The 72,089-nt window shown below is 31.8% G+C and overlaps 4 protein-coding genes across 6 annotated transcripts in view; 1 reads left to right on the top strand and 3 right to left on the bottom strand.

Moving 5' to 3' along the window:
* LOC25498588 (delta-1-pyrroline-5-carboxylate synthase) overlaps positions 1 to 7,863 on the top strand; it is an 8,277-nt gene extending 414 nt beyond the window's left edge. Inside the window, exons 2-20 of one of the 2 annotated variants that reach the window (XM_024771187.2) lie at positions 337 to 408; positions 804 to 907; positions 1,496 to 1,598; positions 1,731 to 1,892; positions 2,294 to 2,580; positions 3,269 to 3,419; positions 3,652 to 3,816; positions 4,316 to 4,393; positions 4,650 to 4,739; positions 4,830 to 4,916; positions 5,186 to 5,272; positions 5,350 to 5,446; positions 5,742 to 5,845; positions 5,958 to 6,033; positions 6,214 to 6,364; positions 6,458 to 6,526; positions 6,788 to 6,854; positions 6,944 to 7,014; positions 7,383 to 7,863. In XM_024771187.2, the coding sequence (XP_024626955.1) occupies positions 337 to 408; positions 804 to 907; positions 1,496 to 1,598; positions 1,731 to 1,892; positions 2,294 to 2,580; positions 3,269 to 3,419; positions 3,652 to 3,816; positions 4,316 to 4,393; positions 4,650 to 4,739; positions 4,830 to 4,916; positions 5,186 to 5,272; positions 5,350 to 5,446; positions 5,742 to 5,845; positions 5,958 to 6,033; positions 6,214 to 6,364; positions 6,458 to 6,526; positions 6,788 to 6,854; positions 6,944 to 7,014; positions 7,383 to 7,464 (2,103 nt within the window). In that variant the 3' untranslated portion in view covers positions 7,465 to 7,863. The remainder of the gene's footprint in view (positions 1 to 336; positions 409 to 803; positions 908 to 1,495; positions 1,599 to 1,730; positions 1,893 to 2,293; positions 2,581 to 3,268; positions 3,420 to 3,651; positions 3,817 to 4,315; positions 4,394 to 4,649; positions 4,740 to 4,829; positions 4,917 to 5,185; positions 5,273 to 5,349; positions 5,447 to 5,741; positions 5,846 to 5,957; positions 6,034 to 6,213; positions 6,365 to 6,457; positions 6,527 to 6,787; positions 6,855 to 6,943; positions 7,015 to 7,382) is intronic. The other variant, XM_013593521.3, reaches the window with a different exon arrangement.
* A 1,182-nt stretch (positions 7,864 to 9,045) lies between these two features.
* LOC112416646 (zinc finger protein 7) lies at positions 9,046 to 9,687 on the bottom strand. Its single transcript, XM_024770935.1, has one exon. It carries the CDS (start codon positions 9,685 to 9,687, stop codon positions 9,046 to 9,048), a length of 642 nt encoding a protein of 213 aa, XP_024626703.1.
* Positions 9,688 to 18,966: 9,279 nt separating this feature from the next.
* Positions 18,967 to 22,510, bottom strand: LOC25498586 (NADPH-dependent aldo-keto reductase, chloroplastic). Of its 2 annotated transcripts, none has more exons than XM_024769860.2 (8): positions 22,369 to 22,510; positions 21,969 to 22,106; positions 21,496 to 21,546; positions 21,294 to 21,370; positions 20,736 to 20,823; positions 20,360 to 20,635; positions 19,546 to 19,791; positions 18,967 to 19,426 (listed from the first exon to the last, which is right to left on the bottom strand). In XM_024769860.2, exons 2-8 carry the CDS (start codon positions 22,098 to 22,100, stop codon positions 19,340 to 19,342), a joined length of 957 nt encoding a protein of 318 aa, XP_024625628.1. In that variant the 5' UTR covers positions 22,101 to 22,106; positions 22,369 to 22,510; the 3' UTR covers positions 18,967 to 19,339. The 2 variants fall into 2 exon arrangements, with proteins under 2 accessions (XP_024625628.1, XP_013448973.1); XM_013593519.3 differs by lacking the exon at positions 22,369 to 22,510 and adding an exon at positions 22,203 to 22,362.
* Positions 22,511 to 46,250: 23,740 nt separating this feature from the next.
* LOC25498582 (uncharacterized protein At2g39795, mitochondrial) lies at positions 46,251 to 49,211 on the bottom strand. The gene is made up of 3 exons (XM_013593515.3): positions 48,886 to 49,211; positions 46,701 to 47,041; positions 46,251 to 46,615 (listed from the first exon to the last, which is right to left on the bottom strand). The coding sequence occupies exons 1-3, from the start codon at positions 49,147 to 49,149 to the stop codon at positions 46,456 to 46,458; spliced, it is 765 nt and encodes a 254-aa protein (XP_013448969.1). The 5' UTR covers positions 49,150 to 49,211; the 3' UTR covers positions 46,251 to 46,455.
* Between the last annotated feature and the right edge of the window lie 22,878 nt (positions 49,212 to 72,089).

Here is a 72,089-nt window from a genome sequence, read left to right as displayed (position 1 = left end):
CTATTTTTTTATAATATATTTGTTACATGTATGATATAGGATGATGAGATCTCGACATGATTGTTAATTTTGATGTGTTTTGAGTTATCAAATTGGTTTTCTTATGTTATGTATTTTATCGATGATATTGTTTATTTGTAAAAATATTAAGTGTTAAGTATACTGAGCTATCAAAATGGTTTTTTTGTGTACTATTGGATTTTATTTATTTATTTATTTATTTATTTTGACTTTGTATGAATTTGTAACTCATCGATGGTATCATTGCATTTATTTTTTTAATAATCATGTGATGGTTGTATAATTAACTATTTGGTTCTTTTGTGATATATGAAGGTTGGAACAGCTGTGGTTACAAGAAGTGATGGAAGATTAGCATTGGGAAGACTTGGAGCTCTTTGTGAACAGGTGATGATTTATAGCATTTTACACTATTAACCACTGTGTCAAGGGTTCAAACCCTCGAAACTAACATAACTCGTGAAGTTATTAAAATAAAATCATTTACTTATGAGAAAATATGTAACTAGTAATAACGGAACCAGTGAAACACGGATACGGAATAAAGTGTTGGACGGGAAACTATATAACTTGAAGGTGACACTCGTCGTAAAAAATCATCCTTTTTGATAATAGTCAATAGATAGAATAGTAGAGCTTCATAAATTGAAGAATATTGTGATTGTAAATGCTTGTCCTGTTTTGCTTAAGTGCTTTTGAGAATGAATGATTTTTATAAGTGTGTGATATTAATTCTTCATTAATCATGTGATTATTTTAACTGGAAGCTATTTTTTCTGCAGCTTAAAGAGCTAAATACAAGAGGATATGAAGTCATACTGGTGACTTCAGGAGCAGTTGGTCTTGGCAGGCAAAGACTAAGATATCGCCGATTGGCCAATAGCAGGTTTTTTTGTAATCTATCTTTTGCTAGAGCAACTATACATTTTCAGTGACAAGAATCATACTTTCATTTAATGATAACTGGTACATTCTTTCATCACATGAATTTATAAAATTTTGTGTTACATTGATTTGTATTTGAGAGAAAATCTGTCATTGATTTGTTTTCCTTTATCAAACAGAACGAATATATTGTGTTACATTTAATTAAAAACATTGTGTTTCAAGAAGTAGTTCAATCTTTTAATTGCAAACTTGAAGAATGAACGCTTTCTGTAGTTCTGTTCTTTGAAATTGTTTAATTAGGATTGGCTCTGCAGTTTTTTTAAATATTGGATATAGTGGCGCTAAAATGACGCTGAATTTGGACAAATCGTCATTGTTCTATGATACGCTATTTAATACAAAATGTTGTCAAATAGCAAATATAATGGCGCTATAGCACTGCTGCATAACGGAATTTAAACAAACTGCTACATTTTGCAATCCGTAAATGACAACAATGAATTAGCATAATATTTGAAGATCTTAGTACGAACTTTTTCATGATTCTGTTTATCAACAGGCTGATATAAATTTACTTGTTATGTAGCTTTTCTGATCTTCAAAATCCACAATATGAACTTGATGGGAAAGCATGCGCAGCTGTTGGGCAGAGCAGTCTCATGGCTCTCTATGATATCATGTTTAGTCAGGTAAACATAATATTAAGCTTCTAATTCAATATGTCGCGAATCTTGTATATGTGTGTATTTCTTTGACATATGAACTATTTTTCTATTAATCGAACTGATTCCTTCTTATTGATGTGATTTTCCGTGATGCAGCTTGATGTGACTTCATCACAACTTCTTGTGAATGATGGATTTTTTCGGGATGCAGATTTCAGAAAACAACTAACTGACACTGTGCACTCGTTATTAGAGTTAAGGGTCATCCCCATTTTCAATGAAAATGATGCTGTGAGTACTAGGAAGGCACCATATGAGGTATGCTTCTTTTCCTTCAACTATATTATTTGAATTATCCTTGTAAAAGACAGTACTCCGGTTTCAAATATAAGCAAAAGTCGGTCAAAGAAGGTTTATGTATTTGGTCCATATTTTTGACAAATACATAAACTTTCTTTCACTCATATTAAAGACCAGATTAGTAACCTATGATTTGAAATATGAAGAAAATAGTGAAGTAGGCTTTTCAACAGGCCTTGTCAGGCTTTCAAAAAGGTCAGACCAGGCCTTAAAAATGGACGTATGATTGGTAATAAGCCAAGCTCAGAGCTTATATTTTTAAAGTAGATCAGGCTCGGTTGTTGCAAAGCCTAGCCTAGCTTGGCCTACTTTAACCCCTATTTGATTGATTTTCTGACGAAGTTACTTTTAATTGTAAGCTTCTGCAGGATTCATCCGGTATCTTCTGGGATAATGATAGTTTGGCTGGTCTATTGGCTTTGGAACTCAAAGCTGACCTTCTTGTTTTACTGAGTGATGTTGAGGGCCTTTATAATGGTCCACCATCTGACCCAAAATCGAAGTTAATTCACACATATGTCAGAGAAAAACATCAAACAGAAATTACTTTTGGAGACAAGTCAAGATTGGGCAGAGGGGGTATGACTGCTAAGGTTAATGCTGCTGTTTGTGCTGCTTATTCAGGCACACCTGTGATTATCACCAGGTATCATGTAGTGTTTAAAGTAGACTATTGACACTGAAAATAACTATTTTTTGTTTCGATTTTCGATACAACATATCCAAAGAGAAATTGTTTCAATGAATTGTTTCCGTGTTGCCAAATAGTGGATGTAGCAGTTTTATAGCACTATAGGAATTTTAATAAATCATTATTGTTCTGCGATATGCTATTTAGTATAAAGTGTTTTCAAGTAGCCGTTGTACCTGTGCTATAGCACGGTAGCATAGTGGAATTTAAACAAACTGTTATTTCCTGTAATCCGTGATTGACAGCACTAAATTGAATATTAAAAGTTGTAATCATGTCAACTAGTTTGTAAAAGATTATTATCCTTTATTGATCATGAAACTGCATAAATGATAAAATATTTTCAATCTGGTTATGGATAAGGTTTTAAATTGCGGTCGCATTACAATCCTTGATATTGTGGAGATTCGCAATCAAATACGGCTAACTTGTTCTTAATCATGACTAGGCTGTGATCGCAGAGAAATAAAAAACCTAGGTTCAAGTGATGAGAATATATGATCATTTCTGTCATGTTCATTTTTTTCGTTAATTTTCTGATATGCAATTTTGAGTTTGAAAAAGCCCTTACTACCCGAGTACAACCATATGTTTAAAATTTTCATTTTTCTGACATTGTTTTTCACTTCAACCTCCTTTCAAGTGGCTATCCTAATGACAACATCATGCGAGTGCTTCAAGGAGAAAGAATTGGTACTGTATTCCATAAGGATGCTCACTTGTGGACCAGCATAAAGGAAATAACTGCACATGAAATGGCAGTTGCAGCACGCGACAGCTCTAGGAAGCTTCAGGTATTTACCTATTTAGAATGTGAAAAACAAGGTTTATTTTCATGAATTTATTCATATGACGATTACTTTAGCTACTTTTGTTATGATTACAATTCAAGGGGTTACATCACTTATGTAGATAGTAAGTTTAATAACTAACTAATAACAAATTATTCGCCAACAACTAACTAACTATATATATAATATTGTTGCCAATAATACAATGAACACGTCTTGGTGCTTTCGGTTTCAGATTCTAAATTCTGAACAAAGGAAGAAAATATTGTTGGATGTGGCTGCTGCTATAGAGAAAAATGAAAGTGAGATCAGGCTTGAGAATGCTTCTGATGTTGCTGATGCAGAGGAGGCTGGATATGAGAGATCACTGATATCGCGTTTGACACTGAGACCTGAGAAGGTAAGTACTTAATTGGCTAAATAGTGAAAGATAATCTTCTTTGCAATAATTTTGTTTTTGTTGTGCAAACAAAAACAAATTTGAAGGCGAAGAAATTGAAACGATCTTATCATCATTAATTCTCTTTTATGATGTTATAGTATGAATGTTTTGAGTTCTACTAAAGATGTTTTTGTTGATATCTATAATATATATTGTTATAAGCGGCAACTTTATTATTTCTTATATGATCGCAGACATTTTTCTGTTAATAATGATCATCGTAAACATAATAATGAGAAATGATCAATGTCTCTTTCTTTATAAGTATTACATATCTATACAAGTTTTGCTATCTTATTTCGTTAACGTATCCAAGCTCCATCATATCGTGAATTTTAAAAATTTTATGTATCTTTGTACCTGTGTGTGCCTCATAGCTTGAAGCTAATCTTAAGTTGTATGATGTTTTCTCTTTCAACAAGAAAGTTTTTACCTAACCTTGATTTGTGTTTTTCAGATTGCTAGTCTTGTAAAGTCTGTTCGCAAGCTGGCAGAAATGGATGAACCCATTGGTCAGATTTTGAAGAGAACTGAGGTTAAAACCACTGTACAATTGTGTTATTTATCAGTTAAAAAGTAACAAACAAATTTTGTTTTGTGATATAATGTACTAATATTCATCGGTTTCTACTTTTTACATGTTTAAAGAATGTAACAATTTTTTTTCTTTAATATTTGACTTTGCAGTATTCAATAACAACAAATTTTGGACACTGAATGATGTTATTGAATCTTGCATGATACTTTTCGACATTCAATTTTGTTAATTTTGATTACTTCTCTGTGTCCAGATAGCAGATAAACTCGTTCTGGAGAAAATATCATGTCCCTTGGGTGTACTTCTAGTTATATTCGAGTCTCGACCTGATGCTCTTGTTCAGGTTCTAACATACCTATTCTTTTTCGATTCTTCGATTTGTTTAATATGTTGAACATTGATTCTTACAATGATTATTGAAATGGATCAATAGATAGCTGCATTGGCAATTCGAAGTGGAAATGGTTTATTGCTCAAAGGAGGAAAGGAAGCCAAAAGATCTAATGCAGTCTTACACAAGGTTTGTCGATTTTATTTAGAGCATGTTTGGATTGACTTATTTGACCTTATCTACTAGCATAAACACTTATGAGACTGTTTGAGAGAATTTATGAAAACAACTTATGACATTTCCATAAGCTCTATTCAGCTTATGTTCATAAGATCTCCATGAAAACTATTTGCCTTTAGTTTATCTTTTGTTATAGAAATAGCTTATAAGTAATTGTTTATATTGATTAATTGATTAATAATAACTCATTTCATATATTTTTTTCTTCATTGTTGTAGATTATTACTTCAGCTATACCAGATACAGTTGGTGGCAAACTTATTGGCCTTGTGACTTCAAGGGAAGCAATTCCTGATCTACTCAAGGTTGATACATCTAAAATTCAAAACTATTTATTATTATTTTTTTGAAATGGTTTTCAACTAACTAAATTCTGCAACAGCTTGATGACGTGATAGATCTTGTGGTCCCTCGAGGCAGTAATAAGCTTGTTTCTCAAATCAAGGATTCTACAAAGATTCCTGTTCTCGGTCATGCTGGTAATATATAGTACAATATAAGTTTCCTATTTCCCATTTGTGATCAAACCTAGGAAAAATTTGTAGTATAATAATTAATGCGTACATTTTGTATTGTGTACGAATATTATTACATTTCCATTTGTATATAGATGTGTCAAATTATGACTTTCCATCTTCGGAAACAAAGTTGTATATAAGAGATAAATTTTAAAAAAATAATAATAAATGTACGTAAATTGAAATAGAGATTATATTGAAGGACACTTATAATTAGAGACCGGCGTAGTATTAAATTGTGATCTTTATTATGCAGATGGAATATGTCATGTATACATTGACAAAGCAGCTAATATCAATGTGGCAAAGAAGATTGTTAAGGATGCAAAGACTGATTATCCTGCAGCCTGCAATGCAATGGTGAATATAGTTTAAATTGCATGAAGTGTATCATTGCACATTTTCATTTAATAATGTATATAAATTGAATTTTTAGATTGCTCGTTTTAATGTTGTATCATGATATTCCTAGGAAACCCTTCTTGTTCACAAAGATCTAGCAGGAAATGGTGGACTGAATGAACTTGTTGCTGAACTCCAAAAACAAGGTTTGACCTTAATTTCTTATCTTTCTATTCAGTTTGTATTTGCGAAGATTTTGAATAGAAGTCGGAATTTCTTTATGGGGACTAAAACTAATCTTATGAATGTTATAGGAAATATAAGCATATTTAACCCAATAAATCATAGGATAATAACATTGTTGGTGTATATTAATCTATTTTCAGGTGTTCAACTATATGGTGGACCAAAAGCTAGTGTCTTATTAAAAATTTCTGAAGCAAAATCTTTCCATCTGGAGTATAGTTCACTGGCTTGTACAATTGAGATTGTCGATGATGTATTTGCTGCGATTGACCACATACATGAATATGGAAGGTAATTTTGGGTTCCCTTGGAAAACCTTTGTTGTCATTATATTATTATTGACATCATTATCTTATAAGTATTTGTTGTTTCCTGTTTCTGCAGTTCTCATACTGATTGCATCGTTACAGAAGATAGTAAAGTTGCTGAAACTTTCTTACATCAAGTTGACAGGTATGCGCATAATGTCTTGTTTGATCCTTTAATAGTCTATGAAGCTCGACATAGACACATACACGATATTGACAAGTAGACACACACCCGTTAATAATCTGATCCTTTTGATCTACTACTTATCATGTTTCATTTGGACTTATTTCCTTTTACATAAGATGTGTTTATTATACACACAATTACTCCATGATAGGAAAAATGTTCTTAACAAGATGTTGCTGAGTGCTGACACTTGAATTTTTTTTCTTTCTTTCCTTTTAGTGCTGCCGTATTTCACAATGCAAGTACAAGGTTTTGCGATGGGGCACGCTTTGGGCTTGGTGCAGAGGTATTGTACTTTCAAGAATCATGGTGTAATAAATTAGAATAGCAGCACAGTACTCTCAACTGTTCTTAGTTTTGTTATTTGTTGATCAGGTTGGAATAAGCACAAGTAGAATTCATGCCAGAGGTCCGGTAGGAGTCGAGGGCTTGTTAACAAATAGATGGTATGGAATTTTCCAATGTCTCTGGTTTTTGTTTTTATTAAATGAATACAATGGATATATTAAAATATCAACCAAACAATTTTTTCGATATTTGTAACACCATGATTTCCGAGTCTTGTGGTCGTGTCCTGTGCGCAAATTGTTAGATCTTTAGATGCTTAGAAATCAATATAAGATATCTTGTAAATCTCTAGATTACTTTTTTAATAGTTAATCGATTAGGAAGCTTTTGTTAATCGATCAATTGAAGGGTTTAATCGATTAAATCATGTCTGTGTTATTTCGATACCATATCTTCATTCATTTATCTATATATCACGGTTAAATACTTGAATTAAAATTAGACTAAATCATATGCTATGTTGCAGGGTATTGAGAGGGAACGGCCAAGTGGTAGATGGCGATCGAAGTATGATTTATACACACAAGGATCTGCAAGTAAAAGCATAATGGCTATGCAATGAGTTGAATCAGAGATTTATTTTGCACACTATTGGATCATATCGCTGTTAATCTCATCAAACATGCAGCTATTTTCTATTCTGTTTCAATATACAGAAGTATGCTGGAACTATAGAATCTCAAATACTACCATTGCCTCATTCCAGATTTATTTTTTCTTACCTGGAACATGTTCAGGGGAAAGAAAATTACTGTTTGATGAATATTATTTTCTGTGTACTAAGTTTCTCTTTGATAAGTTACTGCTTATGATTTGTGGAACAATAATGCAGTGAAGCAGTGACAAATATGGAAAGCACATGCCATTATTGACATTACATCTTTGTGTAGTTGAATAATTTATACACTTATTATTCTTCTATATAATTTAGCTTGTGTTAATGTTTAGACACCATTTATCTACTTTTTACTATCATGTAAATGTGGTATGTTCTACATAGGTAAAAAATCTACACATAATAAAAACAGGTAAAAATTGGGTGTGAAAGTCTCAAAGAGGGAGAGATTCTAATAGTGGTGGTGGATGAAGAGGGAAACAAAGAAGATGAAGATAGAGGGATTCAAGATATGTTGGGATTGTTGGTTTTTGGATGACAAGGATAGTTTTGTCCTTAACATAGTGGTTTTAATGAGTTTGTGTGTCCAATTCCTAGTCAATTGTGCCACATCATCAAATTTGTCTCACTACGGAGACCAAAACTCAAGTTTACAATATTTACAGAGACCATTTACATATTTAAGTCTTATGTAGATTTAAAATGATAACTAATCTACCACTTACACAAAACACATAATCTTATCGGAGAAGATTTTGTTATTATGAGACTTGCAAATCCTTGGCACGACTAAAAGTTTGACCAACGCAAGTCTCTTTTGAGCTCTACTGCCATGCCCAAAGTAAATGAGAAATTTATCTATACTATATAATGAGAAAATCACTTTAAAGTTTAAACAATGTTAATTTATACAACAACAAAAAACTCATGAACAAATATTTCTTCCTAGTCCATATAAATAAAATCACAAACTTAAGTATACAAAGTTCATGTTAGTGAGAAACTCACACCATATGTTTTGCAAACCGATTAAAACAGTCATATTTTATTCTCGTCTCTCTGTATGTTTAAGATTATATGTGTGTGAGTGCGAGATTTTCTTTTATCCAATTGAAAATACATTAACTGTAACTTGTTCATTTTTTTTTTTTTTTGGTGAAGACTTGTTCATATAATTTATCATAATATATCTGAAGTCGTGACAACAATTAAAATTTTATTTAAAATTATCACAATTAACCTTAACACAAATAATAAAAAATAACCACAAAACCTTAAAGACCATGAGATGTAAGCTAGTATAAAACTCATCACTCCAATATTGTAATCTTTTCAACACTTCCTCTCTGCTGATTTAAGTTGAAAAATAATAGATCTCATATAAAGTTACATGATTTATTAAAATATCAGCAAATAAGAGATTGAATATTGAAAATAGAGTATTAAAGTGAATGTGACTAACATTATTTCTTATAGTAAAAAAGACTAGATAGGCATATAGCAAACTAAGATACTAAAGTTTAAGTGATAAATCAGGGAATGGGGTTGAAATTTGGTGGCTAGTTGGGTCATCATGATTGTTATTTCCCTCTTGGACATGATTGTTAAGAGGAACACCAAATGAAGGAACCTGCAGCTGCTGATTATTAAGGTCATGATTTTCAAATCCCACATTATTATTTAGTGGAGTTTGAGTAGCCCAATCATAGTTATTGATCATCTCAAATGGGTTGCCATAGCTTGCATGAGCAACAAGTTGAGGCCACCCAAGTCCATGATAAATAGGTGATGACCCTGCAATAGTGAAGGGATATGGGTGACCAATTGAATATGGACAGAAATGATGATCCCCAAGTCTAAAAGTTCCTAATTGAATTTCTTTTTCAATTCTCGCAAGCACTCTTTCACGCTTATGGGCACCTTGATGTCCTCCCAAGGCTTGAGAACTTGAAAACTTCTTATCGCAAAACTTACATGGGTATTCCCTCAACTTCTCATGGATCTTGAGGGATTTGGATGAAGATCCTCCACTTCTCCCTCCTCCTAAACTCAGAGACATCAATGTCTCTGAATCAGCAACAATAGCATCATCCATCTTACGCTTTAGCTTTTTGTCATCTCTTGTCACATCACCAAATCGTAGTATTTCTGACATTGATAATAAGTATATTATTATTCAACTTCAAAGATGACGAATTGTAATGTGAGATTGAAGGATATTTATCAACATGAAAAAATATATTTTATTATCCATTAAAGGTAATATATTCGTAAAAATGAATTTGATTTAAAAAAAATAATAATAAAGTGAAAAATAAGGTGATATATTTTTATAAATAAAAATTAAATGTAAAATATACCATGTAAAACTAATAAATTAATTTTTTTTTTCATATAAAATATACCATTAATTAAATATTACTACTAGAAGTTTCAGAGACTTTGAAATGTCAAACTTTAGGATGCATGAACTTAGTTTTTATAACATAAAGTATATTTTAACTTAATCATATTCCTACAGAGTGTAACTAATTACCAGGAGGTTTATGAATTTTAAAGTTTTTAAATCTATGCTCCCTTTGTTTTAAAAAATTTAGGTTCTTTTAATACACAAGAATTTCAATGCGGAAAGAAAACATGTATATACTATTAATTGTTATATACGCATAACCCAACTTTCATCACCATACTTGAAACTCATGTTTCCTTTGCTAAACTTTCAGTTTTTTGGTCCAATATGGGTTACACACCAGTTCACATCATAGAAGCTAACAGTCATTCTGGAGGAATTTGGCTCTTTCAACATTCTGCAAGCAACATCACCACAACCGTACTTGACTCTAACCAATTCTCCATAACAATTAAAATTAGCCGTGGCAATGTAAACACCTACTGCACTTGTATTTATGCTAGCCCGAACCATGCCCAACGTCCCAACCTTTGGAATTACCTCATGTCCATCGGCCAAACTATGGATGCCCCCTGGATGCTCATAGGTGACTTTAATGAAACGCTTCTCCCTAGCGGCCAAAGAGGTGGAATTTTTCATCATAATAGAGCTGCTCTTTTCTCTAACTTTATGAATAATTGCAACCTTCTTGACCTCACAACAACGGGTGGTCATTTCACTTGGCATCGTAACAACAACGGTATTCGCACCCTCTCCAAAAAACTTGATAGATGCATAGCTAGCGTGGACTGGCGTGTTTCCTTCCCTGAAGCCTTTGTTGAGGTTCTCTGCAGACTCCACTCCGACCATAATCCTCTCCTCCTCCGCTTTGGTGGACTCCCTTTAGCTCGAGGGCCTAGGCCTTTCCGCTTTGAGGCAGCTTGGATAGATCACAAAGATTATGCGGAACTGGTAAAAAATTCTTGGATCCCTCAGAATAACAACATCACTGTTTGCTTAAGTTCAATTCAGGAAAAATCCATCATTTTTAATCATGAAGTATTTGGCAACATTTTCAAAAGGAAGAAACATGTAGAAAATAGACTCAAGGGTGTTCAAAACTACCTAGAAAGAGTTGACTCATATCGACACACTCTCCTTGAAAAGGAATTGCAACAGGAATACAATCACATCCTTTTCCAAGAAGAAATGCTTTGGTACCAAAAATCCAGAGAACAATGGGTTAAATTTGGCGACAAAAATAGCTCATTTTTTCATGCTCAAACTATCATAAGGAGAAAGAGAAATAGAATTCATCGACTTCAGCTCCCTAATGGCACATGGTCTTCTGATAGCACCATCCTTCAAGAAGAAGCCCAAAAATACTTCAAAATTTTTTTTGGTGGCCATCAACCAACAACCGCACCCATCTTCCATGAAGCAGCTCCAACAACCATTACCGACATTGAAAAGAATTCTCTCATCAAGCCTATCACCAAAAATGAAGTTTTTGTTGCCCTCAATTCCATGAAACCATACAAAGCCCCTGGCCCGGACGGCTTCCATTGTATCTTCTTCAAACAATATTGGCATATAGTTGGAGACGACATCTTCCATATGGTCCAAACAGCCTTTCACACGGGTTACTTTGATCCGGAGATTTCAAGCACCCTCATTGCACTCATTCCTAAAATCGACCCCCCCACCACATACAAAGATTTTAGACCCATCAGTCTCTGCAACATAACCTACAAGATTATCACTAAAGTTCTTGTGCATCGTCTCAGACCTATTCTCAGTAATCTTATTGGCCCTTGCCAAAGCAGTTTTCTGCCAGGTAGGGGAACTTCTGACAACTCAATTGTTTTGCAGGAAATTATTCACTTTATGAGGAAGTCAAAGAGGAAGAAAGGTTATGTTGCTTTCAAGCTAGACTTGGAGAAAGCTTTCGATAATGTCAGATGGGATTTCCTTAATTCTTGCCTCCAGGATTTTGGTTTTCCAGATATTACCATCAAACTCATCATGCATTGCGTCACCTCCTCCACATTCTCAATTTTATGGAACGGTAACAAAATGCCCCCTTTCAAGCCCACACATGGTCTTAGACAAGGTGACCCACTCTCTCCTTATCTCTTCATACTATGCATGGAGAAGCTTTCTATTGCTATTAATAATGCTGTGAGTCAAGGAAGATGGGAACCTATTCACATCACTAATGGAGGACCCCAGATTTCTCACCTTCTCTTCGCAGATGATGTGCTGCTATTCACTAAGGCAAATAATTCACAATTTCATTTCATCAATGATTTGTTTAATAGTTTTAGCAGGGCATCAGGTTTGCGTATTAATATTTCCAAGTCTAGAGCTTTCTATTCTTCAGGGACACCACAAGCGAAGATCAACAACCTCACTTCCATATCTGGCATTCGCAGCACAACTTCCCTTGGCAAGTACCTAGGTTTCCCTATGCTTAAGGGCCGCCCTAAAAGAAGTGATTTCCAATTCATTATCGAAAAGATGCAAACTCGGTTGGCTTCTTGGAAAAACCGTCTTCTCAACAGAACAGGTCGACTTGCTCTAGCGACGTCTGTACTATCTTCCATACCTTACTACTACATGCAAATTAATTGGCTCCCACAAAACATTTGTGACTCCATTGATCAAACAACTCGCAATTTTATATGGCGTGGTTCAAATGATAAAGGTGTTCATTTGGTAAGTTGGAAGAAAATTACTACTCCAAAAAGGTATGGTGGTTTGGGTATTAGAACAGCTCGAAATGCTAATAATTGTCTTCTTGGAAAGTTAGTTTGGGATATGGTCCAATCTACAAACAAGTTATGGGTGAATCTTCTTTCTGCTAAATATACAACAGGGCCTAACGTCCTTCAAGCGAAGGTTTCCGGCAACAGTTCACCTTCCTGGGCAGCTATCATTCGTGCAAAAGACATTTTCAAAAATGGTTATTCTTGGAGGCCGGGCTCCGGTTCCTCCTCTTTTTGGTTCAGCAATTGGCATCCCCATGGTCTCCTTGGTTCTTTGGTCCCCATTATTGATATTCATGACATTCACCTTACGGTAAAAGATGTGATAAGCTCAAATGGCCAACACACCCAAGCTCTATACACCGCCCTTCCTCAATCAATAGCTGACACCGTCAACACCTATAGAGCTACCTTCAATCCAACCGTCGAAGATGTCTTTATTTGGAACAATAACAAGAACGGTGTCTACTCTACAAAAAGTGGCTACTCTTGGCTTCTCTCCTTCACGGACTCACCAGACATTATTAACAATGGTATTTCTTGGTCTTGGATTTGGACTCTGCAGGTACCGGAGAAGTACAAATTTCTGATTTGGCTAGCTATGCATGACGCGGTGCCTACTCTTCATGTGCTTCATCATAGAAACATAGTAGCGGCTGCAACATGTAGCAGATGCGGGGAAGAAGATGAATCCTTTATGCACTGTATTCGGGACTGCAAATTTTCGAAAATCATCTGGCAGAAGCTTAATTTCTCAAACTCGGATTTCTTCTCCATCACCTGCGCAAAATTGTGGATAAAGAGCAACGTTGACAGCAGCAGGTCCATCAACTTCCTGGCCTCTCTTTGGTGGATTTGGCTGCACCGAAACAACATGTGTTTCAATAACGACGCCTGGTCTCTCACGCGTTTGAGTATCAACATCCAGCACTCAACAGAAATAATCAAAAAGAGCTTTCAATCTGCTGCCATTACAGCTGGTCCTGAACGCTGGATTTCATGGAATAGCAGAAAATTTAACTGCCACATTCTCAATGTAGATGGCAGCTGTCTTGGCACTCCAATCCGCGCCGGTTATGGAGGATTAATTCGCAACAGCGCAGGGCACTACCTCAATGGGTTTTCTGGGTTTATTCAGACATCAATATGCATTCTCCAAGCTGAACTGACAGCAATCCTGGAAGGTTTTCGCATGGCAGTAAACATGGGAATAGAGGAGTTAGTCTGCTACTCGGATTCTCAGCTTTCAATAAATCTTGTTTCAGGAGACGTTTCTAAATTCCATGTCTATGCGGTGATAATCCAAGATATCAAGGATATCATAGCTTCCCACCACTTTGAAATCTTTCATACTCTTAGAGAAGGAAATCATTGCGCAGATTTTTTAGCCAAGCTCGGAGCCTCGTCAAATGCAACCCTCACGGAGCACCAAACTCCTCCTCTTGATCTCATAGACAAGCTTAGAATTGATGCTATGGTAACCTGCTTCCTAAGAGCTTAATTTTCTTTTAGCCTTTGTTTTCTTTTCTGTTATTATTAGCTTTGAAACCAAAAAAAATTGTTATAATTTAATGTAGTTTGAACTTATGGGTCAATTATGCTCTTTTTTTTGGGTCAATTATACATTGTTTTAAGGGAATGGAAAAATTACATAAAAACTAATATATGATAAATTTTTAAAAAAAAAAATATTAATAATATTTGTGACACTAATATTATTTTAACATTATCTTGTAAAGTATTTGAACTTCATCTCTTAGAATTATAAAATCAAGAAACTACCACTAAATCAACACTTCATAAACTACTATTATATATGTTGCAAGTGTCCTCTTGAACTTAGTTCAGTTGATATGAATAATACATAATAAATGCAAGGTTCGGGGTTCGGATCCCAACCACAAATATATATATATATATATATATATATATATATATATATATATATATATATATATATATGTTGCAAGTTTAAATGCGATAATTTTTTAAAAGAAAATATATATATATATATATTAAAACTGCTAAGTTTGACTAAAGATTAGTTTTTTTTTTAAGAATTGACTAAAGATTAGTGTATTTTTTAAGAATAATTTAATTAATATATATTTGTACTAAAATACTCCTTTTTTTTAAAGGACCAAACAAATATTTTAAAATACTCTTATTTTATCACTATTTAAAAAACTCAACTAATAATTTCATAAAATCAAATATTTTAATGATATCTAACGATGAGGTCTTAAAAAAATGGTCAGCCTATTTTAAGATTCTAAATATTCATATTAGTTTGAAAGAAAAAAATTAAATAAGATGTATAATAATTTTTTTTTTTAGGAAGATGTATAATATTTTTGTGATGTTATAAATAAAAGTTTTGGTCCTCGTGAGTTTAACTCAGTTGGTATGAACAATGCATAAAATATGCAAAGTCCGGGGTTCAAACCCCGACCAAAAATAAATAAAAAAATTGGGTCCAATCCTCGCTAGTGCTTTTGAGTTTGTGATGATTATTAATGTCATGCTTAGCATTTAATGAATTAAATATATTATTCATTTCATATGCTAAGTGTAGCTCAGTTGATAGCTATCAAGGATAATTTGTGCAGGGGTTGGGGTTCAAACCCCGATTCCCCACTTCTCCACACATAATGTGTGTAAATCTAGCCACTAGGCTATTTGACCCAAAAAAAAATGATTTAAATTTCTCTCCGAGAGCTTAGCTCAGTTGGCAATGATTCAACATTGGTCGCAAAGTTTGAGGAGCACAAATATGTTTATTTCACCATAACAAAATGTGAGGCTATTACTGTTTAGGAGATATTTCGGGCTCATCCTGAATCTATTAAGATGCTTAACAATTTTTCGACTATTTTGATCATGGACTCAACCTATATAATCTCATTGTTTGAGATAGTAGGGGTCTCCTGAACCGATATAATATATATTATGTTGCTTTTGCTTTTCTGACGTCTAAGAAAGAAGATAACTTCACTTGAGTTTTACAGGCGTTGCTTCATCTTCTTAAGCCAAAGGAAGATATGTAACGGTAATTGTGACTCACATGGATACCTCTTTGATGAATGTTGTTGCAACTATTTTCACTAAAACTACTCCATTAATTTGTAATTTTCATGTTGGTAAAAATGTTAGAGGTGAATCCGTCAGAGAGTGCATGGTCAAACACAAGGTTGCAAAAGTGGATGAGTAAGAAAAGGAAGTCAATGAGGTAAAGGCAAGTGGGATAGTTAACAATATCATGAGAGCTTCGGATAATGTGGTTGAGTCTCCTTCAAAAGAATCATATGTTGATGTTGTTGTGTAGTTTCGAGATGTCTGTAAAAATGTCATGCGTCTTGGTTATATAACCAACATCAGAGTTGAAGGTGCTAATGAAAAATTGAAGAAATATTTGAGTAATGGAGCAAGAGATTTTGCTACATGTTGGGAGGTAATACACGATATGTTGGAGGGGGAGTTAACTGAGATAAGAGAATCCTTTGGGAGGAGTTGTATTGTCTTAGAAAATAGATACAAAGACAACATATTGTACTATAAGTTGGAGGGTTATGTTTCTAGAGCTAACTTGATTAGGACATCGTATGGGCTACCTTGTGCATGTATTATTGTTATGAAGATCAGACACAACAAGCCTCTTCGATTGGATGATATAAACCATCACTAGCAAAGGTTATGTATGGGTGAAGAAGAATGTGAAGATGATATTTTTGTGATGGATGAGTGGAATGGTATTGAGGAACATCTCAAAAGATGATTTTTTTTTTTTTTTTTTGTGATGGATGAGTGGAATGGTATTGAGGAACATCTCAAAAAGTCCCTTACAAAATGAAAATACAAATCAAGAAGGTTATGCGGCAATTAGCATTTCTAGAAAGGACAATGTTTACTCCACCTGTAAGAAAGGTACCAACCAAGGGGGCCAAGAAAATAGTGAGATCTACACCAAAAAAGGCTTTGACTAGTTGAATCTCATCTTTGTGGGAGTGTGTTGATTCTCAATTTCCCAATAGTCAATCGTCCAACAAAGTCATCATTTCCTAAAAGAAAAGGTGTCTGTATTAACAATCCATCATGTTCTCCAGTTTCATTGTCTACTCGTGTTCTTAATCCTATTCTGGTTACAACGCCTATCGATCATATGTCAAAATTCATGAAACCGTTTACTGATTTTTTATTTTTTATTTTAGATGCTACAGGCGATACGAATTCTTGATTTCAAGCTATAGCTAAGCTTATGGGTTTGACTGACTTATACAAGAGGTGAAAGATCATAGGAGTGACTACATGTGTGTATTTAGGAGTAAGGAGAATTTTAACTATATCTTGAATGGTGTGTACCCTCTCAAAAATAGTAATGGAATTGCATATGAAGATAAGGTTGTGAAATAGGGTGCACGATCAATCCATCATAGAGTGCATAGTCAAACTTGAAGTTGCGAATGTGGATGAGAAAGAAAAGGAAGTCAATAAAGTGAAGGCAGGTGGGATAGTTAACAATATCATGAGAGCTTCGGATAATGCGGTTGAGTCTCCTTCAAAAGAATCAAATGTTGATGTTGTTGTGTAGTCTGTAGATGTTTGTAAAAAAATTTCAAGGTTCCTTACCTATGTTGAAACTACCATATAGAATATTGTTAAAGAAAAAAAAAACTAGTGATTGCATGGACATACCGTGCCTTGCATCTTGACTATAGAACCACCAACAGAGTTGAAGGTGCTCGTGAAAAATTGAAGAAATATTTTAGCTACATGTTGGGAGGTAATACGCGATATGTTGGATGGGGAATTAACTGAGATACAAGCATCCTTCGGGAGGAGTTGTATTGTCATAGAACATATATACAAAGACAACATATTGTACTATGAGTTGGAGGGTTATGTTTCTAGAGCTGGCTTGAGCTTTATTTTTGAGGAAGCAAAATGCTCCAAGAAAACTGGAATGGATAAAGAAAAGTGTGGTTGTGTGATCGAGACATCGTATGAGCTACCTTGTGCATGTATTATTGTTATGAAGATCAGACACAACAAGCCTATTTGATTGGATGATATGAACTCTCACTAGCAAAGGTTATGTATGGGTAAAGAGGAAGGTGAAGATGATCTTTCTGTGATGGATGAGTGGAATGGTATTGAGGAACATCTCAAAAAGTCCATTACAAAATGAAACTACAAATCAAGGAGGTTATGCAGCAATTAGCATTTCCAGAAATGACAATGTTTACTCCTTCTACAAGAAAGGTACCAACCAAGGGGGCCAAGGAAAGAGTGAGATCTACACGAAAAGAGGCTTTGACTAGTCGAATCTCATCTTTGTGGGAGCGTGTTGATTCTCGATTTCCCGATAGTCAATCGTCATCAACAAAGTCATCATTTCCTAAAAGAAAAGGTGCTCGTATTGACAATCCATCATGTTCTCCAGTTTCATTTTCTACTCGAGTTCTAAAGCTTATTCTGGTTCCAACGCCTATTGATCATATGCGAAAATTCATGAAACCATTTACTGAAGAAAAAAATTGGATGTTACAAACGATACGATTCTGGATTTCAGGCTATGCTTATGGATTTGACTGTGATTCGCATAGCACTTATACAAGAGGTGAAAGATCATAGGAGTGACTACATGTGGGTATTTGGGAGTAAGGAGCATTTTAACTATATCTTGAATGTTGTGTACCCTCCCGAAAATAGTAATGGAATTGCATATGAGATAAGTGGTTGACAGTACCGGACATGAATCACACTGTTGCAACTTGTTACAATAGGGTTGTAATTGAGTTGACAAATCATGAAGTCGGTATTTCAAAGGCTTTTTTCCCAATTAGAGGTAGGCCACCACTTAACCCAAATACCATATCATATGTCTCTGCTTAATCCCCAAACATTTTGTTCTTGCATTTTTAAAAAATGGTTGTCCAATACGTCCATCGTCAAATTTATTTTCTCTTTGATAAAGAAAAACACTAACTTCTACCCAAAAAAAAAAATGTAAAACCAACATAAATTTTAGGGGGAAAAAATATGAAATATTTTCACAAAAGTATACTAACCATATATTACTGCTGAAACAATAGTTGCCAACTCCCATGTTATACTTCTAGAATGTTTGGTAAGAATTCAAACCAAACCCAAATCATACTCTGGTGAAAATACATGGCAACTTCAAAAAATGGTCATTGGAAAAGTTCTCTTCACATTGGATCTTGGAAGCTTTTCAAAAGAAAAAAAATACTAATAGAATTTGTTCAATGGTATTAAGTATGTTGTAAAAAAAATCTGTTATTTCTCAGTTATCTCTAGTTTATTGATCAGTTGTTTTCTATCCGCTTTTCTTCCGATGAAACAACAAATTCATGGATTAAAGGAAAATGATTAAACGAACATAATTTCTCAATCCGTCCACCCAAAAACGCCAGGGCTTACAGGAAGCATGTTTCCGGTAGTGTATTTTGGCATATTTGAGCATATGTGGGGGCGGATTGAGAAACTATCTTAAATGAAGGCCTCATCATAACGAAATTATAAATGTTTTCTTCGGCTAATATATCTACCTATTCAGTATTCACATAAATCCCTCACGAAGAGAAATGAACATATCTTTAGTCAAAATAGCAATGCAAATTATCTCCATTTCATATTTCTCCATCCCACAAATCTTCAAGACTTTTGTATGGACTACAACTTTCATGGACTGCAAAGTCCCCTCTAAGTAGCCTTTGCTGCATTATACAACAAAATAAATGATTAAACTGAAGAAGAATAAAAAAATTATGCATAGATGTGGGAAAGAATGATTAGTTTTTATGTTTTCAAGTTTCAACAAAGGCAATGATCAAACCTGGTGAATCTGTGAGAATTTTGAGAAGAGTTCTGGAGGGATACACCAATCAAATAAGCTAAGATTCTCTTTGATCCTAGATTCATTTACACTCTTTGGAAGGACACTGTGACCACTTTGGATACCCCACCTTAGAGCCACTTGTGCCGGAGACTTGTTAAGTTTTTCAGCAATTTCAATCAAAATTGGTTCCTTCAAGATTTCTCCCTTAACCCATGATCCTGGAGAACCGAGAGGAGAATATGCCTATAAGGAAGCATTTGTTGTTAACAAAATGTAAGCAAAAAAGAACCTCAAATACATAAATGCAGGACCAAAAAATATCATTTAAATTACTCAGATGGACATGTATAGTATGGTCTAGATAAGTTTTGGTTATGATAGACAAACTCTATCAAAATTCATATAAAATATTACAACAGAATCAGTATTCTCAATCGCAGATTAAGAAAAATAAAGGGTTGCCACTATGCTACAGTGCTATAGATAGTACTGCTATAACTATTATTTGACAACACTTTGTAAGAACTAGCATATTACAGAACAATAGCAATTTGTTTAAATCCTCCTATGCCTATAGTGCTATTTGCAGCACTGAATAGAATTCAATTTATACATGTATTCAATGGTATGTTGTCATGTCATTTAATGAGTTTTTGTAATGACAATACTCAATAAATGTAATAAATATTTTTTCACTTATGATGCATACAGATTAAATTCTGTATACTATATCAACTGTTATTAAAATTTGATCTATTAAAGACCAAAACTCGTTCGGACTATACTATATCAATCTTAGTCAGGGTATTACCGTGAGATGAACACCAGTAGAATTGCACAAATTATGAAGAGCTGGTTGTTGCCAAACAGGATGGCATTCAACTTGGTTAACTGCTGGCGGAATCTTAGCATATCCGAGTAAGTCTTGAAGCTTCTTAGTTGAAAAGTTGCTGACACCAATCGCACGTGCTTGACCTGAGGCGAATAAACCTTCCATTGCATTCCATGTCTCTGAAAGACATAAGGGAACCATGACCTCAGGGTCCCAACCCCTTGATCCCGACTTCGTCCTAAACGGCCAGTGTATCTGTGACAAAATAATTTACCAAGAAAACATCAATTTTTCATACAACCATCTTCAGTCTCTGCATCAGGATTGAAAACGGGTTTAAAATCAAGAACCGTACCAGATATAAATCGATGTAGTCAAGCTGCAGGTCTTCTAGAGTCCTAGCCAGTGCCTTCGAGACATCTTCAGGTGCACAGTCACTAATCCTGTATGGATAAATTAAAAAAAGGCAAGCCATATATGAAGACAATTCATTACAATGTTATAATGTCATCATATGTGGAGTTTTGTAGCAAAATCAGTCCCTCAATGTTATAATGTCATCATATGTGTCTTCTAAATATTTGAGCCATGACCCCTTAGTCCCAGTATACATAAAATTGTCAACAAACTAGTCCTTTTATATCACCAATTTATTCCTTTTCCTGGAGGAATTTGGTGACCATTGTATAGTTTTTAGCAACTAATTCGTTTACAGAAGGCTCAATCTGGCAACACCCTAATCTTCAGATCCACTTTTCATCCTCTTCTACATACTCATATTTTATAATCAACTAATAAATGAAATACTACATATCACACACTCTCATATACATCAAAAGCTTGATTCAGAAAGAAGAAAAAAAAAGGTCAATTATCTTTTATCATAATAAGAATTATTAGTCCAAACACATACCATAGCTTTGATGTGATGAACATTTCACCACGCTGTACAACCCCAGCAGAAAACAGTGTCTTCAACGCCTCGCCTATCTGCAGCAAATACATTTTTCCTAGCATCAAGAAAACCAGAACAATAAAAACAATTTTTTCTTGACCACCTAGAATATTAGTATACAAAACTATTTATTTCAAATAAACTTTATAATTTTGGTTACCTCTTTTTCATTATCATATACCCGAGCACAATCGATATGTCTGTAGCCAGCCTGAACAAAGCATTGAGACAATACATTCAAAACACAAATTAGCACCTAGCATAGCACTGATACTTCAGATTGAAGACGTGACTGATGTCCAACATGTGTCAATGCACCGATACAACAGCACATGTAGTTACATTTGAATACTTTAGTTTATTAAATTATTAACAGCATCCGCGTGTCTGCGTCAATGTTTCATAGATTAACACAACAAATTCAAAAGAAATGTATGAAACACAGAGTCACAGACACTCCTCCGATTAAACGTGTCCCTGTGTTGGACACGTGCGTGTCTGACACTGAAACATGTAATTACACTGAAATATGTGATTTTCTCAAATTATTAGCGGTGTCGGCGTATCAGTGTCCGTATATGTGCTTCATATAAAGAAACCAAGAAATTAAGAAACAAAAAGCAGAGAAAGCACCTTGACTGCAGCAACAACAGCATCACCAACAACACCAGGAGAAGCTTTCCATGTTCCAAGACCAACTGATGGTATATTTGCACCAGTATTCAGATCAAAATGTTGAGGACCATGTATATTTTCTTTTTCCATCTTCTCCTACATAAATTTCAAATCAAGATACAAAAAACAATAATTAATCTAAAGATAAAAAACAAGAATGAAAATAATTTACTTTGAACAAATAATACACACCCTTCTTGAGATAATTTTGCTATAAATGTTGCATAGTAAAATTGTTGAAGATAAATATAAATGTGAAATAAAGCAAAAGGTTCGGCATAAAAGGTGGATCATTGCATGATTCTCTTAACAAATTTTTCGGAGCATATTGAAAGTAATGAAAAAAAGTTATCCTTACCAGGTCAATTTTTGTCAATGAGAATTCTCGTGATTATGAAAATGTAACCACCGTAGTTCTTGACTCATAGATTTTGGGAAGAGTTTGATTGGTTTGAATTTATTCACAATTTAAATCCAAAACAATTATATTTGGTTTTTTTTCTTTCTTTTGTTTACTAAATTAAAGGGTAATGGTCATTTGGCTTAAATATCTCTTTCGTCTCCCTGCAAATATATGTTATTTGAATTATCGTCATGAATTTACTAATTCTTCCAATCTGCCACTGCAAATATTAATCATTTGACTTTTGGTCCTAATTAGGTTTTTTTTGCTAAGGTGGGATGTCATTAGCGACGTGATGACCATGTGACAAGTGATGATTGGGCGAGGTGGTTGGCTTAAATATGACTTTTTTTATACATTGACGAACTATTATGACTACTCGTTATACATTCAGAGATAAAAATGACTATTATCTCCGAAAATAAATTTAGTTTTTTGAGAGGGGAAGTAAATTCTTTTTTTTTTTTTTTTTTTGCAAAGGGGGAATCATGTTTAGTTGTTGATTAAAAAATAATAAGTTTTTAACCAAGCAATTGAGCTCAAGCGGTTAGTGAGTTTCTTCAATGACTAATCGTTCTGGAGAACTCGAGTTTGATTCTTAGATGAAATAATTAAACCCAAGTTTGTTCGGCTGAAGAACTTGAATTTGATTATAGGGCCCCTTTCCCCCGGAAACTAGAGGGTTAAAGCAAAAATAGAAGTTTAATTGTTGACTTAAATATGCAAATAGTCCAGTAAAAATATATTTTTAGAGCTAGTCCTTGCAAAATTGATTTATATTGGATTTGGTCATTGTAATATGTAAAATATTTGATTTTAATCCCTTAAAAATAAGGACTAAAATGAATATTATATGTATCAATTTTAATATGAATAAATTCTACAGAGACTAATAAAAAACTCCAAAAACCAAAACAAAAGATCATATATATATATATATATATATATATATATATGCAGGATTGAAGGAAAAAAAAATACAAGACTAAAACCAAAAAGCTTGAAATTTGCAAAGATCATTTGCATATTTAAGTCTTAATTGTTTTTGAGAAAAATAAATTAATCTCCTCCATTGTCTTTTTAAATAACACTCTCACACCCCGAGAGTTGCTATTGGGCTAACTCGGCCTAGCCCTAGCACACATATAAATGGGATGGAATGGACCAATTACTTCTTATAAGGGATGTAAAAAATTGCTCAATAGGCCCCTTTATTTGCTCATACACCCCTCAAAACCCAAAAAATTACCTGTTTTGGAAGTTACAATATGATCTCTTGGTTATAATAACTCCCGCTCGCTCAAGTTTTGAGGTTATGACCCAAATTGCTTCTAGTTATATATCAAGCAACCAAGCATGTACTACACAACCTCCCTAGACTCTAATCATCATTACATAATTGCTAAATGATTTCTTCACTCATCCGGCGTCAAAGAATACGAATTACATCTTTTAAATTGATTACATTCTTGTTTTGTATTTTTTTTTTTAAACCTGAATTGTTATTTATCAAGAGTTAAGACTTGAACCTGTATCGGGTCTGAACTCCAAAACTATTTAGCACATTGATTCCTTCAATTTCAATGTAATATTTTGATGTTTCTAAATTATAATTTTGTTTTTAATTTTGTTTTATGCTTTATTTATAGTTATGGTTGAACATCTTGTTTCTAAATCATATTAATGTTGATTTATCGTTGTTGAATTGTAAGTTTTTGTGTATTGTTGAATTATGATTGTTAGAAATTATTGTTCGATTATGAGTGTTGTTAATTGTTCTTGAAAATATGAATGGTTGATGAATTATGTGTTTGGTAGTGTAAATTATGTCTAAGTCTAAAGCATGAATGGATCAAATCCTAACTCCCGATCTGATCTCAGGTCGTAACTTTCAATCCAAGGTTAAATGGAATTGATGGAGATCGAGTCTTACCTCTTAAACTAGAGCGATTGGAAGTTAGAACCTGAGAGTTTTTTTTTTTTTTTTTTTTGGAATTTCGAGGGGCATGTGATGTGAGCATTTTGTTGACCTATTGAGCAGCTTTCATGTAAAAATTGAGTTCAACCCAAAAATTAATGGGCTATGTGGGGCCGGCCAAACCCCTATTTCAATATTATCATTTTTATTTAAAAAAATATGTAATGTAGAACAATTTTTTTTCACTTTTTTCACACACAAAAAAGGAAAAATGACACACATTGTTTCTTTTAACTTTCCTCACTTTCACTCAGACTACTATGAACTCTTTTACCTTATTATTAAGCATTTTTATCTTTCGTCATTGCAGTCTAAGTTCCTCTCTTTTCTTCTGATAAATAACCCCCGCCTATAATGTTAATAGGGGTGGCAAAATAGATCCACCCCGTTTAGCTTGTCGTAAAAATGGGGCAAGTAGGTTGGCATGTGGGCTCTTCAAAAGAAAAAAATATTACTATATTAGTTAGTAATAATAGGTGACCCAAAGTGACAATTTATTTTGCAATTTCTTTGAATGTTGGTTGGTTTTTTGTATGATGGGGGATTTATTTTGAGATTTGTTCAATGTTGTTGGATTTATACTAGCGACATTGTTTGCTTGATTCTGCTAATTATATATTTTTTATTTATAGTTAGATCGCTAATGATGTTACGTTTGTTAATTATGTTGTTGCATATGACATTGAATCATTTATGGTTTTACCACAAACTTGTCGATTGCCAATTTCTTATAATAACAAAAAAAAAATTAATAATAAATTATCAAAAAAAATTGGAATAGTTTTTGCTCTTAAATTTCAAATTAGTTTATTTTATGGATTCTGTAAATATTCTATTCGAATAGGGTTTCAAATTTTATTATATTTTAAATAAAATCTAACTATTAAATACACAATGCAAGAACAACCATGCTAGAAGATGACACAATCTGCTATACATTGTTTGTGCACGAAGCACCTCATAGAACCGAGAAAAGCACAACGCAGAAACAAGAGTTTGACAATTTTTCAAAATGAATTTTGTTAATATATATATTTGATGCTATGACCTTTTGCAATTTGCATCAGCTACGAAACTAAATTTGGTTTTCTTTTTGAATTTTATTTGGTTCAGATCTTGAGAATCCTTAGACATATATATAGTTACAAAAATGGTAAAATATAACTTTTCTCATCATTTCCCTATCCAAGAGAAGTTTGACATTGTTAAAATGAAGGAAGGTTATTATGTTTTTTTAAAAACTAGAGTAGATGTATGTGTTATTTAAGAAAAATTTAAGGGAGGTCAATATAATTTTCTCAAATAATTATATTCAGTAAAAATTATAAGGGAAATCTAAAAGGAAAAATTAGGGAAAAATTATATGTTTTAATTAAAAAATATATATGTGGAAATTATCTAGAAGTGAATTATAATTAGGAAAATCCTAGAAATAATTCTAGAGTTCTCCTAATGTACCTACAAATAATCCTTTGTACTACTTGATATCATAATGGCATCAAGAGCACTTAAACCACTACAAATCTTGCATACTGATTTGTGTGGCCCTACCAACCCACCATCATTTTGCTAAAAGCAGATATTTGAATTCAATTTTAATCTAATCAAATGGCAAAACACAAATTTTATTCAAAAAATACAACATACTAAAGCATATATTCACTATCCAAATTTAGAAACTTATAAAAATATGATAGTATAACATGAATTTGAATAGAAGTACTACACGATTTATTTCACATAAGATAAAGAGGTATAATTAAAGTGGCATGTCAACTAAGTAAATACAATCCAACAAAATACCGCCAACTATATATCAGAAGCCTCCACCGTCTTCTCAACACCCTCCGCCGCCACCTCCACCACCACCTCCATGATGACCCCCTCCATGATAACCCCCTCCATGATGAACATGTCCATGATGACCCCCTACATGATGACCCCCTCCATCAGAAACAATGTTATTATCATATTCATAAACAATGCTAATTATATGCTGTTGGCTTTTGAGTCTTATTTACCTGTAGCTTTACCTTTTATATTTATATACACCTGTATAATTTATGGTCTTATTAACGAGTGTCCCCAATGCACTCTTTAAGCATTTTAAAATAAGCAATTACTCTTTAATAAAATTAAATATTTCAATTTCTAAACAATAATTACATGTATTTTTAAAAATATTTACTATTTATGGATCTTAAAAGTGTCTCGAAGGCACTCGTTAACATTTCCCAGTAATTTATAATTTATAGTCAACCTCCTATTTTTCTTCAATCAATCGACCTTGTTTCCACGAAAAGTTTTATGAAGTTCTGCGCAAGAACATTGGAAACTACGTTCGTGTGATATGACGTAATGACGTAATAATAATCAATGATTGATAGAGAATTTTATCGACAATCTCTCGAAGACAATAATAGTCAACGACCTTTTTTTCATTGAAGATGATGTTACCTTTGTTATTCTTCTTTTATGAAATTATTATTGAGTTGAAAAATATGTAAGTTGTAAAAGGAAAATACGAGGAAAAAAGAAAAGAAAATTATAGTAGAAATGTGAAAGGAAAAGTTAGCAAGATATTATATCGTTTTATTTGACCAAAGAAATTTCTAAGACGAAAAGTATAGCACATAGAAAAATGCCGGAGTATAATTATGTCATACATTACATGCAAAAACTTAAGAGTTAAGATAGAAGAATTTATTTAATTTTCTTAGAGAATCTATTGGTATCCTTAAAAAAATGATAACTTAAAAGATAAATTAAAGAATTAAAGAGATAGAGAGTAGTAAATAGTTAAGTGTATAAAAGGAAAAGAAACATTAATATTTTATGGGTATTTTTTTAAGGAAATATTTTATGGGTATTGTAAAGTGGCTTATAATTTAAGATAATTTTTTTTTCAAAACCAATTATTATTTTAAGAATTAAATTTTTTAAAAGTGACTTATAATTTGTGATGGAGTGATTACTACACATCATTCATTCATAATATTTTAAAGGAAAACATTCACTTCCTCCAACTTAATACTTTAATCAAATTTTATAAATGGATCCGCCAATAACTATTTCATCCGTCTCATAATAACCGAGTTATTTGCAAAAAAAGTGTCTCAACATATGAGTCATTTTATTTTTTTTCCTTTATAACTCTAATTAACACTACTTTTATCACTCCAAATTCAATATATTCTACTTTGTATTTATGATAGTGGAGAATGCACCAATAACTAACAACAAAACAGTTTTTCTCTCTCCTTCATTTATATATTTTTCTTAATATATATGAAATGAGCAAATGACTCAGTTAATCCAAGACGAATGGAGTATATATTATTATATTTCACCAACGGGTAGCACTTGGGTGCCATAGTTTTTTGGTGCCATTGGTGCCATAGGTAACTTTGTGTCTATCTCTCTCTTAACAACTCATTCTCTCTCATCTAAATAATTTATTTTAATCATTCTCTTTCATCTAAAATGAACTATGTCACCAATGGCACTAAAAAACTATGGCACCCAAATATTTATGTGTCATACTTAATAGGTGGTGGTCCTTAATAATTAAGTACCGTTTTTATTAACTTAAAAAAAGGTTTCATTAAGGCCATGTTTGTTTCTATGGAAAGTTTGTGAGAAGGAGAGAAAGTTGAGAGAAAGAAACACTTTCTTTCGTTTGGAACTCACTTAAGGTGTGTTTGGTTGTGGAGAGAAAGTGATAAGAGAGAAATAGGTGAGAAAGAGTATGGTGAAAAAGAAATATGTGAGAAATAGAGTAGATTTGATAGGTTGTTTGGTATGAGAGAGATAGAAGAGAAATCAAGAGAAAGAAGTGTTGATTGTTTTCAAAAATACAAATATACCCCTAAACTAAAAAAGACTTATAAAATTAATTTCATTTTTAATTTGTTCTTTATTAATTTATGAATTAAATAATTATTTTTAGTTAATTAATTATATTAATTTAAGGAAATTAAGTAATTAAATCTATTAGTTTTCTCTAAAATAATTTGTGTGCAGACATTATATTTGCAGTAGTGATAACACTTAATTATTTTTCCTGAATTAACTTAATTTGATAAGGATTTAATTTCACAAATCAACTAAAAAAACAAAGACATTTCCTTCAGAAAAAGTAAAACTAATAAAAAAACAAAGGCCCAAACCTTTTCTTCTTCCGTGGCGGTTTTATTGAGAAAAGGATAAAAATGAAATTTCAAAAAACATGGGCATCTCCACCTCCTTTTTTCGCTGGATAGAGAAGACCAGAAAAAGGTCTGGGACCCATGAAAAAAACTCTCTCTCTCTCTCTCTCTCTCTCTCTCTCCTCAGTTTCTCTTCATTTCAAACGACAGAAATCAAGACTTTCTCTTCTTTTTCTCTCTTTAATACTTCTCTCTTCACTATTTCTCTTCAACCAAACACAGTGTTAAGAGGCAAAGGAAAGAAAGAATTTTGTGGGACCAACATTAAAAAACTTTCCTCTCGTAGATGCACGGAAAGGGCACGGTCACGGAAAGGACGAGAAACACCATGTTCTGTATGAAAAGTCCGAAACACCCCTAACTCTTGTTACTTTTATTTATTTCATTATTTCACTTTTTTTTTACTAATTTATTTATTTCACTATTGATTCATAATCTCTCTCTTTATTTTTTTTAATTTATTTCCTAATTTTTATGTCTTGTCTCTGCAATTAAACTACTCAAAAAATCTAACCACACATTTTTTCCAGACACGTGTTTATATATAATTTATGATATAGAGATCTTTCTTTCCTTTAACTTTCTACTCCACTCTCGATTATATCAAACAATTAAAATAATCCCCTCACTTTCTACTCTCTTTCTTTCCTCGATCATACAATCTTTCCTTTTTCTTTCTTTCCTTTTACTTTCATTCTTCAACCATACAAAGTGTAAATGCTAAGTTTATGGAAGTAAGCGAACCAATTGTGGGTGGTCTTAAGGCTCAGTTTGATTTTATTTAATTATTCTCAAAAGCAAAATTTTACAAGGATTTGTAAACATGCGATAAGATATGAACGTAATGTAATTTTGGCCAATAAAGTTTTTTTTTATGAGTTATTATATCATGTTGTTATATGGCTCCTCATAAATGCATAGATATATCATAATATATTATAGATAAATAATGATATGATATTGTTTACATTTAAAAATAAATAATTTGTTAGTCGAAATCAACAGACTTGTGAAGTTAGGGTCGAGCGAGTTTCCCTCAACCAATTGAAGAATCAGAGAGCTCAAAACCAGTTAAATGTGGATTAGTCGAAACTTTCTTAAGTCTATTGAGGTTCTCAAAGTTCATGTAGGTATTAGTATATAAAAACTTTGCGAAAACTTGACAATTTATCATTTTACTCTTGTTCATGACGCGACTAATCGAGGTAGCTATGAGCACAGAATACATACAAGAATGTCTTGAATTATCGGCTAACATTTTCGGCAGACTTAAAGCCCACACAAATTACATTGACCTTTTATACTTCAAATTTTATCCATGCTACTTGATATATGCATCTAAACAATAGAAAACCACAAATGATAATTTGTAGTTTCATTTCATTTCCGTTAAAATCGGGCTATTATAGTACATAAACACAAATAAGAGCGCCTTACATGACATTCTCCTAAAGGATGTTGTATCATTATGATGTAGAGTTTTATTTAATTCATGAAAGTTTTCTGAAAATGTTGGCATTGAACTTTCTTATACTTAGTGTAATGATTTTCTAGTCTCTTCGAAAACTCAAAAGAATGGTAGGAACATGTTTTGTATTCTATCTAATGAGTTATACAATTTCTTGTTGAACTATAATGGGTTTTTGGACAATGTCTCTTAAGTTCTGATGATAATAATTTATGAAAGAACAACCTGACACTCTAATGTGTGTTCAAGTGTGCATGACCATATAATTAAATTTTGACTTCAAAGTCAGGCTTTGGTTATGAGATATCAAGCTCTAAGCACAAGGGAAAAAAATTTAGTACTAAAGAAAACCATTGAGAACTTCTGTAGACTTAAAAGACATTTGAATAAACGTCAACAGAAAGTTAACTCTCTGATTAGAAGGTGTCTTAAATACTTTGATGAAAATAGGCTTTAATGGTTTCAGCCTCGGAAGGAAACAAGTTCTAATGTTGCCAGCAGTCTGGGTGGCTCTGACCAGTTTTGTCTTCTTCTTATGGAAGGTCTCTTTTGAGCGCTGACAGTATAGTTTGTCTGCTATTTATCACGTGCAGAAAAGAAGAAGAAAAAAAAGACAGAATGAACTGATCATTCAATATAAAGCAAAGGATTTTTTTTTCAAGTACTATTCAACGACGTTATCCAATTGAGGTAAATTTTTCAAAATTTGATCAAGCTACTCAAGGACGATTATGATGAGCTGTCTAACTTAAAAACAACAACTACATTTTTCTCTCCAATTTAAAGATTTGAGCAGTTTGAAGAATACATAACACTTTGAAAAAATTTATAAGAGTCAAACCTCTGTCAAATTCAAAAGCCTTCAAACACTTAGAAATATTTTACAAACTTAGTTTCTTAGAATTTTCTTAAGTATCAGAAGTTAATGGCAAATTCTATGCTACACTAAAAAATTTGAGTGTTCCGGTACACCAAATCATCAAATTCATATTGAAACGAGTTGTTTTTTCAAAGAAAAAGAATTGTTTTCTATCATTAACTATTACAATAATTATATCTTAGTTACCGAAAGTGTCGACGAAATAAAATTTACATTTTTTGAATTTTTGTTACATATAACAAAGAATATTTATTATTTTTTATGAGAAAATGTTAAAAATTTAATATATTCTTATAAACAATGAAATGATGTTTATTCTTATAAAACGATGTATTATAAAATATAAATATTGATAAATAACTCTTTATTTCATAAAATAATCGTTAAATTGTAAATATTTGAAGCAGGAGTACCAGTACACCTTAATTTGTGAGGTGTACCGTAGAAGTTCCCGAAAAAGAGTTTACCACTCTTAGAGTTCTCAAAGTGTAAACAAGTACAAATCATTTGTAAAACTTTAACAACATTTTATCTCATATTAGTGGATCTCGTTAAAACATTTCCTCTTTACCATCAATAGCGGGATCATGTTCATAAATATCTTGCCTTTCATCTTCACGCATCTTATAAATACCTATCCGGCGGATCTGAACACGAAGAAGCTGTTTTAAACTTGATCAAGTTGCCCTGTCAATAGAAATATGTCAATTGTCATGTCAGTTAGATCAAGTTTATAACAACGTCTTAGATCATTTTCACTTTCATCATCATTCAACATTTTATAATATTTTACATGCATTGTTTGCTTTGTTGGTATAAGGAAGAACACAACAATAGTTAACTGTCGCTCGCACAACGACGATGAACTACATATAGGTAATTGTCGTTGAGGGTATTTAAGTAATTTTGGGGCATAGAAGAGCAATTATTGAAGCTTAAAGTGCAATTTTCTTTTTATTATAGCCGTAAACACACCCTTTAGTTTTTTTAACTAAACTCCATTCTCCCTAATTTTGTTATTAAATTGACAAAAAAACTCCATTCCAATTTAACACCATTTTATCTCTTTAACTCCCCTCACTTTCACGCAGATTACCATAATTTTTTTTACTTTGTTATTAAGCATTTTTATCTTTGTTGTTGAACTCTAAGTTTCCCTTTTTTTCTCCTAATAAATAATCATGGGCAGATTTACCGTCCGACGAGCTTGGGCACACGCCCGAGTTCAACACATATTTTCTTTGTATCGTTACGAGAAATTTACAAACGATTTGACTTATAGTATGGCCAAAATCCGTTACTATAGGCCAAATTTTCGTAGTTAAATATGTCTGTCATTGTCAAATGGTTGTCACTGCACGTTTTTCACTTTTACCTACGTACAAAACGTAAGTAACTATAAGGAGATCATTTTTAAAAATGCTTAAATATGTATTTCATCATTGCAATTAGGGGTCGTTTAAATATTGGTCCATGTAATCGCTAATCTTGGCAATTTACCCTTGCATTGTTTAATCATTTAAAATTTCGTCCCTCTCTCCACTTAATCACTGTCATGTCACTAATTTGATGACGTGGCAATCACTGTCATACATGAAATTCCAATTTTACCCTTGAGTTTTCAATTCTTTCTTCAATATTTTGGGGCAAATTTTATTTTAAATTTAATTTAACTTTGTTTGTACTAACCAAATTATAAAGTATAACATAATTATTTATAAAAATAATGACGATTATAATATATAAGTTGCTTTGCTCACATACATATATAGTTTTCTATATTATATATTCTAACTGATGATTGACAAATGCAAAGATATATCTTATTACTATTTTATATACACATACATGTGTTTTAAGGATCAACATTCTAAATACATATATGTTCTACATATTATACTACTAGTAGATACATTAGATATTATATAGTTGGTATAGAAATAATTCACGCTACATTATTTTTGGTACACTTCATAGTTCATCACTTTATAGTTGGTATAGAAATATAATATGTCTTTCTTCATTGTTAATTAAGAAATCTATCAATTTATTTCACCTCCTGCTTCTATTTCATTTACGTTGGAAGCATGTGGTTGAACCATAACAACAATCTTTATTATTCACTGTGAATAATAAAGAAATATAACTTTTTTGGTATAAGTGATTTACACTTTGTAAGAGCTATAAATTATTTACACCACATTTATGTTAACTTTTTCATTGGAGCAACAAGGACTTGCCACTCTCAATAACTTTTGACTCATGATTTCTAAGGTTACCATAAGTGTACACCTCCTACTTACAAGAAGAATAGAATGCTGTTCCTTCAAAAAAAAAAAAAGAAGAATAGAATGCTATGTGTCCCTTGAAACGTGGCGTGCTCTTATTCACTTTTAATTTGGTTTATCATTTTTTAATGACCTCAAAACTTGTATAAATACGGAGAGGTTATTAATATAAACAATATAGGATGGTTATTAAGGCTTCACCTAGACGTTGGGATGTCTCATGAATCACTATTCATAATAGCTTATTAAATAAAATGACATAATCAAGTTACAACTTACAATCACTTCATATCTAAAAAAACTTACAATCACTTCTACAACAGAGCATAATAAATTAGAATTTAATTTTTAATTTGTGGATCTACAATAACAAAATGGGTATCTTAAAGCTATTACCAACATCAACAAAAGTTGGAAGTACTCCACGGGTTATCAAGCTTTGCCAATAAGCTAGTAAAATAATCTTATAAGCTCGTGAGAAATAATTGTTACCAACAAGATCAACGATGTGTGTTTCAATAACTTGATGATATGTTACACCGAGCGAGAGATATTCAAGGCACTTGATAATGTTGATATTATTCGAACATTCACCGCAAAGAGGTCTTGGAAAGGGCATTTACTCCTAATTTAATTTAGCACACTATTGACAAGTTATGTTTCATCTCTCTCTTATTTCAAATTATACTTTTATCGAAAAAATGACGAGTCTCTCTTACTTCAATTTATAACTATTTATATATTGTCATATGTGAATTTACAATCAAAATTTTATTCATATTCGATAAAATTTCTGGCTCCGCCACTATGAATAACCCACGCGTCTAATGTTAATAGGAGTGACAAAACAAATATAGTTTGTTGATCCAATTAATTTAACTCGCTGTTTTAGACGGACTAAGTCAAGGTTTTGAGTCCACCTTTTCTAGTAGGTCCACTCTGTTTACTTTTGGAGTTGAATTTTTATATCATTACAAAATGTTTTACACTAGAAATATGATCAGAAGATTATGATTAAGTGACAGGATACAACAACAGCAATCAAAATTTATTCTATTAAATGTCACATTAAGTTTGTGACTAAACAATATGAATAAACAACATAGCATCGAAACCATTTTCTTGGAGTGGAACCTATTGTAAAGTTTTCCTCGGGTAAGATGAAGATTGGCCCTCGAGTGCAAAGGTAGAAGGGAGTTTGACTGCAAGACCCACCCGTCGAGCAGGGACGGAAGTCGACCAAACCCACATCATTTTGCTAAAAGCAGATATTGGAATTCAAATTAAATCGAATCAAATGGCAAAAACAACTTTTATTCAAAAAGTACAACATACTAAAGCATACATTCACTATCCAAATTTAGAAACATATAAAAATATGATATAACATCAATTTGAATAGAAGTACAACAAGATTTATTTCACATAAGATATAATTAAGGTGGCATGTCAAATAAGTAAGTAAATACAATCCAACAAAATAGAATACCTCCAACCATATCTCAGAAGCCTCCACCACCACCTCAACACCCACCGCCACCACCTCCACCACCATCTCCATGATGACCCCCTCCATGATGACCATGTCCATGATGACCTCCATGATGACCCCCTCCATGATGACCATGTCCATGATGACCCCCTCCATGATGACCCCCTCCAGGATTAGCATCAGTCACAATGTTACCTATTCCATCTCCACCTTCACCTACACCTCCACCTTTACCTCCACAATATCTAGAGCAAAAATTTCCCATTTCTGTATATATGTTGTTGGCTTTTGAGTCTTATTTTCCTGTACAACTTTACCCTTTATATACACCTATATAACTAATAATTTATAGTCAATTAACCTCCTTGGAACTTCAGTCAAACGACCTTGTTTTCACGAAAAGTCTTATAAGTTATGCGCAATTAATAATAATATTCAACCATCACTCTAAGACGGATAACACTTGTGCACCATTAAAGTATCAAAGATATATACCATTGATTAATTAGGATGTGTCATGTGGCATACCATTTAAAAAATGTATATCGAATAAAACATTTATAAAATAACATTGATATGTGACACATTTTAAGTGGTCATTGATACGTGGCATACACAATTTTTTTTTTCCCTTAAAAAAATTAATAATAAATAAGTGAACTTCATACATGCAGCATATCTTCTCATTTATTTTACTAGAAAAAAATGGGAGATTAAAATAAACGAGCACTAACACTAGATTAAAAATAATAACAAAAATACAGCACCCTTTTGTAGAAATAATAATAATGATCATGTCTCCTTAAAAAATATATAATGATCATGTCTCATACATACCATCGACGATAAAGTTCACTGAATTAGCAATAAAAGGTGCTAAGAGGTCAACTTACTTCTTAGAAACCGACAAAATAGGTACTATATAGTACATAGAAGATATCAAATCAGTGAGCAACTATTGCTCATCCATGAAGTTTCGTATGCACCGTATTCGCACCATTCCCAAAACAATCATATCCACACACTCCTTTGTTAAATGTATTTTGTGATAAAGCTCTTCTTTGAACCACTAACCTTGTATATATTATACATTATTTATATCAACCGAATTAAGCTCACGAGAATCTTTTGTTAAAATTATTTAATAGAGTTCTACTATTAAAAAATGGATATTGTCAAAAAAAATAAGTTTCAATATAAATTTTGTAAAACTCATTCCAATTCTAATTAATACGATTATTAATTGACAAGAAAGCGTGATGTTCGGAGTCACAAGAGTTTCTCTTTGTTCTCTCTCTTTCCTCTCTTTGAGACGTCACAAAAACTCTAGTTTCTTCTCCTTCATCCATTAAAGATGAGTGATTTAAGGTCAATTTTTTTACCCAAAATCACTCCTCTAACTAGTTTTTCTCTTTTCCTTTATTGAAATAAGTGATTTTCACATCTATTTCGTTTTCATTTTGTGATTTCTCCGTCTTAGTGCGACCTTGGTTTTTTCGTCGTCTTTGTGCGGCGTTGTCTGTCTTTCTTGTTTTGTTCAGGTATTTGTTTGGTTCAAATTGCCAAATCAGCTTCGATATGGTATAAATCAAATCAATCACTTTGGCGTCATCCACGTTGCAGATCTGAAGACGTGAGCGTTGAAGCAAAAATAGAAGTTTAAAAGTTGAGTTAAATAAAAGTTTAATAGTCTAGTAAAAATTTCGTTTTAGTGTTAGTCCTTCTAAATTGATTCATATTGGATTTGGTCATGGTAATCCTTGGAAAATTGATTCATATTGGATTTGGTCATTGTAATATGTAGAATATTTGATTTTAATCCCTTAAAATAAGGACTAAAATGAATATTATATGCATCAATTTTAATATGAATAAATTTTAGAGAGACTAAAATAAAACTCCAAGAACCAAAACAAAAGATCATATATTTGCATGCCTTCACGGGCATTAGAGGGGGAAGAGAGTTAGATTAGGTCTTCTTCTGGTTTGACATGTTGTTATTTGGACCATCTGGACGTCTCGGAACGCCTTATTTTCTCTAGTGGCACTCTCCGTGAGGAGCCTGTGGTGTATAGAGTGAAACTCTTAGCTTGGAAGCGGTTCCTTGCCAAGTGTCATGCTAGTTCATGCACTTATCATGAGTTGGAGGTGCAGCCCGTCCTATGTTGGCATCGATAGGGTTTTGGTGGCGGTTTGCCTCGGTTCGCTTGGGGGTTTGGGTGGGGGCTTCTGTATCCTCTTTCCTGGCCTGCTTATGCGGTTGTTTCTTTGCTTTTTTGTCTCTGTCACGACAAATTTTTGTTGGGTGAAGATTGTTACTTTTTGTTTCTCTCTTTTGGTGTAGCTTTCTCTTTGTGTAGTTTTTCCTTTTTTTTTTTTTTCCGTATTTGGATGGTTTTTTTGTGTGGCCCTTGGGGTTTATCCTTTGGTGGTTTTCAGGTGCGTCACTTGACAGATGTTTTGATGTATCTTGTACAATTCTCTCTTTTATATATATATATATATATATATATATATATTTTGCCATTAAAAAAAAAATACAAGACTAAAATCAAAACCCTTGAAATTTGCAAATACCATTTGCATATTTAAGCCTTAATTGTTTTTGAGAAAAATACATTAATCTCCTCCAGCCTTTTTAAGTAACACTCACACACCCGAGAGTTGCTAATGGGCTAACTCGGCCTAGCCCTAGCCTGACGAGCCAACACATATAGATGGGATGGAATTGACCAATCACTTCTTATAAGGGATGTAAAAAAAAATCTCAATAGGCCCCTTCATTTGCTCATACACCCCTCGAAACCCAAAAAAATACCTTTTTTGGAAGTTACAATTCGATCTCTTGGTTATAACTCCTACTCGTTCAAGTTTTGAGGTTATGACCCGAACTGCAATTCTATTTAAATATCAAGCAACCAAGCATGTGCTACACAACCTCCCTAAACTCTAATTATCATTACATAATTGCATAATGATTTCTTCACTCATATGACATCAAAGAATATGAATTACATCTTTTAAACTGATTACATTGTTGTTTTACATTTTTTTTAAACATGGATTGTTATTTATCAAAAGTTAAGACTTGAACGTTATCCGTCCTGAACTCTGAAACTACTCAGCACATTAATTCCTTCAATTTCAATGCAATCTTTTGATGTTTTTAAATTATAATTTAGTTTTTAATTTTGTTTTGTGCTTTACTTATAGTTATGGTTGAACATCTTGTTTCTAAACCATATTAATGTTGAATTATTGATGGTGAATTATAAGTTTTTGTGTATTGTTGAATCATGATTGTCAAAAATTATTGTTCGATTATGAGTGTTGTTAATTGTTCTTGAAAATATGAATGGTTAATGAATTACGTGTTTGGTACTGTAAATTATGTCTAAGTCTGAAGCATGAATGGATCAAATTTTAACTCTCGATCTGATCTCGATTCATAACTTTTGATCCAAGGTTAAATGAAATCTATGGAGATCGAGTCTTTGCTCCTGAACTAGAGCGATCAGAAGTTAGAAGCATAGAGGTTTTTTTTTTTTTTAATTTTGAGGGACATGTGAGCATTTTGTTGGCTTATTGAGCATCTTTCATGTAAAAATTGAGTTCAACCAAAAAAATTATGGGTTATGTTGAGGCAGCCAGACCCATATTTCAATATTATCATTTTTATTTAAAAGTGATATGTAATGTAGATCAAAATTTTTGCTTTTTTCACACACAAAAAAGAAAAAAAAGACATATTGTTTCTTTGCAAGGTTTTATACTAAAAAATGTGCTCTTCATATGAAATTTTGATTGACAAGGAATGCATCAATATAATAATTGCAGATCAATCTAGATACAAACTGAAATTCTGGTGGGCTAGTTTGCTGATGTTTTATATGATGTTTCAACATCAGACTCAAACAGAATGTTGAGTAAGATGTTTCAACATCGAGCTAGTAGAAAACAAACACAACAATGGAAATATAAAGGACATAAAAGTAAAAAGACACAGAAGGTTTGTTAACCCAGTTCGGTGCAACATCACCTACATCTAGGGGCTACCAAGCCAGGAAGGAAATCCACTAGTGTAGTCCTTATTCTAAGTTATCAGCAAATCTCTCGTTTACAACTCTAGACCTAGGACTTACCCGTATTGACTTCAACATAGGAACTCCTAGATCTGAGATCCCATCTCAGAACCCCTGTAATTTAAACAAATACAATCAAAATGGAGACACACTCCAATAAAATCCACTCTTGCTTAAAAGCTTACGAGTGAAACACAAATAACAAGGACACAAAACCCTAATTATGACTCTTATATAAAACGTGGGTTTTGATCCATTACAACTCAACTAAAGGTCTTTCTCAATGCATCAAGGTGATACAAAGAGAGGCTCAAAAATAAAGCACAAGTCGAAACCCTAAAAGACTCAATTCAAAACTATTGAATTAGTAAATAAAACTATGGTATGAGTCTTCCTCGTATAGCCATTCAGCAGCATGGGCTTTTTCCTCATAGGCTAAACATATATTTGTATCAAATATTTTTTTCAGAAATATATTGAAACAAATATTCTTCAGAAATATATCTTCCAAAATCTCTTTTAAAATATATTTCACAAATAAAAATATCCATCTGAAAAATATTTTCTTCTGGAAACACAAGTCTCTTGGACCATAAGTCACATGAATAAAATCTTCATAGAATCTTCAGTGATCTCACTTAAAAAATATATCAACACCTAAAAAGTAGGAACATATTTAGGAACCGCCAAACAACATCACCAAGGAATCCTAAAATATTGTCTATACTTTAGGAACAAATCATCCAACTGATCCTGGACAAAAATATGTTACTTGGTGAACAAGAAATAAGGTGTGGTTTCCTTAAAAAAGATACAGTTCACGAAATCAAGCCACACACTGAACTGTGTCAAGATGTTAGAACATTGTATCCAACATCATACATGAGTATTTGTTTTACCAACAATGAAGTCAATAATCAAATACCCAACAATCTCCCCCTTTTACAAATTTTTGGCTAAAACAAACTGAGGCCATACGTACAAGGTAGAGAGATACCACACAGTCATACCTTCTTTCATTTTAACACAAGAACTCATCTTGAAAGAAAGTAACAAACTTCAACATTACTTCAAAAGAATATCTAAAAATTATTGCATAATTGGACATTTTGGAACATCAGAGGCATCATCCAGAACATCAACATTACTAAAATTATATACTCAAATATAGAAAACATTACAAAAGTTCCAAAATCATAGACAATTGTTCTAATACTCCTCCTTTTTGCAGCTAAAACCTATTAAAAATAACTGAAAAACATGCTAAGAATAACGTAAGATGACATGTCATCAACAAATCATCTATATCAAGTTTATAACAACATCTTGGAAAACCTTCACTTTCATCATCATTCAACATTTTACATTGCTTTACATGCATTGTTTTCTTTGTAGAAGTCTGGAAGTGAGTTGTTGCGCTAATATAAGACAGAATGTAATGGTAGTTAACTATCACAAACATAACGACAATTAACTACATTTGGATAGCAAACTACAGTTAATTATCGTATATGGTATTTAGTTAATTTTGGGGCGTGGGAGAGCAATTATTGAAGCTTAAAGAGCAATTTCCGTTTGAGAGCTCTAAACACACCCTTTAGTTTTTAACTAAACTCCAATCTACCTTATTTTGTTATTAAATTGACAAAAAAAAAAAAAAAAAAAAACTTCATTTCAATTTAACATTATTTTATCTCTTTTAACTTTCCTCACTTTCACCCAGATGTGAACTCTTTTACCTTATTATTAAGCATTTTTATCTTTCGTCGTTGCACTCGAAGTTCCCCTTTGTTTCTTATGATAAATAACCCCCACCTCTAATGTTAATAGGGGTGGAAAAACATATATAGTACGTTTGACTGACCCATTTAACCCACTATTTAAGATAGAGTGGGTCGATGTTTTGAGTCCACCTTTTTTAATTGATCTGCACCGTTTATCCTGTTGTAAAAATGGGGCAAGCAGGTTGGCATGTGGGCTCCTCAAAAGTAAAAATTATTACTATATTAGTAAGTAATAATAGGTGCCCCAAACTGACGATTTATTTTGCAATTTCTTTGAATGTTGGTTGGTTTTTTTTGTATGATGGGGGATTTATTTTGAGATTTGTTAAATGTTGCTTAATTTATACTAGTGACATTGTTTGTTTGATTCTGTTAATTATATTTATTGTATTTATGTTGTTAGATTGCTGATGAGGTTTCATTTGTTAACTATGTTGTTGCGAATGACATTGAGTCATTGATGTTTTTACCACAAACTTATCAAACTGCCAATTTCTTATAATAACAATTTTCTTTTGTAATAATAAATTGTAAAAAAAAAATGGGAATAGTTTATGTTTTTTTAGGAAGTTTTTTTTTTTGTTATACGGGACAACCCACACATATTGGTCCGCCTCGCCATATCTTTTTCAAGTTAATTGTAATGCGGAGCTAAATATAACGAGTTGATCCATTTTGCCATTTCTGATATAACGAGTTAAAAATAATTTGAGATATTTTTTGTGGTGGTCGGGATTCAAACACCGAATCTTACATATATTATACATTGTTCCTACCAACTGAGTTAAGTTTACAATCACAAATAATTTGAGATCTAATCAAGGAGGTAAATTCACTTCATAGGAGTTCAATAAATTCCGTGCAACTCGTGGCATTTTCTGTCTTTTGGAAAGTTCAAGATCATCACAACAAAATGATATAGTTGAGAGAATATATAGAACTAGGAGAATGCTATATTCACGAGAGAAATCTTCCGAATGTTTCACGAATGGGAAAATGCCTTGGCAATAAATAAATAAATAAAACCCACTTATCAAACATGCAGTTGTCAAAAATAAAGATGTGTTTATGTAGTCGTGAAAGTTTCGTAGATTAAATTTTTGCTATAAAAAGCATTTGTTATAGAACTTTTTTAAACATAGTAGGAAGTAGGCTATTTGAACACAAGATATCTGGTTCAATTGAAAAAGACTAACATAATCTCATTCAAGCGCCCTTGAATATTTGAATTTAATTTTTTTTTTTGAAGAAGCTAAACTAACCCTTTAAATTGGCATCAGAGAGAATCTGAGACCTTAAGAATCAAATTTAAATTCAATTTTAATCTAATTTTGCAAAACATAAATTTCATTCAAAATTATGTTGTACAAATTAACATACTTTCACTATCCAAATATAAAAACTTATAAAACTATGATATAACATCAATTTGAATAGAAGTACAACATGGTTTATTTCACATAAGATAAAGAGGTATAATTAACTATATAAGGTTACCAAATATTTACAAAATATGACTATATAAGGTGGCATGTCAACTAAGTAAATACAATCCAACAAAATACCGCCAACCATATCTCAGAAGCCTCCAACGCCACCTCAACACCCTCCGCCACCACCTCCACCTCCACACCCTCCGCCACCTCCACCACCACCTCCACATCCGCCACCACCTCCACCTCCATCATGTCCATGATGACCCCCTCCAGGATTAGCATCAGTCATAAAAACCATGTTACCACCTTGCATGGCTTTAAATCCACCATTTTTCTTGTTTATTTTATCATCTCTTCTCTTTTCATGTCCAGAGCAAAAATTCCCCATATTTTGTTGGCTTTTGAGTCTTATTTTCTTGTACAGCTTTACCCTTTATATATACTCCATATAATTTATAGTCAACGATCTTCTTATCTTGACAAATATAAAGTCAAACAACCTTGTTTGCACGAAAAGTTATACTATAAAATTCTGCGCAATTAACATTGGAAAGGTGGAAACAATTTGTGTGATGTGACGCAATAATAATCAACAATCTCTCTAAGAAAATCATATCCGCACACTCCTTGTTAAAATTATTTAATTGAATTCTACTACTACTCTCTCCTTTGTTATTCTTCTTTTAATGAAATTATTATTGAGTTGCAAAATATGTAAGATGTAAAAGGAAAATACGAGAAAAAAATAAAAGAAAATTATGATAGAAATGTAAAAGGAAAGGTTAGCAAAATATTATATCGTTTGATTTGACCAAAGAAATTTCGAAGAGGAAAAGTATAGCACATAGAAAAATGCCGGAGTATAATTATGTCGTACGTTACAACCAAAACTTAAGAATTAAGATAGAAAAAAGATAGAAGAATTTGTTTAATTTTCTTGGAGAATCTACTGGTATTTTCATTTGGATGCTTAGGGGTTTTTAGGTACTCCTTCCGTTCTAAATTATAATGTAGTTAATTTTTATGAAAATAAAATTATGAGTTTTTTTACAAAAATATCTTTAATAATGATATAATAAAGATAAATTAAAAAATTAAAAGAAAAGAGAATAATAAATTTTTTTTTTTTGAGAAAAGAGAATAATAAATAGTTAAGTGTATAAAAAAACAGTATTAATATTTCATTATTATTGTAAGGTGATTTCTAATTTGGAACGAATTTTTTTTTCTAAAACAACTATTTAATCTTTTTAAGAAGTTAATTTTTCCAAATCGACTTATAATTTGTGACGGAATGATTATTAGACATAATTTTTTAAGAACAAAAATTCACTTCCTCCAACAATAAACGTTCACATCCTCCAATTTAACACTTTAATCAAAATTTATAAATGAATCCACCAACAACTGTATATAATTACATTTTAACAACACATTTACATCAGAGATGTATTATTTAAACAACCATTTTGGTGACAACTTTTAGGATAAGCATAAATTTATAAAGGAAAATATGTATTGACACGTAAACCAAAGCAATAAAGAGAGAGAGGGTAAAAAAATAATGTAAATATAAGAGAGAAAGTTATCACAAAATAGTTGGATAAATATGATTTCTCTTTATTTTAATGCAAATTTATTAAGTAGGATACATAAAAGGTAAAGAAAAAGAGACTGCTTGTATAACTCCTTCTCCTTAGGTATCCATTTTATTTCATCTTCAATTTGGGTATTAGATAAATGGTGGTCCTTAATAAATAAGTACCACTATTATTTTCATTAAATGCTAAGTTTATAGACTCAAACGATCCAATTATGGATGGTCTTAAGGCTCGGTTTGATTTTATTTATTTATTTATTTTTAATCCAAGTACAAGTTGTGCATGGATTGATGAAAGTTTGAACATCATCAAATACATAGAAACCCGTACAAAAGATTTACAAATGAAGCTCAATACAATGCAAGATCCAAAATCACACTAATAGATCACCCAATACAGTTATTCCCTAACCTGAAAACAATCACAAACCACTTCAAGTTTTTTAATGATAAATATTACTTCTTCTGTCCTAAATTATAAGTAAAAAAATCACATTTTCTTTGTAGTCATTGTCGATACTTGAATAGTCGAATCCTAATCCTTAAATTCTTTAACTTTTTTAATCTTTTAACTCAAATCAATTGAGCTACCTTACCAAAGTTCAAATTAGTTTGAATTTAAGTAAAAAAAGAGTTTGACTTAATACAAATCTTTCCATGGAAAGAATAGAGAAATAAATAGTTCCTAATATTTAACTTAAAGTTTTCATATGACTAAAAAAATTACAGTTTTTATAGTGAAATAATGATAAATTACATTTCCATTGATTTCTTTTGACAGAAATTAATGTTTCTATTGATGTAATAAAGTTATAAAAATAAAAAGCATTTTTATTTTTTAATGTATCTTTTTTGAGTCGATATTTTTTAGGGATCTTAATTTTTTTTTTTGAAAGGTTATGGATCTTAATTGTTTACCTTAAATATATGATTATATGTGTATATATATAGAGAACGTGTTAGTCCTACATCATGCAATAAAATATAAGGTGAAATACTAATGGCTTCTCATATCTATCAATCTCGTATTCGCTTGATTTTGTGCTTTGCTTTTCTTTTGCTTTCAGGTAATAGGAAAGAATTAGTTTTATCTCTAGTTTCATCTCTTATATATTGCTGAAAAAAATTTAAAAAGAAAAAAAAAATTCATCTCTCATGTAAATGTTCCATGAAAATTGATTATATTTGTGTTGCAAAAAATATTTTAAAACTTCTAAATAATTGAATACTACATGATATTTTTATACTTGTGAATATTAGGGTTGGAACCACTCCTCAATTTTTGACTTGTTGTTGTCATTGATGATGTTATTGTACTCTTCAATGATAAATAAATAAAACGCAACTATCATTGCAAGTTTTGGTTACTAAACATTGTGTGGAAAACCCTGAACTTCATCGGTGAAAGGTTGACGGATAAAGTTGATTGTGTACGAAGTGAGTTTAGATTGATTAAGTATTTGATAGAAGTAATTCGTTTGATTGGATTGTTTAACATGTTATTGTATTATGCTAAGTCTGTGTAATCGTGTAATGAAAATAAGTTGAAAATGAATGGATGCAACCCCTCTGTCAAAATCTGTAAATCAAATTGGTCCTTAAATTGTTTGTCTATGTATCAAAACGATCCCTACAGTTAGTGAAAAATATCATCAATGGATCGCCGGAGATGATGATGATGATTTTGGAGAGGTTAAGATGGTAAAGGTTTTAACGGGAAGGAGAAAGGTCAATGATGTGTTTGATGTGTCTGAGTGAAATGTGAGGATGGAAGGTATGGGTAATAGAGGGGTAAAATTGGAAAAATTAGAAAAAAAATGTCAATTAAAAAGTTAAAACAAAGCACTTGAACGGAGGGACCATTTTGACAGAGAGACCATTTTGATGGACATCATTAAATTCAGAGACAAAATAGACATTTCAAAAAATTTGAAGAAGAATTTGACTGATCGTTGAAAATTCAATGACGAACTTGGATATTTACTCTTAGAAAATGTGTTTGACCTGTCAAGGTATGGAAACCTTGTTATAATTATGTTGTTTGTATTCCCCTCAAAATATAAAAGTTGTGTATTGGATAAAAGGAGAGCTGCCAATTTTACCCAACAGGCTTGAACCGACACAACTAGGGGTGGGCATGGTTCAGCTCAAGATGAAAACTGAACCGACCTGAATTGTTTGCTAAAATCTAAAATAACTAAACGGCACTGTTTGCATTTCGATCTGAACTGGTCCAAACCGAACTGTTATTATTGATACCTTTGAAAAAATAATGAAAAAAAAATAAAAAAAAAAAAATTGAATTTTATTTACAGAATCAAAACCAACTTATAGGAAAGAGGTGAGGTGAAATTGAATTTTATTTACAGAATCAGTTCAGTTCAGTTTTTGGTTATTTTGTCCACCCCGCAGCCACGCCCTTCCAACCCCCTGGTAATAGGATCAAAACCAACTTATAGGAAAGAGGTGAGTTGATCTATACCATAAACTACACCTTACTACACGAACAATGGTTGAAACTTGAAAGAACAGAGCAACAACAAGGCAATGATGAATTGTACTGCCTTCATCTAGCCAAACTACATACAACATCTCAAGAATGAAAAGTAAACAGAAACAAATGAGACCTATCTAGAGACTCTTGTATTGATTGAAGGGTAAACTAAAATTATAAACATCAGTCTGAATAATCCAAGTTTTCAAAAATTATTAGCATCCTCAAGTAACCCTCAGATCATAATACAGGACATAACATGCATTTAAACTAAAATCAAGGGCATCATCAACATTTCATATTTCATAATCCCAATAGTTATATTTTCATATTCATTTCTCAATGAAACTCTTCAGTTTCTTCAGCCACCCCAAGTATTCCTTGTTGTCTTTGTTGAACATGTATTCCTGCAAAAAGTTGGTTGTGTTGGGTGTTATCCCTCGGATCTCGAGATACTTGAGAAAAGCCTTCTGCAGGTTTTCATCTAAATCACTGTAAAAAATAACAGAAACATTCAGAAACTGTAATAGAGACATTATCATATGATAAAATTAAATCACAATTACTAAATGCTTACGTGAACTCAGGTCCCTCATATAACAGCTGGTCTTCAGATTCATCCGGATTCTTTATGGACAAGCTATCAATCACAACCTCATCAGGGAAAGCAGTCACCCCAAACTCCATACACACTCCATTTCCTTTGAAAACAGTCACAACTAAAGGAATACTAGATTCGCTATCATTCTCATTCTCAATCTTCTCGGGGTCAGCCTCATCCTCACTCTGTTGAGGTGCCACGTTAGGGATGTCAACTTGAACTGTGATAGTTTCATCTTCAAATTGTCTTTTCAGTTGAATAGTTCTTTCTCCAGGGTTGTCCTCGACCTCAAAAGGAAAATCACCAGGAAATTCAAGCTGGAAAAGTTACGCAAAAGTGATAGTGAACTTCAAATGGCAGTTAATATCAAAAGCAAATGTGTTCACATAATATTCATATGGTAATCTTTGTGTTAATCCTGACCCCTAAAAAAGGCTGATTGTGGGACAGATCTACAAGGGAATCTTATCATAACTTATATTTTGCGGCTAGAATACAGAATTCCAAGTGCCAATCATCAGTATATGACACTCAAAGTTATAATAGATGACACTCAAAGTTAATAATAATTCTCATGCATTTTCTTATACCAAGGATATAATCTGCAGATAATAATATGATGTTTTCTCAATTTTATTCAATGTTTCAACTTTCAGACTAAAAATAAGGTTTATCAATACAAGAGATATTCAAATCTACAAGGAAAATAATAGTGGCTCCGTGCTTTCGGCAAAGGCGCAAAGCGACCAGCACCATGATACCAAACATAACACCAAACTGATCTTGAAACAAACCCTCAATGATGTCAGAGCAATAAAAAATATTTGAAAGCGCAATTTCCATCTAATGGATAAAAGGTTTACAAATCCAGTCAAGTTATAGCATGTTTTGGCAACTGGTATGTAAATTTTATTAAATCCTACACGCAAATTATTGAGAAATAGAAACGAAGAATCCAAGACAGAGAAAAATGAATCCAAACTTATAAAATTGGTCATTTAAACACATGGAGTGAAATATAATAAAAAATGGAGTGGCATGTATTTTTAACCACTAAAAGATCAAGAACTTAAAAGAAAAAATGAACAACGAAGGCAGTTATGAGGACTCACATGTGCAAAACTATGATACCGGTAGAAATATTAATGACACTTATTATGCTAAGCTTATAAACCAAACTCAGCAAAAGAAAACAACAAAACCAAACTACAAAAGACAAATCTTGCGCTGTTACTAGTTCAGGACAAAATAAGAATAACAATTACCCACATACACAACACAGTAGAGCTCTTCAACTGTTCCACTTTATTTACATTAACTAAATGCAAACTTCGAGCTACATTCAAAAGGGACATCATTCATCCAATACCATTTTTCGGTGGAACTCATAAACAAGCAATGTTGTCAAATATCGGCCATAGCAGTGATATAACACTATACAGTGTAGCAGAATTTGAACGAATCACTATTGCTATGTGAAACGTATTTAGTACAAAGTGTTGTCAAATAGTGGCGCTGTAGCATTGTAGGTCTGAAATTTGAACAAACTACTATAAACCTTGATCCACATTTGACAACACGAGTAACCTATGAAGTACTAGACACCAACACATTGAAACCGATAATATTTTGAGAAAATGACATGATTCAATGTGATTACATGATTCAATGTGATTACATGTGTCAATGTGATCTACATTTGACTTCAAGGGTAACCTATGAAGTACCAACAACGACACATTGACAATAATCTGAGAAAATGACATGATTCAATGTGATTACATGTGTCGGTGTTAATGACACGTCAGATACCGGACACGCAACTACAGAGCCGGTAACAATCACCACAACACTAACAACCCTATAACAATTAACAACCATTATCATTCAAAAGATTCTGTTAAATAACATTGAAACAAATAAACTCACTAACCCAACAAAAAAACCTCACAAAAGGGAAAAAAAAAAAAAAAAAAATTCACAAGCATACATAACTTTAATCAAATAAACTCACTAACCCAACAAAAAAATTTGAAACTTTCATATAAAAAACCCAAATCTGAAGAAAAATAAACAATCTTCAAAGAAAATTACAATCACAAAACACTAATATTAAAAAATAAAAAAAAAACTTAAAACAAAAGGGTAAGAAAAAAATTACGTTTGCTGAAAGGCTATCATTATCCTCAAGAGCACAGTCGATTTCACTGTTAAGGACTCGAAGGAGAGTATCATCTGCGGGGGTTTTAGCTAAAACGCCGTAGGCGAAGCTACGAGAGGGTACAAAATGAGTGGTTTCGTTCTGGCGAAGGAGGTTAACGGCGATTGCGCTGTGGAAAGTTCTAGAGGAAGTTGCCGCTGCACGGCGAGAGAGGAGAGGAACTGCGGCGGCGGTTGCGCGACGGAGAGCGGTGTACATAGACATTTTGGAGGTGAGTGGAGTAAGAGGGGTGAGGGTTTAGTGTTAGGGTTTTGGGTAATGGGGAAGATGGATCTCTGTATTTATACTACTACTAGACTAGACTAGATATTATTAAACCCGTGAAAAACATTTTTATTTTATTTTTTCTCATTTTGTTAAATAACTTATTTATAAAGTAAAGGTTAAATACCTCTTTTGATATTTTAAACTTGACAAAAATACTGAATTAATATTTAAATTTTTTTAAATTCAAATAAGTCTTTTAAGGATTTATTTGAAACTTACAAACTTTTTTTTTAAAAAAATAGGAGCATTAAATTAAAAATTTAAAAAGACCTATTTGAAATTTAAAAAACATAAAAATATTTATTTAAAATTTAAAAGACTAACTCGACGTTTTTGTCAAACTTAGAGGACCAAAAGAAGTATTTAACTTAAATTATATGCTAAATTACACCATATGTGTTTTAAGGTTGAGAATTGTATTAAATAAATCATTTAAGTTGTATTGTTCACACATAAGTTATTTAAGTTTGTATACATTTTCAATTTATTTATGTTGTTAATCAAATGTTACAAAAACGATGATGTGACAGTTAAGTGTATGATGCGGCATGTTAATGGGTAAAATACACCATTTTTTTTTAGATCTGGTGTGGTTAGTGTTATCTCTTTCATTCTTACACACCTTTTTCCCCCAATTTTCAAACTTTAACTCCATTTTTATCATTCCAAAACATGAACACCTTCAATGGCTTCCAAGCACATCACTGGTTCGAATTTGTGTGGGTACAACTCAGGATCATTCAGTTCAAGTGTTTAGCGCGACAATGGTGAGATTCCAAATTGTTGGTTCCCAAAGCAATGTGTAATTTGTACCGTAAGTAAAAAAGGGCCAAATACAGGGAATAAATTATGGGGTTGTCAAGATTGGATGGTAAAGTACATAATGTCATGAAGTGGCTTACACCAAGTGAAACTCAAACAGAAATTAGAGCACAAAGACAAAATGTGTCAGAGACACATGGTGTCAAAATTAAGTGTGTTGATTGTGGCAAAAAAGATATGGAAAATATGACCATGAAAATGAAATTGTTGAAGTCCAAAAATGAAGAAAAATCAACAAAGTTTATGTTAAAGATTGTTGTTGTAACTTGCATGATGTTGGCATTAATTTGTGATATTACAACAATAAGCTTGATTATTATTCATGTAAAGTGAACAAACCTTCTAATGTGATGTTTGTTTAGTTTTCTGTAAGTGTGCAATTAGGTGATCAAACATTGTTGGTTGTAATGTTAATGTAATGTGTATTGTGTAATGTGCAATCTCACTACTGTAATGTGTTTCAAGATAATGTATTGTGTTTTGATTCATTATAGTGTAATGTGCTTTGATTCAAGAAATATGATATGTACATATATTTTTAATATTGTAATAATCATAACAAATTTTTTTGCCATAATACTCGAAAAGTTATTCATCATAAAGTAATCAAAATTGTTGATGCTACTTCATGTCTTGAGTATCACTAATTGTGTGGTTGTAATTAAGTTGTTGTTGTGTTGTTGAGTTTTTATGATTTTGGTGAAAATGATGAATTGAGTTGGATTATGGTTCTTGTTGATTTTTAATGAGTTGAATGAATTGAATATGATGAATTAGAGTATAGTGAACTTCTGTTTTTGGTTAATAAGTTTTGGTGAGGAATCGTTTGGGAGGAATCGGGTTTTTAAACTAAAAGCCATTTTTAAGCACTTTTGAAAATAAGTCATTTTGGATTGGTTTAAGTTAAGTTGTTTTGAGTTGGCAAGCTAGATTTTTGGGGAGAGAGTTATAGGTCTAAGAGTTTGGCTTTAATCGTTTGGGAATAGAATAATCTACCGATTCTACACACATACTCATCATGTGAATCCACTTATTATCGAAACTCATTTTGTTCATAACCTCTCGGAGGTAATCCTAATCCATTCTATCATAGACTTTACTGATATCAAGCTTTAAAGCAACATAACGATCATTACCTCGAGTTTTGGTTTGCATAAAGTGAATTACCTCTATTGCAGCCATAACATTATCAAGAATGGAACAACGAGGCACAAAGGCTAATTGGTTGTCAAAAATGTAATGGGGAAGAACAAACTTCAATCTCTTAGCAAGAACTTTGGATATCTATACTATATATAAAGAAAATTATTTTTTTCAGCAGTTTTGGGCTAACTTTTTCTTTTCAAAAATACTCTCAACTTTCAATACGAATAACACATGTAATAAATAGATAAGAATAAATTTAAATATTAAAATACAAGTGTAAAAAACAAAAATGTCCAGTTTTTTCCTTTATCATTTAAAAAGTGTAACAAACTATATGAGTGTATTTATACTTACATTTTCATTATCCCAAGGGTTAATAGGTCTTTACCCCCCTGTAAAAAAAAATTGTCAGATTCCGTCCTTGTAATTTTTTTTTGTTTTGGAATACCCCCCTAGGCCAGCTGACTATGCATTTTCGCTGATGTGGCACGTTGAGTCGCCTTTTTCTGATAATGTGGCGCGCTGACTGTATAATTTTTTTATTGTGTACATGTGGCATTTGTGATTTTTTTTTTTAAAAATCTTTAAAAAAAGAAAAAAATTCTAGAAAAAATGAATAAAAATTAAAAATAAAGAAAAAAATACTGGAAAAGATTAATATGTATCAAAATTTTCGAAAAAATTATAAAAAAAATCTTAATTAAGTTCTTGAAAAATTGAAATTTTTATTTTTTGTATAAAAAACACAAACTTTTCATTTTCGAAAGAAAAATTTGAATTTTTTTAAAAAAATTTCAAAATATATTTTCTTATTATTTTAAAAATTTTCAAAATAGTTTAAGTTCCTGAAATTTTTATAAGAAGTGTTATTTTTTATAAAAAAAAGGAAAAATTCAGGAACTTCAAATATTTTGAAATTTTTTATAAAAAGTTCAAATATTTTATACGAAGTGGAAAAGTTTGTTTTTTATACAAAAAATAAAAATTTCAATTTTTTTCGGGAACTTAATCTTTTCCAGAATGTTTCAGGAACTTAATTTAGATTTTTTTTTTTATAATTTTTTCAAAAAATTTTAGATATATTAATCTTTTCCAAAAAAATTTAAATTTTTTTTCGATTCTTTTAATTAATTTTTCTAGAATTTTTTTCATTTTACCTCATTTTTTTAATCATTTTTTATTAATTTCTCCCGAATTTTAAAACTTTTTAATCATTTTTATTAATTTTTCCAGAATTTTAAATTTTTTTGGTATTTTTTCATTTTTATTAATTTAAAAAAAAATCACAAATGACACGTGTACACAATAAAAAATAATTTTTTTTATACAGTTAGCATGCCACGTCAGCAGAAAAAGGTGAATCAGCGAAAATGCACAGTCAGCTGGCCTAGGGGGGTATCCCAAAACAAAACAAAAAATTACAAGGACAAAATCTAACAAAAAAAATTTACAGGGGAAAAACCAAAAGTAACCTATATTACAGGAGGGTAAAGACCTATTAACCCTTATCCCAATTATACCCTTAAACAACAACTTTTTTTTATAATAAAGATTGTTGTTAGTGTCGTTAAAAAAAATAAAAAAATTTAGATTATATATTTTTTGGTTATATTGTTTATTTCATTGAAATAGATAAACATAGTTAGTTCGATTTGTTATAATTTGAAAGTAAAAAACATTTATATTTTTACTTTTAATCAAAATTAAAATCTCATAAAAAAAAACATCATTCATAATTTTCAAACGTTTGCGCAATCGAAATAGCAGAAAGACGGACACGTGAGGGCCCGTCTTTTCGCTAGTTAACTTATAAAGAACATTGCAGAGCACAATCGGACGTTAATCCTTCATGCACAATCGGACGTTAATCCTTCATACAAGTTTGCATGTTGCCTTTAAGAATGAGAGCAATATTTGTCATATTTAAATTTGGAGGAAAATGGTCTATATCAAGCCAAGCACAACATTCTTTAAAAATATCATCACTACATAAATTCGGAAATGTTGGTAAAAGTCAGGATTATAACCATCAGGGCCGGGGCATTTATCAGGGTGCATGGAGAACATTGCATCACGAAATTCACACTTTGTGAAAGACGTCGTGAGAAGATCATTGTCATGTGCGGATATACATAGAGGAACAACATCAATGATGGGGTGGGTGACATTACATGGCTTCTAAAAAAGCTCAACAAAATAATTTCTAGCGACTTCTTACATACCTTGAAAATCAGTGATTTTATTACCATGATTATCATCAAGAGATAGAATTTGATCTACCTTTTTTTCTAGCAGTTGCATAAGCATGAAAGAATTTTGTGTTTCTATCACCGTATTTGTACCAATGTGTTTGTGCTCTATGTTTCCAATAAGCATCATCTTGAGTGAGTAGCCTTTGAATTTTCTTGCGCATTTCTAGCAATTCAGATTGCATCGAACCTGCATTATTACCACGAAGAAGCTGCAACTGACGATGACAATCCTCAATCTCAGATTTCAACTTGCGGCAATGGGTGTTGGTCCACACCAAAATATCATCTGCACAAGCAGACAACTTAGAAACAATAGAATCAGTTAGATGCACATTCCAAGAATCAATTACTATTTCCTTAAAACTCGTCTCCAGCTGTCACGCATTTTCGTATCTGAATTTGCGAGGAGGAGCAGGAGGGCGAGACACGGTGCAAGAGAACAGGGTAATGGTCAGAAACCGGAGCTGCAAGATTTTCTAACAGTGCATTCGGAAATAAATTAAACCAAGCATTAATAGCAAGGGCTCGATCTAACCTTTCCTCAACCGCACGAGGTGTCCGCTTTTAAATCAGGTGAGCGGATAACCTTCCATTGTAACATCTGATAGACCAGAGTCAAGAACAGCTTTGACGAAAGTCGTTTATTAACCATTGCGGTCTTGTAGCACGTCCTCTTTTTTCATTATTATCCATTATATCATTGAAGTCTCCGAAAATACACCAAGGACCTGCATATTGTTCAGACAAGTTACAGAGGAAATCCTACACAACTTGCCTATGTTCCCCATTGGGGTACCCATAGTAGCCGATAAGCCTCCAAGAACCAAGAGTAGAGTCAACAATTTCAACGGTAATGTGGTTATTAGAATAATTCACCAAATTGCAATTTAAAGAAGAACGCCAAAAAAAGAGCAAGACCCCCACTTCTACTAGTGTGGTCTACAGAAATGCAAGAATCAAAGCCAAGAACATAACGAAAAAGTTTCAATTTTATTTCGGTGTACTAGCATCTCACTTAAGAATAGAAGGTTTGAATTGAAACGTCGTACTAGATATTTTAAATCAGGAATCACGTTCAGGCTGCCTAAACCCAAACAATTCCATCCTATAATACCCATGAACCTGGCCTGCCGATACATTAGAACCAATAACCCTATCTACCATTGATTGAAACGACACCATGATTGAAACGACACAATGAAAATATGGTGATATGGAAAATTGGGATTATAAACAACAATTGAGAAATCGGTCACACAATGAGACAAAAAGGATAAAATAGAAACACAAATGAATTGGAAGGGGTTATCATGAATGGCGACAACAAAGACTAGCAAAAAAAACGAATATAATTGACCACGACACCGTACATATTTCCACCACGTGAAAGACTAAAAAAGCAAATAACATATTATGAAAACACAAAAATATAAATTCTTATGCATTGTTAGGTGAAGTGTACATCTCCCTTTGGGAAGCCAGCCACCGCCCACCATACGTAATACGACTAGTTACCACTATTTTAATGAATAGAACGAAGGCTATATTGTATAAAAATAATATTAACTTGCATGAGAAATATTAACTTGCTATATAATCTATATATATTTCCGTAAATTACAAAAATCAATTTATAGTCGTGTAATATAGGTCACTTTCTTTTTAAAATGATGTAATATAGTTCAGTTGGTAACTATCAACACTGTTTATAGGGGTTTTGTCAAAAAAAAAAAAAACACCGTTTATAGGGGTTAAAATTTGAACATCGAATTTCTCACATCTCAATATTTAAAATGCGTGAATATTTTTGTTTTTGTTTTTGTGGTGCACATGGTTTGAATTCCAAACCTTATATTGTTGATATATTATGCATTGTTTTTACCAACTGAGTTAAGTTTAGGATGACAAAATGCGTGAACCTAACCACAAACATACTTGACCCAAAAAACATAAAATCAAAAAGTTTATTCATTACAACCTCCGACAAGAATTCTCAGCATTAAATTTTGAGTATCTACAATATTTAATATGGTATGTACGTAGTCGTGTATAATAAGCAATTTAAAGAGATATGTTTTTAATTTTAATCCATTCAAAGTTTGAAATAACCATTTTAGCTCCTTACAAAATGAGTGGATTTTAACTTCAGTTCAAGTAAAAGAAAATCATTCAACAACTACAATCATTTATTTTAAACTGTAAGATTATCATTTTAGGATAGATGAATATAATTTAACTAGGAAAAGTTTTCACATACTAATTTGACACTTATTAACTATCACTTTCTGCAAAAAAAATAAATAAAATTACCCCTTAAAATGGCCCCATGATCAGAATATTAGTGGATAATACATGAAGGTAGAAGCAAAAAATTGTTTCATTGTTTTTGGAGCAATAAGTATGATAGACTAAAACCAAAATTCACCTACCCATTGACGAATAATTTGAAGTAACCTGAGTTCAAATTTTAATTAAAATAATCATATTTCAAATTTTACTTAACTTTTGACCCAACATCGATTAATAATAATAAAAAAAAATATCGTAACACAGATAAAAATTCACAATTGTAGACTATACGAATTATTCTTCAACAAACCCATAGTCTTTAGGACCCATTAGGCCAAAGAAGTGTACTTACATACATTTTGTTTATCAATTTGCCTAGAAACTCATACTTCAAGTGACCCTTTTGGCCATAAAGAACAATATATTCAACAATTTCTTAACACATAATTACAATTATTAATTTACAAACTAACCAAGCGCATGATGAACTTTTCCATTTTTCACACGCTCACAACTTCAAAGACCAAATATAAAACCAAAAGCTTCCCATTATTTGAAAGCATAAAACATAAAAACTTGACTATAACAATGATCCATTTCGAGTTTTTCTTCATGCTGCGATTCGACGATGTGTGAGACAATTATGTGGAGATTGAACACCAGAAGAAACAATGATTTGTGCACTTGAAGTAGAAGAAGAAACATGGTTGGAAGATGAAGTGGTTTGAATTTGAAACCGACCCGAATCACCAGCCGGAAGTCTCATGTATGAATATGAAGGTGATTCACAAATCCATGATCCTATAGCACCTTCTTTACCACCTTTGTATTGCATTATTGTCTTGTAAACTAAAGGTATAAGACCCTCCATTTTTTTTTTTTGTGAGAGAGAGAATAGAGAAAAGATGAAAGGTTTTTAGGTTTGAATAGTTGGTATGAGTTGAATGTGAGAGGAGAATGAGTAATTTAATGGGTTTATAAACAAGTTGGTGGTGGGGTTTAAGGGATGATGATGTTTTGGATTAGAGTCCATATCTTCACGCTAAGCCAGGGAATTTTCAACGCAAACTCACACTGTCACCATGATAGATACGTACTAACCAACATTTATCTTAATTAAATCTTCTATAGTTTTTTTTTTGGTAGATAAATTCTCTAGTTTTTTAAATCAACGTTCTTAATTAATAGAAATTGTTGTTGCAATATAAAAAATTTAGAGGTCTTTTTAATGACATCGCAATAGTAACTACGGTCGTATCTATCCGCATTTTACTTTCAATATTAAGTTTTATAACATATCTTATTAAAAAAAAAAAAAGAAGTTTTGTAACATATCATACGAACCCTAATTTAAAATTATCATGTGTTTCGACCTCAAATCACAACACCGTGTGTCTTAGGTATAAAAGTTTGGATGTTGTCACGGTCTTTGCGATCATATTTTATAAAGTGAAATGCTAACATGTGTTTTAAGAGCACAATTTAAAGTTCCAAAGATATAAATTATGAATCGTAAATTGTGTCAATTTATTTTTCACAATATTGAAATTTAATATTTCTCAATAAATACTTGTTCTTTGTAGAAACTTTAACTGGTGCCCTAAGACCATCTCCCATTAGGGAGAATCGTTTTCAGGGTTTTATAAGATCATGAGTCTTACCTAAGACCCCCAATTTTATGCGGGACCTGCACTCTTTTAATATTAAAAAATTAAAATGTAGTGATATAAAGTTATTGATAGTTGATTAATGGGTCTCATTTAAGAACTTTGTGTGAGATCTAGGTTGGAGGGATTAAGTGCTTATTAGCTACTACTATTATAAAACTATAAATTGATGATGTGTACGCGTTGGACCTATTTAGATATCTAAAAATAGAAGTCTCCATTGTGGATCCTCTAAAGCACACGTTAACCTTACAAAAATATGTCACATTGGATTGAGGATGTTTTAATATCTGGAACACCTTATTTGATAGCACACAAAAATGATTTTTTAACTATTTTGATGCTTTGCTGGTTTTGTTTGATGGGTTTTGAGCATGTAGATCAACATTGGAATATTAATATGGTTGGTTTGGATTGGATTGGCTGCGTTTACTTTTTATTATTTTATATTATATCTTAAACAAATCAGTGACTCAGATTTCTTCATAGTTTGGTTTCCTTTTTTATTTTAATAATATTACCTGGACTCTATTCGTTGGTTTAGATGTTGTTTTTTAAGTAAGGTGTGCTTAATAAATTAGTATTTGGATTGCTCATTCTATGTTAGCCACTTGTAGCTGATTATGATGTTTGACATAAGATCTTATATTAAATTATTTGTCATGTTTTCCATAAGAAAAATGATAGAAGCATATTCCCTTGGAGCACATCATTTCACATTGAACGTATGAGAGGCAAAATCTTTGTATTGCTCTATAATAAAGTTAAGAAAAAATGATGCACACATTGTTGGTATCGGAAACTAACTAACTTGTCGAGATCGGTATTAGAAAGAATTCAATTGTAGTTTTCAATTAATATTATGTTACATTACTTCTAAAGTATTATTTTTTTTTAATGAAAAACAAACCAATAGTTGATTAGGATAATTTGGTAAAATTGCTATGACATTTAACTACTTTATTCAATTCTTTAATCTGTATGCAATTGGCTAAAGCGATACTCATTTTAAAACGGATGGAGTAGCGATACTCTTAGAGGAAGTCTTTCCCATGATCCTATCCTTGTGATTGAATTGAAGTGTATTTTAATTTGAGGATTTATACTCATTTTCATATGAGTGTATATGAAAATAGACCTTTCGAGCTGTTATCCATAAATAAACCGTGTTCGATTTTTTTTTTTTTTGAAGAATAAACCGTGTTCGAAATTAAAAAGTCTACTTGTTGTAGATGAATTCAAAACCAAATTGCTAACAAATGGCAGGAAATTTCTTTAAGTAAACGATATCATTTCATAGTGATTTTTAAATTTCATTTAGTCATAGATTTAAAAAATAAGAAGAAATCTAATTAAAGAATATAACATTCAAGGATTACTTGTTATTCAACTCTAATATTCTGCTTATATATACTTTTTTTAAGGGTATACAAACATATTTTGTTGTTTTCTATATATTTTCATTTTCGGATAAGGATTGTGAATATGTTAGGTGGAGTTAAGTTTTGTAAAGCCCTAACTTAAAAAATTTAAGGCATGAGTCTGGTCAATGATCAATTATAAGTTTATTTTTGATTTAGGTACCGTTTCGCTAGATTATTTTTTTTGTCTAAAAGCTACTTTAAAACAAAGTTAAAATAAAGTTATTTAAGGAAAAAGTTAAAGCCGTTTGGTTTCTTTATTTTTTTTAGTTCTAAAGTTATTTTAAGTTAAAAGTTGTTTGGCAAAATATTGTACAAAACTATGATTTTTTTTTTTTGTGGTGTCAGGGTTCAAACCCGCGACCTTGCATATATTTATACATTGTCTATATCAACTGAGCTAAGCTAGAGAATAGTTTGATTTTTCTTTTCCAATTATACTGTATAACAAATTTTGTTATAAGAATATCATATTTATGATGTCATTTAAAAAGATAAAATTTATATTATATGATATTATATTTGTTACATTGTTGGTGTCATTGAAAAATATATATTTAGTTTTTTTAATAAGAAAAAGATATGCATAGTTTGTTACAATATAAATGTGTAAAATATATATAAGTATAATTTTTTTAGGCATCTATACTAGTACTTTTAATTAAAATCAAAATTTTATAAAAATAATAATTGTACGCATTATGCAACACTGAAAAAATTATACGCATTAGCGTAACAAAAACAACAGACATACAGACATAAAATATTACTTTAAACGCTAATGTGTGTGTGTGTATATTTGTGAGGTTGAAGAAATGGAATAAAAATATTTGGTGTCATTCAATGACAGCATGAATAAAAATATTTGTGAGGTTGTGATAATTAAACGATATTAAAATTAAATATACAAGTGATAAAAAGATAATAAAATTAAATTGATCCTCCTTTAAAAAAAGTTATATGGACCGGTTCAAAAAAAAATTAAATGGAATAAAAAAACAAATTGAAATATAATATTTAAAAATAAAAGATAAGGTTGCTTGCGTGAGTTGAAGAGAAGTGCTTGTGAAATAAATTACAGAGAAGTAGTTTTTTGAAGTAGCATTCAACAACTTTTGGTTAAAGCTCATTCCATTCAATTTTATGCATTCTAAAAAAAGTACTTTTTTTCGAAGGTACTTTATTGATATTGTGTTTGGCCTAGCTTCTCCTTAAAAATGTAGAAAAGTTGAAAAAAAAAACCGGGTCAAACAGTACCTTAATACATTGTTTGGTCCCCTAACTATTAAACGTTTCAATTTGGTCATTTATCTTTGTTTTTATCATCAATTTAATCATATTTTATTAATTTTAAACCTCTCAAAAAGAAGACTGTTGGATAAAGGAGGTCCATCAGATCTAACGGTGTATCACTAACACCTAATATTATGCCCCTTTCATCTTCCATCTTTTATTTCTTCTTCATCCTATGAACTTCATACCACCACCACAGCCCAGAAAATAATATCTAACACCACAACCTTTAACCCATTAACTCATATGAACTAATACAATAAGCTCTTTACCACATCTTCTGCAACATGCAACATTTTAGTTTATGGGTTTTTCTTACAATCAAACTTTAAGCCTCTTTCATCTTCATCTTCAACATTCGCAAAAGCTTAAAAACTTTCAATTTTAACATAGAACTCTCACTCTTTGCATTAGGAATTGAATCAGTTACCATAACACCCACCAATCCAAACTTAAACGATAAACTCACGAAGGTCAAACTTTGATACGAAAACTGTAAAATGCGAAAACCTCTTCCTCGATTCCGTCTTTCAATTCACAAGGTATGTAAAGTTGTGTAATTTATAAAAGGTGAATTTTTTTCTTTGGAGAAATCTTTTCATAATTCTTTTTTTTGAATGTTAATTGTTTGTCATAGTTTATTTTGTTTGACTATGTACACACTGTAAGTTGGGATCAATACAAATAGAAAGAGGCGTGAATTATTTATGGTGGATTATGGGTTTGTTTGTGGTGATTCATGTTGTTGTTGTTGTTGAAGAATCAATTATTGTTTGTTGTTAATTAACGGATTTAATTGATTTTTATGAATTTAAATGATGATTGATGATTGTTGCTGATTTATGTTGTTGCTAATAGAAGAATTGTTCTGGCCGTGAAATCACTTCATCATCCCCAAGCAGAAGAGAAGAAGAAATCACATCCAGCCACAATTCTTAAACAAATTTTTAATTTAATTCAAAGTATAAAATATAATATAATAATATTAGCGATAAATAATATTTTTCAATTCATAAGTAGACTGGTCTTATAGATCTAAGAAATTTTTTTAACATATAATATTTGCTGTTTCAAAAAAAAAATTAACACAAAAGCTACCCGAAAAAGTATCTCTACCATCTAGGAAAATTCTTCCACAAGAGGCTTGCTCCCCAAACAAAAACCCATCTATGTTAACCTTTTGCCAGAGATGTGATTGCGGCTTCCAATAAATTGGTACAGTATCTCTGTAGCAGGAGAGCTCAATGTGATACTATGGAGAACTCATCCAATAGTAGATAAATAAAAAACACAATTCAACTTGGTTCCTAACCACAATCAGATATCACATTAATTTTAATCAAATCATACACAGGTTTGACCCATTAGAAAAAAAAATATAAGAAATTCAATTAAATTCTTATTCTTATCATAATCATCATAAACTAAATTTATGGAAAATGATATTCATGGATAAAAATAATAATAATTATTATTTTTATCATTATCAAGTTTTTAAAATTAAATGGGGTTAATGCGTCTTTACCCTCTGTAATTTGGGCGAGTTTCGGTTTACTCCGTTGAAAAAAAAAAAAAGTTTAGATTACAACCCTGTAAAATAAGATTCTTTGATTTTAGCCCCTGACCCATGTGACTGTGCAGAATTGCTGACGTGGTATGCTGACTGTGCATATCTGATTATGTGGTGTGTTGACTGTATAATTAATTTTGTTTTTCATTTTTTTAAAATTTGTTAAAATAAAAAAAATTTGGGATTTTTTTTATTACGAAAAATATTTTCCAAATTTTTTTTAAAATTTTGAAATATATATTTTATGTGGGACCCCCACACTTTATTTTTTTCAATTAAATATGTGTGTGGCCCGCACACTTTAACCCAATTAAATATCTCAATTTAAACACTACTAATATGTGTGTGTTCTATTTTATGCGGGACTCCCACACTTTATTTTTTCAATTCACACAACATTAGATCAAAGTATAATTACTTGATGTTTAATATTCAAACTTAACACCAATATTCTAACACTCTTCATATTAGGTGTGTTGAGGTGTCGGACACTACCAACACCTATGTTTACACTGAATTATATCTTTTTTTAAATTATTATCGATTTCAATGTATCAATATATGTATTATGTTTGGTATCCGTGTCTACATCCATGCTTCATACCTCGACACTTTTATAAATGTACTGTGATCTTGTCAAACTCCCCTAAGTTAAACATGCACATAATAGTGCAACATTAAATTGAAATATTTCACTCCGAATTGCATCAAAAGTTTCACAATATGTCATGAGACACCCATCATTTTGGAATTCACTAGAATGGACCTAGATCAGCCTTAAACACTAATTAATGGTACCACTAAAAGGGAAAAATGGCCCATTAAAGGCGCGTGTAGCAAGTTTTGTTTCGTGCGTATGGGCCTTAAACTGTAGGGAACAAGAAACACAACAAAAGGATTTCAGGTACAGAGAAACCAAAGACACTGAAACAGTACTAAGAATGTAGTGACGTCATGGATATTCAAGTGCCTCTCTTTTTCTATCAAAATTATGCTCTTTTTGTCTGTGTCTTGTGTTGCACTCCAAGGGTTTCACTCAACAACTTCTCTCCAACAATAACATCTCTTTTTCTTCCCAAAATTGTCTTCACTGGTACCATATTTTCATGTATGTGGCACTAAAGCCCTTGTTAATTTTGACACATGGTCTCACTAAAGCCACTTCATTTCCATGTATGTGTGGAGTTTTTTCTATGTCAAAGAATCAAAATCATTATCAACGTGGCGTTTTGAGACCCGAAACTTTTAAAAGATGATGTTTTGATCAAGTCAACAAGTTAACGGCTACACCATCATCAGTTAATTATTAATGTATGGGTTATGGTGAAATAGTTTATCAACTAAAATGATTTATTTGAAACTTTTGAAACTTAAAAGACTAATCTGAGAATTCTGTCAAATTAAAATGACTTAATTGAAACTTTCAAAATTTAAAGGACTAACTTGAGAATTATGTCAAACTAAAAGGACCAAACATAGTATTTGGCCTATTAAATATTATACATCGTAATCTAACATGAGTTATTGACTTATTTTGATTCACCACCTAGTGTAATTTTGAATTAACGTCAACAAAAAAAGTTAAACAAATTTATTTTATAATAAAATCTTGAATTTTAATGATATTAGAGATTTCAAACCAAGAATCCTCAGTATACAAAACTGATCGCACAAGCCCAAACACGTTAGTGTCCAACTCAATAGGGTTAAATCCTTTCTATCCCATAAACACATCAATGGGTAGTTTCAGATTTCCTCATTTTGTAACACTTCAACGACTAATAACGATGGCAAAAATTCCATATTGATGAAGCGTCGACCGTAATGGACTCTGATATCTTCGCAAAGTATCATTGCTAACGTCTATAAAAGACATCATCTACAACCAACACAAGATACACAATTACTATCCTTTAAATACATCTCACTCTTTGCTTCCAAGGACTTGGACTTCAGAGTGCTTGCAAGTATCCCCACCCTCAATCTTCAACCTTGATAGATCGTTGTTCGACGTCAACCATCACTTCTTATGACCTCGAATTAGTTCCTCCGTATGTGGGAACTAGTTTCCCATTAAACTTAATTTCCACTAAAGATCAAAACCTCCTTAAAATTCAAAACACTTCAAATGGCCAAACAACAACAACTTTATCCCAATAACATTGTTCTCCATTCTACATCCGACGATGTTAAGAGTACATCATCATCCCTCACCGACACTCCTTGACAGGTAGTCGCACCCTTACCATCGACAACAAGGATAAAAATATATTATGGGAACCCTCGTTCAAGGAGTGCAAAACTAAAACTAGATAATTCAAGAACATGCGATTACAACACATACACACACAACCTTTGGAATTGCATGGATATTTGCACGGGTATAAGCATTCATTTCTCATGGAAATACTCTTACAACATTACCAATTCAAAAGTAGAGAAAATAGATATATAAGCTCTACAACCAAACTCTAAATTGATTTTGAGCTGAAACTTAGATGACTGGGTACTAGGACCCACCTATAATATTATATTTTCAATAATATTAGTAGACATTCCGGTCTTTGATCAAACAATCTATAAAAATGCAGATTTTTATTTGATAAATTAAAGTACAAATCTAGATTATTCAATCTTGAATTTTAATGATGTTGGAGATACATAGTTTTTTTCTTTACACTATATTTGTCGAAAAATAAACATTTATTCTTCCCATTATTCAATCTTGTTAGTCACAAGAAAAATGCATGGAGTATTTTCCATAATAGTATAAAGAGCCCCATCATGGTTATCATGAATTCGGGGTATTCACTAATGTTGATCCATATCTTTGGTAAATCTATACGAATTCTAGTGTGTTAGGGTTCTAAAAGTGTGGGTGTGTGACACCATTTACCTCAAAAGCTAATGTTGCAATTAAATAAAGTAAAATAGGAGACTATTTGATTCAAATAAAAACTTTTGAAATAAGAAAGTCACACAAACATAACCACGAAAATGACACATCAAATGAAATAAGAATCTAAATTATGAATGTACTATAATCGAAATCAATTCTAATAAATCTAAAAAATAACCAAAGTCGCCAACACGGTGGCAACTAATTAATTAAACAAAAATAAATGTAACTAATTAATGTAAAAGATTAAACAACAAGAACCTAATTAGACCAATACTTAGAATCAGAATCTTATGTATGACCCTACTAAAAATCTGTCATTTTATCATTGCACTATAGAATAGAATAATGTGAAAGATTAAAAAACAAAGAAATCAACTTTACCAAAACCAATAGAAATAACTGAAAGAAGTTTGGCACTCTCTCCCAAAGAACAAGTGGGCTAATTTAACTCAAAAATTGTTACTTTCACTTCCAAGTGGCTCTTTATTTGTATTACTCAATCAATTACATGTAGTTATCATGGTAGCATGCATGCATAATGAAGACTTTTTTTTTTCACAAATAAGGTAGACATGATTCAATATATAAAGGAACTTTTAACGATTAAAGTTTATAATATAAATAACATATTACATGCTGATGACTTATATCATTAACTAATTCAGTGGTACATTAAAAATATAACACAATGATTTTATTTTACAACTTACCGATAGCGAGACATTTGACACTAAGGGTCTGTTTGATGGTCAAGATAAAATAAAAATTTATTATATCATATGTTTGATGCACAACTTGATAATGACCTGATAGGATATAAATCATAATAATATGACAAAATTATTCTTGTTATCATCTTCTTCGAAAAACAGATCTTAATAAAATAACCTAAGAAATATCACCTTTCTCAATAGTTGTTCTTCCCCAAAGTAATTATGTTAAAAGAAATCAATGGAATTATAAATTTTCATTTTATTGAAAACAAGTATCTGCAAAATTATCACCAAGAAAATTGAGAAAGAAAAATTAAGGATGGATAATAACTACTCCAATATTCAATCGGTGGAGAATATTTTATTTTGGGTTGGTATGATTGATTTATTTCATTATATTGGTGGATAAATTAGAAAGTAATTTCCAATTAAACGTGAAGAAGAGAAAGAAGCAGTTATTAGGCGCAACAATTTCAATCAACCTACGATGGAAATGTTGATGAATGTTTTTTTAACCGTCTCTCTTTCGATATGAAATAAGGGAAAAAATTCAACCTAATAAATCAAATATTCATGGAAAAAAAATCACAATTTTTAAACGAAAAGGAAGAAGATGATGAGCGATGAAGATGAAGATGAAGATGGAGATGGAGGGAGGGAGGTAGGCGAACGTGGAAGATAGGAGAAAAGATAGATTCCGATTTGTTTCAGGTAAAGTATGGGCAAAAAATAAGAAAAGGGGATATGATATTTCTAACACAGTCTATACTTAGGATAGAAAATATAAAGGTTTGACGGATAAGATGAATCAAAGGTTTAATTTATCATATCTATTTGGTACGTTAAACGGAAGATTTGAATAGAATATGATATGGTTATCCTATCCTACCTCCTTATCCTGACTACCAAACACCCCTAAGGGTTGGTTTGGAATGAAGTCCTTGGAGGGTAGAATTTTAAAAAGCTAGGTTTATATTTTTAAAAATTGAAATGATAATATGAGAAATGATCACAATACTCGAACCACATTAATCCATTTTTAAAAATACTTTATAGCGCCTGTAATTTTAAAAAAAAAAAAAAAAAAAACTTTTCCCTATAAAATCTTGTATTTAAATATACCCTAGATTATTTTTTGTAGTGACCGGGGTTTGAACCCCGGACCTTGCATATATTATTATGTATTGTCCCTACCAACTGAGGTAAACTCACGAAGACAAACACACCCTAGATTTGAATCAACACGGGAAGTGTTTTAAATCCAAGTTCTCCATTGAACATTATTAAAAAAAAAAAAAAAAAAAAAAAACACACTCTATAGTCAAAATTGTTGCTAAACAAAGTAAAAACTCCTTAAAAAACTGTTACGTTTATATGTATAAACTATCATTAAAAACAATTTGATGAATATATTAAAATGTATTAATTTTTTATATGTATGGTTCAATCCTAATGTATTTTTTATTGTTAATTATTTTTATATTTCAGATATAATTTTTTGACATAACGTAAAATATTATTCTCTCATCATATGCGTATTAAGGACACACGATCACCAATATAAATTCTGAAATGTTAAATCAGGGGACCTACGATTGATGAGCATTGAGTTTTTTGTTTAAGGAATTAGAAGCATTGAGTTAACTATTATTATATGGATAATGATATTATATTATTTATACAATTGTATAAAAATAACTACATTAACTATTTTTCTATCGAATCCTTAAAAAAAAAAAAAGCTATTTTTCTATCGAACTTTTTTCTGAACCAAATTACCTTTATAACTTAGTTATTCTTAAAATTTCAACTTATATCAAAACCTAAATTTTGATTAAGAGATTTGAAAATTAACTATCTGGTTGAACATTTTTTACTATAAATTTGCTCTTAATAATCTAGTCATTTTAAATTTTAAATTAAAAAATAAATAAAATGAATTAAATTAAAGTTAATATTTTATAATATAGTGTAATAAAAAATATTTATACAACAAAATACTATATAAAAGTACGGCTGATTAGTTTATGTACTCTAAATAATAAATATACTTTTATTTTACTTTTGGGGTGTCTGTTGCATTTGTTCATATATAAATGAAATGAACCGCCCCTGAATACACCGGACAATAATCAATTAAACTAACGAAGTAGGTTACATCATATGTATGAAATCACGCATTCTATATTCAAAAATTTCAAACTAAACCATTTTTTTACAAGTATATTCGAACTAAACCTGATCAACAGAAGAAATTCATATAAATAACGATGAACATCATTTTATACGATAATAATTCTCATTATGAAATTAAAAAACTTAAAATTCTATCTGAACTCTATTATAGAGATCCCACATTATGGAGGAAAAAACTATTAAAATTAGCTTTACGAACTCCCAACAGTTGACTATAGAATCAACAAATAAAGAGTCGTTTTCAGCAGCCCTTAGGTTATGTAACAAAAAAAAAAAAAGATGCCCTTGGGTTATATTGTTGTCCAAACAATTTATTTTTAGTTTAAAAATACACGTTTTTGATAGTCAAAACTCAAAACACTATCGTCATGTATTTATGAAGATGTTTTTGGGGCAAATAATTTTTTTAAGAAGAGGCAGCCCATCTTTTTGTTGTTGTTAACGAGACATATTGTTATTTTATGGGTCATATTATCCAGTGCCTCCAGAGCACTTGTTAAGGAAGTCAAAAGAGGAAATTTTAAAATAAAAAAAAACACTTTTTTCAACTTTTAATGCACTAATTACACACCTCTCAATGCAAATGCTATTATATTTGACCCCTTAATCAGTGCCCCGGAGGCACTGGTTAACATTTCCCTTATTTTATTACTTCGTCATATCGTTTTTACAAGAAACAAATGACATAATAATTAAGATCAAGAAAACACATTAAAAATAGTTATTTTCGTTTAATACTTCTATAAATTTAAATATATTTTATGGATACTCATATATCCATATATTAGTTACTCTTAATTCTACTAATTTAATCATTTACGGTGGTTGGAAGCATTCATATAGGAATGGATCAAGTTCAACTACGACCGAGCTTACAAGGGTTCAATGAACATTGCAGGATGTGGAGGTCTTTAACGGGACTCAGGTATCCAATGGCTACGAGGGCATACACAAAGGATTGGAGCTTGTGACGTCCTTCAAACTGAAATGTGGGGAATGTATACAGGATGCAAACGGCGAGAAGACAAAATATACAAATCTTATAGTCGAAAGTGACTCTAAGGTTTTGATTGATATGGTAACAGGGAGTTGTAAGCTTAATGGCAAAACCCTTATTTTGGTTTGTCATATCCAAGACCTCTCAAAGTTACAGTGACATGTTATTTTTAAGCACGCCTGAAGTGAAGGAAACATATACGTTGATTAGCTAGCTAGTTTTAGTCTCAACCATAGTTCGTATAATGTAATAATTCTTGAGGTTTCATCTAGAGAGCTTCAGAATCTCCTCTTTAACGACTTATCTTAAGCTTGCATGCCTATGCGTGTTAGTGTGGTTTTGTAGTTTTTTTCCTTTTCTTTTGGGTTTTAGCCCTCTTTGTTAAAAAAATAATAATCTCTCACATAATAAATGAGGGCATGAATGAAATTTATATTCTAATATATTTGAAAATTAGTCATTTTTTTATATATTTTATATAAAAATGATCAAAAATATTGACATTTTTGTTTCTTATAAAAACGACCGGAGGAAGTATTTTATTTAGCTTCCTTAACAAGTGCCACAATATATTTTTTTTAGCATTTTCCTATTTTTTTTTTATCTTTTTTAATCTAGAGGTAGATTGAATATAATTTTTTTTAACAACAAAATTTATTAATAATCAAGTCTCTGCGCAAGATGAGTCCAGACTAGCAAGAGAAAAACAACAAAGCAAAGAGCATCATATATAGAAGGAACACCCAAACAAAAGCCCATACAACTCATACATCAAAACATCAATTAAGACACCATTCAACCGATGACTGCCACATAAACCAATAAATCATTACCACAAAAACCAATGCCAACATCTCCATTGTGGATGACTACATATACAAATTCCGAACACCTATTGCCCGCTACTCACACCACCCTCTAAAAAACCATCAACACCGACTAAAACCCCCTATAATAGTAGTACCTCACACACCTAAGCCCAAATAAACATCTGAACACCACTTATACCAACACTCATTCATATTCCACTACCAATCGACCCCTTGCCCATCGAAGAAAACACTATAACAAGCCCAATAAACATTAGTCTAGAAATTGACTCTCAATCTCGAACCAAATGAGATCGTCCAACCAAACTCTAGAAACAAATCACAGAGGCACCCCTAAACTCCAGTCATACAAGAGAAGAGATAATAACAACCCAAAAGATTGAACAAAGACACTAACTCCCGATCTTGAAGCAAAAACGATCGATCCACCAGAATCCAGATGACAAATTCCTAAAGCAATCAACAGGTGGAGCGGTACTGTAAACAAAACCAAATTGGAAAAGAGCCCAACTCTAAAACAACCCAAAATCAAAAACAGCCCAAAAAACAAACCATGAGCCAATATAAAAAACATCCCTAAATCGGCAAGAGCCAGCGATAACATTGATGGACATAGATCGAAGGTCACCACAAGCAGACAGTGGAAGAAAAACACAAAACTCCCAAAAACAAAAACAACCCACAAGCTCCTCACCATCATCACCACAAATAAAAAATCACTACCATACAAAACAGGACACTGTTAACATTCCAACCCACAATTTAACATCAACAACCACCTTGAGCTATCAACACTAAAACCACCCACATCACCCTCAAACTAACACCACCATTTGGAACCAACACCAAAAACCCCCGTAAAAAACACCAATCAAAAACGAAAACTCATCCCACCCAGACCCAGAAAACCGAACTCAAACTTCAACAAAACACAACAACGCACGAACCAGTAAAAACTTGAACTACTGTTGTTTGAAACAGAGTGTACCACCATCACCTCCTTATCGAGGAAGGAGTAAACATCAACATCAAACAACCGCAGTTAAGTTTAAGTCAGTACAACACCAGCAAGATTAAAACGCACCCAAAACGAACACCCCTAAATATAGACCACCATGAACAAAGAAAGAGATTTGAGTAAGTTAGCCACAACTGCAAATTTCATACAAATAGGAAAGGGGTTAGGGGGAGGGGGAACATAAACAATAGCCGACAACGAGAGAGAGTCACATAGACACTCGAAATCAAGACGACATCGGCAAACTGAGCACCCCACTGCGGTTTGAAAGAAGTTCTATAGAGGATATGGGTCTCCGAAGCTGAGCACCTTGTGAGGATGGCTTCATCTTGAATGCTAGGTTTGGATTTTAAGGGAAAAGATTGGAAGAAGTGGTTTGCGACAATGTGGGTTAGAGAAGGCGAAACAATTTCATAATAAATAAAATAACTCTTATATTTGGACACCGCCTAAATTTTATACCCTCATTTGACATTTTATTTTATTTTTATCACTTCTTATTCAATCACCATCATGTAATATCTATCTCATCAATCCTTCTATTTCTTTTTGCCCTGGGTTTCATTGGGGAGTTATGATCTATCCATTTAGGTCCCTCTTTATTTCTTCTATTTGAAGAGATAAAAACATAAAGAAGTCTAAAAAATATAAATAATTAAGGAGAATGTTAACGAGTGTCTCAAGAGCATTGGTTAAACATCCAAAATAAGTAAGTTTTTATGAAAAAAGTTGTGTAATAATTACTTGATCAAAAATAACATCTTATATTTCCAAACAAAATTTCTATTTGTAGATTTATTAATCATTGCCCTGATAACACTAATTAGCAAGACCCAATAATTAATAGTGGTGGGACTCACTTAGTGGTATAATCCACTATCTATTTTTTTTTATCTTTCTCTTATCAAATGACATTCACCATTTAGTTTAAGGAAATAGAGATGTTTGAATGTTGGGGTGTTTGAATGTCAATGCACCAAAGATTTGCCTAAAGTAAAAGGTTTTCTTCATTCTCTCTCTTATGCAGATATACCATTAATGCTGGCTATTCGCTCCCAATACGTGAAATTTTCGATTAAGCCCTTCTGAATTCTAATCCCCGAAAGAATCTACCTTTGACTAATACAAATTGACATTTTTAAGGTAAACGTACAAATTTTGCTAAAAAAAAGGTAAACGTAGAAGCTTCTTTTCTGGGTTGACATTTGAACGATGACAATTTTTTATGACTATATTATTTGAAGAATGAATCTGATTGATATATTCAATCATACTGAAATTTGCAAGATTTTAAGTTTAATAGGTAAGCAATGATTGTGTCTATGGCCATAACCGAAAAGCGTAGACTTTGAATGGCATTACATATTGATATTAACGTGGTGCAAGTTTTATAACATGGAAATAATCACTTACATGATATAATCACTTACGTTCGCAGAGGCATAGAAGTATGTGATATCCTAGTACATTGTTATGTTTTCCCAAACATAAAACTAAAATAGAATCTAACATTTTCAAAGTCAAAATACAAGGGTATATATCACCACACCAATGAATGGAAGTCAACTAATTTATTTATTTTTGGATGAAAGTCAATTATTTTAAAATTATAAGTTAAAAAAGTAAACTCATAATTTTATTATGTTCAAATGGGGAAGCTAAAGTCAAATAATTAACTAAATTTGTATCATATTCAGAAAACACAGAGTAAAAGGAAAAATAAATATAGGAAGACGTCTGATTTTTGTGTATATAATTTGT

This window comes from Medicago truncatula, chromosome 7 (assembly GCF_003473485.1).
Source record: "Medicago truncatula cultivar Jemalong A17 chromosome 7, MtrunA17r5.0-ANR, whole genome shotgun sequence".
NCBI classification, from domain to species: Eukaryota; Viridiplantae; Streptophyta; class Magnoliopsida; order Fabales; family Fabaceae; genus Medicago; species Medicago truncatula.
This window is presented reverse-complemented; position numbering and strand designations above follow the sequence as displayed.

Coding starts and splice junctions, on each gene's coding strand:
- LOC112416646 (XM_024770935.1), bottom strand. CDS start 9,687: ATGTCAGAAATACTACGATTTGGTGATGTGACAAGAGATGACAAAAAG.
- LOC25498586 (XM_013593519.3), bottom strand. CDS start 22,304: ATGATCCACCTTTTATGCCGAACCTTTTGCTTTATTTCACATTTATAT. Junction 21,547..21,968: donor CTGTTGTTGCTGCAGTCAAG/GTGCTTTCTCTG, acceptor TGCTTTGTTCAG/GCTGGCTACAGACATATCGA. Junction 21,371..21,495: donor TATATGATAATGAAAAAGAG/GTAACCAAAATT, acceptor TATTTGCTGCAG/ATAGGCGAGGCGTTGAAGAC.
- LOC25498582 (XM_013593515.3), bottom strand. CDS start 49,149: ATGTCTATGTACACCGCTCTCCGTCGCGCAACCGCCGCCGCAGTTCCT. Junction 47,042..48,885: donor ATGATAGCCTTTCAGCAAAC/GTAATTTTTTTC, acceptor TAACTTTTCCAG/CTTGAATTTCCTGGTGATTT. Junction 46,616..46,700: donor TATGAGGGACCTGAGTTCAC/GTAAGCATTTAG, acceptor TATTTTTTACAG/TGATTTAGATGAAAACCTGC.